The sequence below is a fragment of the Caretta caretta genome, chromosome 1 (genome assembly GCF_965140235.1).
Source record: "Caretta caretta isolate rCarCar2 chromosome 1, rCarCar1.hap1, whole genome shotgun sequence".
NCBI lineage: Eukaryota > Metazoa > Chordata > Testudines > Cheloniidae > Caretta > Caretta caretta.
Genome location: NC_134206.1, coordinates 221,418,840 through 221,490,928, shown reverse-complemented (window position 1 = coordinate 221,490,928; position 72,089 = coordinate 221,418,840). Strand labels below are relative to the sequence as shown.

The 72,089-nt window shown below is 43.2% G+C and overlaps 2 protein-coding genes across 3 annotated transcripts; one reads left to right on the top strand and one right to left on the bottom strand.

Annotated features, from left to right (window-relative positions):
* Positions 1-23,495: 23,495 nt before the first annotated feature.
* Positions 23,496-48,257, bottom strand: NDUFA9 (NADH:ubiquinone oxidoreductase subunit A9). Of its 2 annotated transcripts, XM_048823723.2 has the most exons (11): positions 48,098-48,257; positions 40,980-41,144; positions 39,066-39,163; positions 38,777-38,868; positions 37,993-38,134; positions 36,540-36,642; positions 34,298-34,365; positions 34,088-34,164; positions 28,364-28,459; positions 27,099-27,165; positions 23,496-23,938 (listed from the first exon to the last, which is right to left on the bottom strand). In XM_048823723.2, the coding sequence occupies exons 1-11, from the start codon at positions 48,240-48,242 to the stop codon at positions 23,768-23,770; spliced, it is 1,224 nt and encodes a 407-aa protein (XP_048679680.1). In that variant the 5' UTR covers positions 48,243-48,257; the 3' UTR covers positions 23,496-23,767. The 2 variants fall into 2 exon arrangements, with proteins under 2 accessions (XP_048679680.1, XP_074976978.1); XM_075120877.1 differs by lacking the exons at positions 37,993-38,134; positions 38,777-38,868.
* Positions 48,258-57,116: 8,859 nt separating this feature from the next.
* On the top strand, positions 57,117-70,792 carry AKAP3 (A-kinase anchoring protein 3). Its single transcript, XM_075124497.1, has 4 exons — positions 57,117-57,215; positions 58,056-58,148; positions 62,518-64,737; positions 70,595-70,792. The coding sequence occupies exons 2-4, from the start codon at positions 58,056-58,058 to the stop codon at positions 70,748-70,750; spliced, it is 2,469 nt and encodes an 822-aa protein (XP_074980598.1). The 5' UTR covers positions 57,117-57,215; the 3' UTR covers positions 70,751-70,792.
* The last annotated feature ends 1,297 nt before the right edge of the window (positions 70,793-72,089 follow it).

Here is a 72,089-nt window from a genome sequence, read left to right as displayed (position 1 = left end):
GCTTTTCCAGAGCGTACACAATGGTGTAACATTCCTTTTCAGTGATTGACCAGTGGCTTTCCCTCTCAGACAGCTTCTTGCTGAGAAACACGACAGGATGGAATTCTTGATCCAGTCCTTCCTGCATTAAGACTGCTCCCACACCACACTCGGATGCATCTGTGGTTACTAGGAAAGGTTTGTCAAAGTCTGGGGCCCTTAGCACAGGGTCAGACATGAGTGTCGCTTTAAGCTGGTTAAAGGCCTTCTGATACTCTTCAGTCTACTGAATTGCATTTGGCTGTTTCTTTTTGGTCAGGTCTGTCAGTGGGGCAGCAATTTGGCTGTAGTGTGGTACAAATTGCCTGTACTATCCGGCCAAGCCTAAGGAGGATTGGACCTGTTTCTTTGATTTTGGGACAGGCCACTTTTGGATAGCATTCACTTTGGCCTGTAGGGGGTTGATAGTTCCTTGACCCACCTGGTGTCCAAGGTACATCACTCTGTTTAGGCCTATTTGACACTTTTTAGCCTTAACAGTTAGTCCTGCCTCCCTTATGCGCTCAAAGACTTTTCGTAGATGCTCCAGGTGTTCTGTCCATGAATCAGAAAATATGGCCACATTGTCAAGATAGGCAACTGCAGATTCTCCCAATCCTGCTAGGAGACTATCTACAAGTTTCTGGAAGGTGGCGGGTGTATTTCGCAGCCCGAAAGGGAGCACATTACATTCATACAGCCCCTTATGGGTGGTGAAGGCTGACCTTTCCTTGGCAGATTCATCTAGCGGTACTTGCCAGTACCCCTTGGTTAAGTCTAAGGTAGAGATGAACTGTTCACATCCCAGTTTCTCCAATAGCTCATCTGTGCGTGGCATTGGATAGTTTTCTGGGCGAGTTACAGCATTTAGCTTACAATAGTCCACACAGAAGTGTATTTCCCCATCTGGTTTGGGAACTAGAACCACTGGAGATGCCCATGCACTTTCAAAGGGGTGGATTACATCCATCTGTAGCATGTTCTGGATCTCCTGTTCTATAGCAGTTTTGGCTTGAGGAGCCACCCGGTAAGGTTGGGCTCTAATTGGGTAAGCATTACTTGTGTCAATGGAGTGGTATGCCTGTTCGGTCCATCGTGGGGTGGCTGAGAACATTGGCGCGAAGCTAGTGCACAACTCCTTGATCTGCAGTCACTGCATACGTCCGAGGGTCATGGAGAGGTTCACCTCTTCCACGCCATCAGCACTTTTTCCTTCATAGTAGACACCTTTAGGCCACTCAGCATCGTCTCCTCCCTGGGCTGCAAATTGAAGAACTTTTAACTCTCTGGAATAGAAGGGTTTTAGAGATTTAACATGGTACACGTCAGGCTTTAGGTTTGAGGCTGGGCACACTATAAGATAGTTAACAGCTCCCATGCACTCCTGGATTGTAAATGGCCCTTCCCATGATGCTTCCATCTTATAGGCCTGGAGCACCTTCAAGACCATGACCTGGTCCCCTACTTTGAAGGAATGCTCTCTGGCATGTTTATCAAACCAGGCCTTTTGCTCTTCCTGAGCATCTTTTAGGTTTTCTCTAGCAAGGGCTAAAGAGTCTCGGAGGGTGTTTTGTAGGTTGTTTACAAAGTCCAGAATGTTAGTTCCTGGAGAAGGCATAAACCCCTCCCATTGCTGCTTCACCAACTGTAATGGCCCCTTAACCTTGCAGCCATACATATTTTTCAAATGGTGAAAAGCCCAAACTGTGATGTGGTACAGCCCTGTAGGCAAAGAGCAACTGCTGCAACACTAGGTCCCAATCGTTGGAGTGCTCATTTACGAATTTACAAATCATGGCCCCCAAAGTTCCATTAAACTTCTCCACCAGGCCATTTGTTTGATGATGGTAAGGGGTGGCAACCAAGTAGTTCATCCCATGAGTTTCCCAAAGACGTTTCAGGGTCCCTGCCAGGAACTTAGTTAGTGAATCCATAAGGATGTCGGAGGGCCAACCTACCCTGGCAAAAATGTCTGTTAATGCCTCGCACACCCTTTTAGTCCTGGTGTTGCTTAGAGCTACTGCTTCCGGCCGTCGGGTGGCAAAATCCATGAAAGTCAGCATGTACTGCTTTCCTCAGGGTGTCTTTTTTGGAAAAGGACCCAGAATATCCACAGCTACTCGCTGAAATGTAACCTCAATGATGGGGAGTGGCTGGAGAGGGGCTTTGACCTGTTCTTGGGATTTTCCCACTCTTTGGCACACCTCACAAGACCAGAAATAAGTAGAAACGTCCTTGCCCATTCCCTCCCAGTGGAACAACTTTCCCAAATGGTTTTTGGTCCTGTTCACCCCAGCATGGCCACTAGGATGATTGTGGGCTAAGCTTAAGAGCTTTACCCGGTATTTAGTTGGAACTACCAACTGTCTCTGAGGATGCCAGTCCTCCTGGGTGCCCACCAGAAAGAGTTTCCTTGTATAAAAGTCCTCTTTCTACAACAAGCCGGGATAGATTAGAAGAGCTGAGAGTGGTCACTCCAGCCCACTGTCCAAGCTCTCTGGAGGCTTTCACCTGCTTCCTGCTCTGCCTGGAACTGTTCTCTTGATGCTGGAGACATCAGTTCTTTACTGGATAGTGGACCTGGGCTTGGTCCCTCTGGAAGCGATGCAGGTGATGGGGCCGTTTCTGTTGCCTGTGAACCGCTCTTCGCGGTTGCACTATGGGGTATTTCAGGCTCTAGCTGAGCCTCTTGCACAGGTTTATCTGCTGCTGCCAGGGCAGGCTCGGTGGTGCCCTCTGGTATCGGGGTCGCAAGCGCTGGATTCAGTGCTGGCAATGGGTCTGGTGCTGGTTGCTTCACCAGTTCTGGTTCTGGGAAATCTGTCAGCTATCACATCCAGGACAGTCTGAGCCCTACTATTCTTAGTAGCACTTGACCTCCAGTCTACATCTGGGATATTAAAATCTCCCATAATCACACAATTCCCAGTAGTATTTATCTCATTAAAAACAATAAAAAAGGTCTCTATCCTTATCAGGTCCTGGGGGCCTGTAGCATACTCAAGCACTATCCCAGGGGAGCATCTGGTAGCTTTCTTCCCCAAAGTGATTTTGATCCAAACAGACTCTGTCTGATCTCTTCCATCACTTCTAATTTCTTTACAGTCTACCTCAGCCATGTCTACACTTACCAGGGATCAATGCTGCTGCACTAGGCTCGCTACATTGACCGCAGAGTGTTATTCACGTAGCTGGAGTTGTGTAACTTAGGTCGACTTACCCCGATATTGTAGATAAAGCCCTCATCATTAATATACAATGCTACTCCATCCACCACCTTTACCTTTATTTCTGTCTTACCTGAACAGCACATACTCTTCAATACCTGTAACTCCAGTCATGACTACTATTCCATCATGTTTCTGTTATCCCTATAATATCTGGTTTCACTTCCTGCACCAGTCGTCCTAGTTCCTCCATTCTGTTGCCCAGGATCCTTGCGCTGGTGTACAACCAGCTTAGTTTCTTCTGTTTGGCTTCACCCAGATTCCTCACCTGATTAGATACAGTCATTCTATTGCCAGTATCACCTACCTGACTGTTCATTCTCCCACCCACTGCTCTATCCTTTCTCCATTGCTGTAATCTCTTTCTTGATTTTCCTCCCAGTCAATATTAAGAGAGATGACAGCTGGGAGCTGGAAACCTTTAAGTGAGTGTCCTTGGTGGACCACGGAGGGGGAATAGTTTCTGGGCAACAGCACCAAACTTTTCTCTTTGAGCTGTCAAGGAAATTAAATGGAAGTAAATGGATAAGCAAGTGCTGGATCCCAGAACAGGGACTACTGGACCTAGGAGGTTTCTCCCATCTCTAACATCTGCATTTCCATGAGCTTCAACAAAACCGCCATACCTCACTGAAGCTGGAGAACAGGAACCCAAACAGCCTATACATATGCATCATCACTACACAAGTGAGTTACAAAGTGACCGGAGAGGGCCCAAACATAAGCCTAACTGACTGGAAACTCAAATTGCTGGTAGAAGAGGCTCTGATTTAAACATATACCCCAAAGGTATTTTTAAAAATTACTTCCTCTCACCTCCAAGTCGTTTGAGTATCAAGAAAAGCAGATGGCTTAGATTCTAGATTTCTTCAACTCAATGAACTACAAGACATAAGACCCAAAACAAAACAAAACCCCACTGACAGATTTACCCCTCGTCCCAGCCAATTTGGGGGCTCCCACAGCACACCAGAACTTGGGTAGAAGTGGCAGAGCCCCACTAGCTCCAGAACTGTAGCCCCATCCCCTGCTCCCTGGCCAGGCTGGAAGCCAGAGCAGGGCTGTAATAAGAGCCTCCCAGGGAGCCTGGGCCTCTGTAGGGAGCCCTGGTCCTTCCACCTGCCCTGGGAGGGGACCAGGTTGCCAGAAAGCAGCCCTCAGCCTGGGACCCAGAGGCAGGGGCTCCAGTCCGGCCTCCTGCCCCTTCCCCAGGGCCTGCAGACACGCTCTGTGGGGAGAGGAGACCCTGCCCCGGCCGGGAGATGGAAGAGCCCTAGGAAGGTCACAGGCAGTGAGAAGCTGGGCAGGGAGAGCTCCTCCGGTGCAGCTCCCGCTGCTACTGGCCCTGTCTTAGCAGCAGACCTGCTGCCCCCTGCTGGGTCCCTCCTGCTCCTGGTGACAGGCTACCCCCGCTGCCACCTGGGCTTTGTGCTTGAGGCAACCACATGCGGTACCACTCCTCCTGTCGCCTCTGACCCAAGGCTTGCAGTTTGGGGGGCAACACCCTCTTACCCCTCCAAACTATTCCCAAGCCGCTGCTGCTTTGCACCTGCCCAAGGATACTACATCCAGGTTAAAAAGTAGGGGGCCATGGGCCCCCTGGAACTCTGGTTCTGGCACTTCTGGGCCCCCAGAGTGTGGGGGGCCCAAATGTTCTGTGTGTCCAGGGCCCAATAAATCTTAACCTGCCTCTACAAAAACCCCTGTAGAAACATTGATCAATATTGATTGAATATTTTTTCTTAATTCCCAAAGATTCCAAATCAGAAGTGTGAATAGTCTTTCTGGTTATGATTTACATGTCAAATCTTAGGAGTTAAACCTAAACTTTTTTTCCTTTTGTGATGCATAAAGAGAGTCTGAAGATTAATTTAGAATTTAAAAACAAACAATTATTATTATAACAACACATTAGAAACTCAGATCCTATATTTTAAAGCAAAGAGGAAGAATGACAACTCTGGCAATTATTGCATGGCAAATCTAACATAAGAACATAAGAACGGCCATACTGGGTCAGACCAGTGGTCCATCTAGCCCAGTATCCTGTCTTCCAACAGTGGCCAATGCCAGGTGCCCCCAGAGGGAATGAACAGGACAGTAATCATCAATCTTCTTTACTTAGTAAAATGGTGAAATAATCAGTCTAATTTAATATCTTCATGAATAGTTTTGAAGGGTAAATAAAGAGCATGTTAATGAAATAAACAGATGATACTATCATGGAAGTGTTGGGGAAACTAGTGGGTCTGAAAATGAAGAGGGATTTAGAAAAATTGGAAACATGGACAGAGAGCAACAAAATTAGATCATCCAGGAAAAATGCAAACTAACAAGGCTGTAGTAAATTAATGGGAGAAGCCTAAAAGTCAGTATATCCTGGGGTGATAATGATCAAATTAGATACAATATGGTAAGGTAGGGGTGGGTGGGGAGGCAGTGTGATTCAGGATTTAAAGTACAGTGGCATCCCATCACAGGCCAGGGACATCATAATTCCTGGCCGGTGAGACCATGTCTGGAATATTGTGCTCAGTCTGGACACCTTATAGTTACAAAAATGTAGACACACAAGGTGGGTGAGGTATTATCTTTTAGCGGATCAACTTTTGTTGGTGAAAGGTAGACAATTGGGAGGGAGTTCAGAGAAGGTCATGGGGCAGAAGGTATTGATTTATGGAAACAGAGAAATGTGGATAGCTGTCTAAATGATTATGTGGCACGATAGCCATCTGCAAACATTTGAAGGGTGTCTGCAGCAAGGGGAGAAACTGATACTTCAAATGGCACAATGGGCATCTATAACTAGAACTGCTTAGAAAAGAAAATTTAGGCTAAATATTGGGGGAGAATGGGTATGTTAATTCCTGACATTAAAGTTTTTAGGACTGATGCTGAGGGCTGCACAGCACCTTGCACTTCCATTGAAGACACTCAGGATGAAACAACGGATCAGTCTGAATCGGGCAGAGCAGGGGCTTAAACCTCAGGCTCCCACATCCCCGACCAGCTCCCCCATCACCAGGCTATAGAGTGCAGTAAAGTCTGTCTCTCAAAACCTTTCCACACAATGTTTCAGCTTTGACAAAACAGCATATTGCCATGAAATGTAATTTCACCAAAAAGGTTCCAACCAACTTTTCCATCATGGAACAAGAAGCCGGTTTGGAGCCTTTGATTTTAAGGTCATGGGGACAGAGATTGTGTTTTCATCTGTAAAAAGCATTGTGAGAGGCAACGAATAATAAAGCAGACATGAGAAAATAAGGTGAAATGTAAATACACACTGAGCATAAAATACAAATAGGGCCAGTACGAAACTTGCTGCATGAGAAAAGTATTGAGGGCCACAAATTTGACTGTGAGATGGTTCCTTGTAGGTCACCAACTCCTTTTGTTGCACTAAAAGGACACAAGCAACATAAAAATAAAGAGCCTCTCTGCCTCACCATGGGTTTAAGAAAGGTTCTTTGAAGAGAAATTTAATATTCCAATCCCTCCTATAGGCCAGCAGAACTATGGGACACAAGTGAGTTGCAACAGAAGTTTCAATGTATATGGAAAATGTAGAGATGAATTTGCAATAACTTTCACAGACTGAATATAAATTAAAAATCCTACTAAGGTTCTGGTGATCTAGAGAGTCACACACCTTGTTGCTTTTATAGGCCAGCTGTACACCCAGCCAGGCCCCTTTACTTCTTTCCCATGCTGGTCAGAAACCTACTGATTATGATGAAAATCAGAAAGCAGGGAAAGCCTGATTTCCACTAAAATAAGGCTATTCCAGTTTTCTGACTTTCATCAAAAATCAATATGAGACTACTCATTGATGCCTAGAACATTCTCTTAAAATTTTGGAATTGAGTGGTAGTACATTACTGACAGTCAGAGAAATACAGCATAAAAATAAATAGCCTTTCCTCCTATCCATAGCTTTAAGGAAAGGGGCTTTGAAGAATATTTAATACTTAAATATTTAATATTATTCCAACCCCTGCTATCATCTCACAGGATATGGGAAAAAAGTGTGTTGCAACAGAAGTTTCAATGTGTATGGAAAATGCAGATGTGAATTTGTAACAGCTATCAGTAAATGAAGAGCAATCAAAAATCCTACCAAGAGTTGAGCGTAGGGCTTCGATTCATTCAGCCTCACAAGTGTAAAAATAAAGGATGGACTCTTGGAAGGATTGAGAGATCTAGTGCTTTTAGTTTTAAAAACAGGCTTCATGCAGAATTTAGTCCACGTGAAGGGGGCACATGGCTCATCTACTCAGGCAAGAAGAGATGGTTTTGAGGCTTAAATACAAGATTAGAAGGCAGGAGACGATGGTTCTCGTCCCAGCTCTAACACAAAATTCCTTTATAGTCATGAATGAGTAATTTAACCATTGATAACTACTCTTTTAAGAAAAGGAGTACTTGTGGCACCTTAGAGACTAACCAATTTATTTGAGCATGAGCTTTCGTGAGCTACAGCTCACTTCATCAGATGTATACCGTGGAAACTGCAGCAGACTTTATATATACACAGAGAATATGAAACAATACCTCCTCCCACCCCACTGTCCTGCTGGTAATAGCTTATCTAAAGTGATCATCAGGTGGGCCATTTCCAGCACAAATCCAGGTTTTCTCACCCTCCACCCCCCCACACAAATTCACTCTCCTGCTGGTGCTAGCCCATCCAAAGTGACAACTCTTTACATAATCAAGTCGGGCTATTTCCTGCACCAATCCAGGTTTTCTCACATCCCCCCCACCCCTATTCACACACAAACTCACTCTCCTGCTGGTAATAGCTCATCTAAACTGACCACTCTCCAAGTTTAAATCCAAGTTAAACCAGAACATCTGGGGGGGGGGTAGGAAAAAACAAGAGGAAACAGGCTACCTTGCATAATGACTTAGCCACTCCCAGTCTCTATTTAAGCCTAAATTAATAGTATCCAATTTGCAAATGAATTCCAATTCAGCAGTTTCTCGCTGGAGTCTGGATTTGAAGTTTTTTTGTTTTAAGATAGCGACCTTCATGTCTGTAATCGCGTGACCAGAGAGATTGAAGTGTTCTCCGACTGGTTTATGAATGTTATAATTCTTGACATCTGATTTGTGTCCATTTATTCTTTTACGTAGAGACTGTCCAGTTTGACCAATGTACATGGCAGAGGGGCATTACTGGCACATGATGGCATATATCACATTGGTGGATGTGCAGGTGAACGAGCCTCTGATAGTGTGGCTGATGTTATTAGGCCCTGTGATGGTGTCCCCTGAATAGATATGTGGGCACAATTGGCAACGGGCTTTGTTGCAAGGATAAGTTCCTGGGTTAGTGGTTCTGTTGTGTGGTATGTGGTTGTTGGTGAGTATTTGCTTCAGGTTGCGGGGCTGTCTGTAGGCAAGGACTGGCCTGTCTCCCAAGACTTGTGAGAGTGTTGGGTCATCCTTTAGGATAGGTTGTAGATCCTTAATAATGCGTTGGAGGGGTTTTAGTTGGGGGCTGAAGGTGACGGCTAGTGGCGTTCTGTTATTTTCTTTGTTAGGCCTGTCCTGTAGTAGGTAACTTCTGGGAACTCTTCTGGCTCTATCAATCTGTTTCTTTACTTCTGCAGGTGGGTATTGTAGTTGTAAGAAAGCTTGACAGAGATCTTGTAGGTGTTTGTCTCTGTCTGAGGGGTTGGAGCAAATGCGGTTGTATCGCAGAGCTTGGCTGTAGACGATGGATCGTGTGGTGTGGTCAGGGTGAAAGCTGGAGGCATGCAGGTAGGAATAGCGGTCAGTAGGTTTCCGGTATAGGGTGGTGTTTATGTGGCCATTGTTTATTAGCACTGTAGTGTCCAGGAAGTGGATCTGTTGTGTGGACTGGACCAGGCTGAGGTTGGTGGTGGGATGGAAATTGTTGAAATCATGGTGGAATTCCTCAAGGGCTTCTTTTCCATGGGTCCAGATGATGAAGATGTCATCAATATAGCGCAAGTAGAGTAGGGGCTTTAGGGGACGAGAGCTGAGGAAGCGTTGTTCTAAATCAGCCATAAAAATGTTGGCATACTGTGGGGCCATGCGGGTACCCATAGCAGTGCCGCTGATCTGAAGGTATACATTGTCCCCAAATGTGAAATAGTTATGGGTAAGGAAAAAGTCACAAAGTTCAGCCACCAGGTTAGCCGTGACATTATCGGGGATAGTGTTCTTGACGGCTTGTAGTCCATCTTTGTGTGGAATGTTGGTGTAGAGGGCTTCTACATCCATAGTAGCCAGGATGGTGTTATCAGGAAGATCACCGATGGATTGAAGTTTCCTCAGGAAGTCAGTGGTGTCTCGAAGGTAGCTGGGAGTGCTGGTAGCATAGGGCCTGAGGAGGGAGTCTACATAGCCAGACAATCCTGCTGTCAGGGTGCCAATGCCTGAGATGATGGGGTGCCCAGGATTTCCAGGTTACTATGGATGTAGAAGATGGTGCATAGCGTGGACAAGGAGACATTGACAGCACCACTAGCTCAGTTAAAAGAAAAGGAGTACTTGTGGCACCTTAGAGACTAACCAATTTATTTGAGCATGAGCTTTCGTGAGCTACAGCTCACTCATGCTCAAATAAATTGGTTAGTCTCTAAGGTGCCACAAGTACTCCTTTTCTTTTTGCGAATACAGACTAACACGGCTGTTCCTCTGAAACCTACTCTTTTAAGTACAGTCTTTCAACCAGTTGTGCACCCACCTTATAGTAATTTCATCTAGACGGTATTTCCATAGTTAGTTTATGAGAATGTTATGTGGGACTGTCAAAAGCCTTACTAAAAACAAGACATATCAAGCCTTCTTTCCCCCGACCCCCATCCACAAGGTCAGTAACCTTGTCAAAGAAGGAAATTAGGTTAGTTTTGCATGATTTATTTTTGACAAATCCATGGTGGCCATTCTTGATAACCCTAGGTGCTTACAATTAAATGATCTAAGTGATTGTTAAATAATTTGTTCCAGTATCTTTCCAGGTACTGAAGTCAGGCTGACAGTCTGTAATTCCCCAGGTCCTCTATGTTTGTACTTCTCCAGTTGTCTGGGATCTCACCCATCCTCCATAAATTCTCAAAGATAGTTGCTCACAGTTCCGAGATTGTTTCTGCTAATCCCTTAAGTAGCCAAGGATGAATTTCATCAGGCTCGGCTAACTTGAATACATCTAATTTATCTAAGTATTCTTTAACCTCTTCTCTCCCTGTTTTGGCTTTCATTTCTTCCCTCTTGTTAATAGTGCATTGAATATCTGGTCACCATTAACCTTTTCAGTGAAGACTGAAGCAAAATAGGCAAACTCCTCAGCCTTTTTGATGTCATGAGTTATTAGCTCTCCTTCCTCATTAAGTAGAAGACCTACAGTTTCCTTCATCTTTCCTTCTCCTCATGTATTAAAAGGCAATGAGAAGTGGTCTTTAATGTCCCCTACTTGGTGTTTCTGATTTTGTCCCTACATACTTGTGCTATTCTTTCGTATTCCATCTCAGCAATTTGTCCCTGTTTCCAATTTTTGTAGGATTCCTTTTTGGTTTTCAGGGCATTGATGAGCTTCTGATGGAGCCATATTGGCTTCTGTCACGGAGTGTGGGGGAGTCCAGGCCCTGCACCCCTCTTCCTGGGGTTCACTGAGACTCTCAGCCAGCCAATAAAACAGAAGGTTTATTGGACAACAGGAACACAGTCCAAAACAGAGCTTGTGGGTACAACCAGGACCCCTTGGTCAAGTCCTTCTGGGGGAGCAGGGAGCTTAGACTCCAGCACCGGGGTTCCCTGTGTTCCTCCACCCAGCACCAAACTGAAACTAAATCCCCCCCAGCAGGTTCCCTTCTCCAGCCTCTGTTCACATTCCTGGGCAGAGGTGTTACCTCCCCCTCCCGGCTCAGGTTACAGGCTCTCAGGTCTCCCATCCCCAGGGCACATTCCCAGGTCAACACTCCCCCCTCCCTGCTGCGTCACATCATCACAGCTTCTTACTATTCTTCTTAACTTTTCTTCACACAGGGATAGTTGAGAAACTGCCAGCTCTCCTAAACCCCTTTATCTCTAAGATTTTCTTCCCATGGTACCTTTCCTACCAGTTCTCCAAGTTTGTTAAAATCTGCCTTTTTGAAATCCATTGCCCTTGTTCTGTTGCTTTCACTCCTTCCTTTCCTTGGAATGATTAAATCTATCATTTCATGACAGGTTTCAGAGTAACAGCCGTGTTAGTCTGTATTCGCAAAAAGAAAAGGAGTACTTGTGGCACCTTAGAGACTAACCAATTTATTTGAGCATAAGCTTTCGTGAGCTACAGCTCACTTCATCGGATGCATACTGTGGAAAGTGTAGAAGATCTTATTATATACACACAAAGCATGAAAAAATACCTCCTCCCACCCCACTCTCCTGCTGGTAATAGCTTATCTAAAGTGACACTCTCCTTACAATGTGTATGATAATCAAGGTGGGCCATTTCCAGCACAAATCCAGGGTTTAACAAGAACGTCGGGGGGGGGGGGGGGAAGAAAAAACAAGGGGAAATAGGCTACCTTGCATAATGACTAAGCCACTCCCAGTCTCTATTCAAGCCTAAGTTAATTATATCCAATTTGCAAATGAATTCCAATTCAGCAGTTTCTCCATCACCTCTGACTGGGTCCTGATAGACGTTTCCGGAACAGAGCTAGGCCTCACGGCTTGTTTAGCCTGGCTACGGGTGACCATTCCCACCCCCTTGGCCCGCTTCACATGATTGGCCAAGTCTTCCCCCAACAGCATGGGGATGGGATAATCATCATAGACTGCAAAAGTCCACGTTCCTGACCAGCCCTGGTACTGGACGGGCAACTTGGCTGTAGGCAAATTGAAAGAGTTGGATTTAAAGGGTTGAATCGTCACTTGGATCTCTGGGTTGATTAAATTGGGGTCCACTAAGGAAGCATGGATAGCTGACACTTGTGCTCCGGTGACCCTCCACGCGGTGACCTTCTTCCCGCCCACACTCACAGTTTCCCTCCGCTCCAAGGGTATCTGGGAGGTATCTGGGCCTGCGGACCTCTGGTGTGATTCCGGTGCAATGAACTGTAATCTGTTGGGGTTCTTATGGCAGCTGGCCTTTACATGCCCCAGCTCGTTACATTTAAAACATCGTCCAGCTGACGGGTCACTGGGGCGAGGAGGGTTGCTGGAGAACAGGGTGGTGGGACGATAAGGGGTCTGGAGGGTTCTTTGGGAGGTAGGTGGGGCTTTGGGCAGCCCCCGGTAATAGGGTGTGGTCTGGGGTTGTCCCTTCTGGTCTCCGCTCCAACTGCGACCAGTTTTCTTCTTCTCGGCCACCTCCACCCATCTGGCTCCAATCTCTCCTGCCTCGATTACAGTTTTGGGCTTCCCATCTTGGATGCATCTTTCTAATTCCTCTAAGAATTGTTCCATTTGCATTAGGAAGGGCAAATTTACTGGAGATTCAACACTTGCTCCTGATATCCAGGCATCCCAATGTTTCACAATGTGGTAGGCATGTCGGGTAAATGACACATCTGGTTTCCACCTTAGGGCTCTGAACCTCTGATGAGACTGCTCGGGTGTTATCCCCATTCTGACTCTTGCCTTGGATTTAAACAGTTCATACTTGTTCATGTGTTCTTTAGGCATTTCAGCTGCCACCTCAGCTAAGGGTCCATTGAGCTGCGGCCTCAGCTCTACCATGTATTGGTCAGTAGAGATGTTGTACCCAAGGCAGGCCCTTTCGAAGTTTTCTAGGAAGGCCTCAGTATCATCGCCTGCCTTGTAGGTGGGGAACTTTCTGGGATGGGGAGTGGTACCTGGAGAAGGATTGCTAGGGTTTGTTGGTATATTCTGCTGAGCCTTTACCTTCTCCATCTCCAGTGCATGCTTCCTCTCTTTTTCCCTCTCCTCCTCCACATGCTTCCTCTCTTCTTCCTTCTCCTCCTTCTTCAGCCGCATGAGTTCTATCTGTCTTTCATGTTCCCTTTGTTTTTCCTTAGCCTGAAATCTGGCTAATTCCAGCTTTTGTCGAGCCATGGATTTTGTCATCCTAACGTCTCTGTTTTTTAACTAACTTTACACCCGAGGTTTAGAAATAAACAAACAAAACTTGGCTGTAAAATTTTGCTGTGCTGGAATAGAATACCTATTCTCTGATAGTGATTGTCAGCCTACAGAAAAAGACAATTCCCTTGTCTCTGCTCTGGCCCCAAATCAAAGCAAAAAACCTCCAACTACTTGGAAACCTGCTTACCAGCAGCCCAAAGGAAAAAAACAATTCCTTTTCAAACTTGTGCTCCTTGTAAAAAAAAATCAAAATCCTAAAAAAAAAAAAAAAAAAAGGCCCTGCCACTTTTGTCTCCAGGCAAATGGGTAGAACACCCCCCCTATTTACTTTTAGGGGGGAAAAAAACCCTTCTGGTTTGGAAGACTGTGAATTTCCCTGCAGGAGTTAAGTACCTTGCCTCCAGGCAAAGAAAACCTGCAATTCACAAAGATAATCCCCTTTTGTCTCTCCTCTGGCTCCAAAGCAGAGAAAAAACAAGCTGCTTTCAGTTTCAGCTGCTTTCTGGACCTCTTTTCCAGGAGCCCCAAAGGAAAAAAAAAATTCCTTTTTAAAATCTGTATTTCTAGTTCAAAAAATCTCAAATTGATCTCAAAATGATTTCAGGTTAATCCCACCACTCTCTTCTACACTTTCCACAGTATGCATCCGATGAAGTGAGCTGTAGCTCACGAAAGCTTATGCTCAAATAAATTGGTTAGTCTCTAAGGTGCCACAAGTACTCCTTATCATTTCATGGTCACTTTTACCCAGACTGCCTTCTACCTTCTGATTCTCAACCAATTCCTCCCAGTTAGTCAGAGTCAAGTCTAAAATGGCTGTCTCCCTAGTTACTTCCTCCATCTTCTGAAACAAAAAGTTGCCCCAATACATTCCAAGAACTTATTGGAAATTTTGTGTTTTGCTGTACTACTTTTCCAACAAATGTCTGGGTTGTTAAAACCCCCCATCATTACCAGGTCTTGTGTTCTGGATATTTCATAGTTTGGGTCCATCCCTTATATACAGGCATCTCCAGAGGTGTTCCATAGGATTTACATATGGGGACCTCAACAAGCATACAATGTCCCTTTAAAATAATTTGCAAAGCCCCTAAACACACACTTCTCCCCACCTATTTATTACACTAGCAACTAGCTATGTCAGCATTAGAAGACAACGGCTGCCAGAATCTCCAGTGTAAGCCAAAATCTGCAATAATGCCCTTCTAATTTACGTTTTGCATGAGTAACACCATTAGTATGTGAGCACACACTCAGAAAATACCTGTGGGAAAAATACCATATTGCCCTGATCCATACACATGCAACCCCCATCCAGATCAGTGACTGTGCTGCTGGTGCCTGAAGGCAGTATAGGACACGGAGAAGTTTAACATGCCTTCCAAATATCACTGTCCCCCTGCTGAATGGTATTATTCAGGTGTGTGTGTGGTGATTGCCCGGTGGTAAAGTTTTCTCTTTCTTTTTAATCCTCTCAACCTCAGCAGCACTGTAACCTCAAGAAGCATGTGTTCCCCCATTGTTCCTAGACCCCACATAGCTGAGTCTGTTCCCACTTCCAGCCCGGTGATTGAGCTGGAAGAGTACTTTGATGAACTCTAGCTGACTGCAGGCAGAGCACAGAGATCATGGATGGCAAAAATCAGTGGGCAAAGCATGCAGAGAGGAGGGGATCACTGTCAGAGGGTTAAGATGAGCCCAGCTTTTCAAAAAGGCCATCAGTCTCTGCTCTAGTAGTGCCCTCCTGTGGTCAGTGTGGCAAACAACCCTTGTGTTTTATGTGAAACCTTAGTTTCACCATTAAATTGCTTTGAGCAATTTCCTGTAAAGAGGAAACAGGATTGGCTACATTTTCAAGTGCCTGCACTTGAAGAGCCTTCTGCAGCAAAGTGTATAGCTTTGCTGTACAAATTCATTGTGGGCTGAGAGTTAGTATCCAAGGTCTTCACTATTGGAGTAATACCTTTTCCAATACAAAATCATGAAAAGTCAATTGTGTGTTTTCTAATAACAATTAAATGAAATATGACAAATAGAGAAACCAGGTCCTTTCTTCTTCCCCGTTCCTGATTTTGTAAGCATCAAGATGTCTCCCCCACTCCAAGCCCTCCTGAATTTAAACCCCGAGTGTAGGAAATTTTTACATAAGCCAACACCACTCTCCTGACCAAAAACAATACTCTTCTCAAGTGACAAAGAGAAACAAAACCAGAATCAGCACCACACACTCCAAATTCTGTGCTACCAGACATTTTACCAAACAGCACCTCTGTTGGAATAATTTCAAACATTATTAATAATTAATATGGGAACCCACAAAATATTTATTTAACTATAAATTTCTTTATTAAATCCAACGGCCAAATGGTATGTATACAATTGCACTAAACATGCCTAGAAAGCCTAAATGATAAACAATTTACTATATCCAAGCAGTATCAAACCATTTATAAAAGCATTTAATCAAGATACTTTTACAAACAGGCTAAACCAAAGGGTGCTTATTGACAGTGGTGAGCTGGAGCTGGTTCACACCGGTTCGCTAGAACAGGTTGTTAAATTTACAAGCCCTTTTAGAACCGGTTGTTCCGCGAGGGACAACCGGTTCTAAAAGGGCTTCTAAATTTAACCAGCCAAAAGTGGCTCCTTAGGCACCAACTCCATGGGTGCTCCAGCCCTGGAGCACCCAAGGGGAAAATTTGGTGGGTGCAGAGCACCCACCGGCAGCTCCCCACCCCACCTCCAGCCCCAGGTCACCTCCGCCTCCTCCCCTGAACGTGCCACCCCGCTCTGCTTCTCCGCCCCCCCAGGCTTCCTGCGAATCAGCTGTTTGCGCAGGAAGCCAGAGCAGGCAGAGAAGCAGGCCGCGGCTTCCTGCTCAGGCCCAGGGAGGCGGAGATGAGCTGGGGCGGGCTGCCCGTGCAGCAGCAGGTAACGGGGGGCGTGGGAGGGGGGGACGCGCAGGGCAACCGCTCCTTGCCCCAGCTCACCTCCGCCACCCTTGGCCTGAGTGGGAAGCCGCGGCCTGCTTCTCAGCCCTCCCCAGCTTCCCTCTGAACAGCTGATTTGCGGGAAGCCGGCGGGGGCGGGGGGGGGTGCAGAGAAGCAGAGTGGGGCGGTGCGTTCAGGGGAGGAGGCGGAGCAGAGGTGAGCTGGGGCCGGGGGCGGGGTGGGGAGCTGACGGCTCTGCACCCACCAAATTTTCCCCGTGGGTTGCTCCAGCCCCGGATCACCCAGGGAGTCAGTGCCTAAGGCTCCACTTTTGATGTGATCAGTGGGGGGAGCAGCTGCTCCCCCTACTCCCCACCTAGCTACGCTCCCCCACACCTAGGAGCCAGAGGGACCTGCCGGATGCTTCCTGGGAGCCGCCCCAGGTAAGCACAGCCGGGACTCCCCACCTTGCCCCCTGGCAGGTGCCTCTGGCTCTTAGGGGTGGGGTAGGCACCCACTACGGTGGCCCACGAGACCCTCCTGTCCAGTTCTAGGGGCAGTCAGGGGACAGAAGAGGGGTTCTGGGGGGGGCGTCAAGGAACACGGGGGGGTTGGATGGGGCAGGAGTCTTGGGGGGCGGGGTTGGGCAACGACCCCCTTGTGGGGTGAGGAAGGAACCCGTTGTTAAGATTTTGGCAGCTCATCACTGCTTATTGGTCAGCTCCAGCGTAGTCAGGCAGGTATTATCAACAAACTGTTAAAAAGTCTACTCTTTATACACTTTAACCAACTAGTGATCATTGCCAGTTACTGATGTCAGCTAAAAACCAATTTAAGACAGTTCACCCTTATTTCCAGTCTTAATCAGGAGAAGATTTACAACCTCTTTTCTTCCCAAGGCCTTTCCTCCCCTGGGTTCACACAAGCTTTAACACGGGTGTGTGGGTAGGTAAGGGCCATGTTGTCTCATTTTAAGACAGATTCTCTTTGTTTGATTTAAAGCTATTTGCACTCAGTCATCCCTATTGGTCAGAGGCCTTCTTTTTAGAAGCTTCCTCTTATCTCATTAGTTATTCTTTGAACCAGACATCCCCCCTACTTCATTCCTTCTAGCCTTATAACATTACTTTCAAGGCCTTCCTTCTACTTGCTGCTCAGGACCTTTGTTTACAACACGCACATTTCCTTAACCAAACTTAAGCTAACTTTAATTCTTTTAATTTTATACCTATCCTACAACCCGTCCCAGACAAGAAATTTAATGCTTTAGTCTAACCCAGGTTATTCAGCTCATTACTGGAATAATTGGGTGGCGGTGATGTGCAGGTTACAGTAGGTCCTTTCTGGACTTAAATTCTATGAAACTAGAATCTCCTCACAGAGGAACAAATCCTGAAAGAAGCAGAACATGTGCAAATTGCACAGAACCAGCGGAACTTGTGGATGCTCAGCATCTGGCCCTAACTGTATTTTGCACCATATATTTCTACAGTAAAATTCTTTGACATTTCCAGTTTCTGGAAAGTGTCTTGAAAGTTTCACTTTCCAAGTTTACATTTATTCCCCCCAAATAATAATTCCTAGCACTTACATAGAGCTCTTCATTCCAAGATCTCAGACATTACAGAGGAGACTCGCAAATATCATTATCCCCATTTTACAGATGGGGATATGGAGGCACAAGAGAGGATAAGTGACCTGCCCATGATCACACAGCAAACAGAGGGTAGAGTTATGAACAGAACACAGCTCTCCACACGCCCAGTCTAGTGCACTAGCCTCTGGACCATGCTGTCTTTTGAATAACCAAATGTTCTACCATGAATGAATTGGGAAGGCATGATGGACTATATGCCATCCCTCCCTCATCTTAGCAGATGCTTCAGAGGTTTTGTACTATATTTACCATAGAAATGTTATACCAAATCTGACAGATGGAGGCAACCAGAAAACTCTAAGCTAGTCGGAATACAAGTGGTGAATGAGAGTGTAATGAAGGGATTTAAACTATGGAATAGGGCATATCGCGAGGAAACAGTGTAAAGAATAATGTTAAAGTGTGACTTGATCACAGTCTGTAAATACCTACATGGAGAACAGAATTTGATAATAGAGGGCTTGTCAGTGTAGCAAACAAAGGCACAAGATGCAATAGCAGAAACCTGAAGCTAGACAAACCAAGGCTAGAAATAAGGCACATCTTTTGGACAGTAAAGGTAATTAACCACTAGAACAACTTACCAAGGCTTCTGGTGGATTCTGCATCACAAGAAATTTTCATATCGAGATTGGATGATTCTCTAAAAGATATGCTGTAGATCAGTGGTTCCCAAATTTCATTGTTTCACATACAATATTCGTAAAGAGGATGTTTGAAGTACCACATGCAAATTTCTCCATCTTGTGCATTTATTTTAGGCCTTAGTAGGCTTAGCTTAAGTATTTATGAACTCCTCATAAAAAAAGTTTTGAATTTGGTTGGTGGAGATCTGTCTGGAGGAAATCACAGGTGAAGAGAGTTTGGCTGGGGGAGACTGGGTGGGAGGGTTGGAGGACATGAGATTTAGAGACGGCTGGAAAATGCCTATTTGTCAACACTGAAATTTTGCAGGAACCTACCTGTTTTGATGAAAATTTCATCACAAAAGATTTCTCAGGTCTAGGATGGAACTTATGGTCAAGGCCAGAGAGAGAGAAAGAAACCCACCTCAGAGCAGCCTGGTAGTCAGAGCACACACCTGTAGCGCGGGAGACCATTCGCTCTGCTCTGCCTGATTCAGATGAATGCCCTGGCCACCAGGCTATTGGCTACTCTGGGTTGGATGGGTCTCTTTCTCTCGTGTGCACTCGCTGATTTTTCATGAACAACTTTGAAAGTTCTGCCATCAGGATGAAACCGAGAATGAAAAGAATTTTGACATCACAAAAAGTTTCATAAAATGAAGAACAATTTTCCACCCAGCTCTAATGAGGTTAGATTGAGACAAGATTCTGGATGGAGAGCAAGGGGGCATTTTTGGGGTGGGGTTTAGAGAAAAAGAAGGGACAGGGAAGACTCTGGTGGTTGGTGTGTGTGACTCAGGCAGGCGGGGCATAGAGGTATGGGGAGTCTTGGCTGGGAGTGAGGGGCTTTACCTGGGCATCAGGCTGCTTCAGCTCCAATTCACCCTCATTCCAAGGCTTCAGGTTCCCAATTTCCCTCAAGCTCCTTCTGCGCCATGGAGCTCAGGCAGTGCCAGTGTAGCCCTTGGATTCTTTGGAGTCTTTCCCACAGGTCTCCTCTTGCCTTGCTCTCACAACTCCTTCTCTTTGGATAAGGGATTCCACAACCCTCTTCCATGAGGGTATGCTGTGATTCAAGCAGGCTTCCCCAGCCCACCAGAATCCAAGTTCCAGCCCCACTTCACGGAGCTTCCCTTGGTCCTTGGACTCAGACTATTCATCCCCTACCAGCCCCCTTCTTGTGGCCGTCATTTGATGGAGGCAGGCTTCCCCAGCCCACCAGTCTTCCTGCTGCTTTTGGTTCCCTCCCCAAAGAGTTTTACTCCAGACTGGATGCCCCTTGCAGTTCTCCTCTCCAGGCTGTCTGTCCTCTTCCTTTTAATCTTCCTAGAGGTTACCGATCAGCTGGGTTTTATCATGTTAAGGAGATAGCTACCTTTCTCCACTACTGTGCTGCCCCCTTGAATACCTGGTTCCTTAAAGAGGCCATGTCCTATAACAGGGACTGGCTGGCCCCAAGCCCCACTACCTCTTCAAGGGAACAGACCACGCTGTTACAGCACAGAATCCTAGAAATGTAGGGCTGGAAGGGATCTTGAAAAGTCATCTAGTCCAGCCCCCTGAGCTGAGGCACAACCAAGTAAACCTAGACCTTCCCTGGCAGCCATTTGTCCAACCTGTTCTTAAAAATCTCCAGTGATGGGGACACCATAATCTCTTATGGAAGTCGATCCTAGAGTAACATGCCTCTTCCAACAAGCTCATGTACCACTAGTACACACGTCACAGTTTGGGAGCATCTGCTGTAGTTCAAACAGGTATTAATGCAAGGGAGTCCTGTGTTATACAGGAGATCAGACTAGATGATCACCATGGTCCATTCTGGCTTTATGACATATGAATGAATGTTTAATCTAGAGGTAAAATCTGATCTAAAGCCTTCTCTAGAACTGTCAAAGTACTTCAGAGAAACTGAACCACTGTATTCAAAGTGACATGGATGCCAACTATAGGATTAAAGTCACCCTGTGGATTTTGTTGCATTCTACTTGCAAAAAGCCTTCACGGTTTATTGGATATGCAGCTATCTGCAGTCAAAAAGCCAAGTAAGAGCCACCAACTTACCCTATATTCCAATTACACTAACAAAAACTATGTTAAAAACCCCATTATTATGGTCGCTAAGTGAAGCACTCAAAAAAGAGGAAATGCCAGAATTAAGGTTTCCCATGAAAACTTAATGCAGCCTCCTTGTGCATATGCATGATGATAGTTTTTAATGACATGATCACATACTATGTTTTCCACAGGCATGCTTCATCCAGTGCTTAGAATAGATGATGGCCACTGAGCTGCTGTTCAATATTTTGTTTTATCCTCATTGCTCAACATGTAGCTCAGGCCTTATGCACTGAACACTAGTCAAATCCTGCCCTGAAGACAGAATTACTAATTTCCTCATGGGTTTTGTTATGGTACTCAACAGTATAACATCTGAGCGCTTAATAACCTTTAATCTCTTAACAATACTCCTCTGAATGGAGGGGTTATCATCCCGATTGTATAGCTGGGAAACATAGGCAGAGATTTCAGGCCCAAAGTACCTACTACTGGGGTGTCCAATTTGAGATGCCTGGTATCTGATTTTTCCAACTGTCTCTCATTATGTACCACTTCATATGCTCAAAGCACAGCTCCCACTGACTTCATTTGCAGTGAGAGTGCTCAGCACTTCTGCAAGTCAGACACCAGGAAATGAGGAACACACAGTGACCACATGTGAAAAGCCTGGTTTAAGTGACTTGTCCAGCATTACACAGGAGCTCTAACAGAGGCAGGGATAAAACGTGATTCTCATGGGCAGCATTCAACTGCCTTTACCATGAGCCCTTACTTTCTCTTCCTGCAATCCTTGGCCTCATTCTTGGCACACCTTCAAAAAACTGAAACAGGTCCTACAGAAACAGCCTCTTTCACTACATACTGCTAATTCAACCCCAGAGCAGGTCCCTCGTGGGCACTGAATAAGGCGGGGACATCTGAAAAAAACAGTATTGATCATGTAATTAAAGACTGCATCATAATAATTCTGTGCAACCTTTATTCTGGCATTTCCTAACTTCTGAGAGCTTGACTTTGCAACCTTACTATTCTTTTAACTCTTTTATGTGTGTGTAATTTCCTAGTTTTTAAAAAAGCAAAATAAAAAGACATATTCCATCATCAGGCATCATATTAACATCCACTTGGTTCATCAGCAGGGTTGGAACCATTAGCTCCATGACACAGACTTCTGCCACTTCACCTAAGGGGATAAAAGATAGCAGTACTATGTTTCAGAGTAGCAGCCATGTTAGTCTGTATCCGCAAAAAGAAAAGGAGTACTTGTGGCACCTTAGAGACTAACAAATTTATTTGAGCATAAGCTTTCGTGAGCTGCAGCTCCTATGAAGTGAGCTGTAGCTCACGAAAGCTTATGCTCAAATAAATTTGTTAGTCTCTAAGGTGCCACAAGTACTCCTTTTCTTTTTGCAGTACCAGGTTGTCATCCTCTAGGTAGATAGCACTAGACAAGGACAGGGCACTGTCAGCAAATATGTGTGAAACACACAGGCAGCAGAGGAATAGTGAGACTCAGAAATTTTGGGTTCCATTGAAGGCTCTGGAAGGGTATGTTCTCTGGTGGATACAGACTCTTTTGCCCATTCCTCCACATGTGACACATTCTATCATGTCCCTCCCACCTGTCCTTATCTAAGTTATGGCTCAGGCTCCTCCCTGGTTCTTTTGTTACAGTTTGATTCTCCTCACCTAGCCAATCCGTCTTCACTCCTCAGACCTCTCATCCCACTGCCAGTTTCCTTGTCCAGCCAGTACTAATCTCCCGCTTTTGAACGTCTTGTCCCAGTTCTCAACCCCCCTCCTCACACCCAACCCCAGTATCGATCTTCTTGCCCAGCAAGTCACAATTCCTCCCTTCCTTGTTCCTCATTTGATCTCTCCCATCTCAGCTTCCAGTCACCTCCAGACACACGTTCCCTGTCCCCACTGTGTCCCAGTCCCTGTCTCACCCCCCTCTTCCTTGTCTGATTCACTCTCCTCTCCCCCTGCTTCCCAGTCCCCTTGCCCAACCCAGTTTGCCACCCAACTCCCACATTTCCTGTCACGCCCATCAACCTCCCACCCCAGTCTTCCCCCACCTAGTCCTCCCCTTGCCACAATCTACACCCACAGCCTCTTGTCCCCTTTGCATTTGATTCAGGCAGCTTCCTCCTCCACGCTGCCGGGGTCCAGCAGGGTGGGGGCATTGAGAGCACAGGATAGGCAGACTCCCTACTCTGAGTTCTGGTGCTCAAACTCAGACAAGCATAAGCAGCTGGGAACTGTGATTGCAGGGCCAGTCCTGCTTTACTCCTAGACTGCAGCATTCAGATGGAATCTTTGGGAAAAATCAAACTGCAAAGCTCTAGCAGGTCTCTACTGAGCAGATGTGAACTATAAGTTTTCAAAGCCTTATAACTTGGCCAAACTCAGGCAGATTTTCACAGGAAGAGCAAAAGGCACATCCCTGACACAAAATCTGACCCCTGGCCAAATTTCAAGTCCCTGCACCAAGAGCGTGGTGGCACTTCAGCTTCTCAAAGAAAAAGTCACCAGAACTATTTTGATCAACACAATCTTTTTCCCTAGCCTTGTTCTCAAAAACAGCTGACCTGCTTTGACTGAAATCCCCACCGCCCCAAAATAAAATCAGCTTGAGGCAGACACCCAGCATGGAAAATTTCATCCCAAATGGTTAAACTCTGGCAACGTATAAGCAACTAAAAACAGGGTCTTATAGTGAGAACTATTGGGCAACCTTAAGAGGCAGCACTACCAGCTCCACCTATAATAAGGGATGGCTTCTAAAGTCTGATGGAGGAGCACTGAAGATGAGAGGACAAGGGCTCTAAATTTGTTGAGCAAGGTTACACTAAGGTAGGAAGCCCACTGTACAGTGGTTTTAAGATAGGAAGAAGAAACTGACTGTATTGTTTAGGCTCCCATGAGCTAAAACATTTAATGATCACAAACTGAGCAACATCACGCAGTATGGATTAGATGAGCTTTAAAAAAGGAGAATTACAGAAAACAGACCTTTTCCCCCCATGATTAAAATCTTGAATGAAAATAATGACGCGGCTGAAATAACGCTTACATGATCAACATAGGGATTTTACTCAGTATGTACAGAATTCTCCAAACAAAGTAGGTCAGCACAAAGGCAGTGTGAGAAGCACTGGAAGCCACCTTGGCCACTGTTAGATGGGAATAGTCTTTGATGGTTTTATCTCATCCAGCTCAGCGTCCAGCCAGCGATATCTCCGGTGACGGCGCAGAACTTCAATTGCTTTTAGTTCTACGGGAGTTGGTTGAATGCCCAGGTCCTCCAACCCAGGAAGATCAGGGAACTTCATGTCTGTTGTATGAAACTTTAAAAAAAAAAAAAAGGAACTATAAATGAACATAGCAGAGAGAACAGCTATACATGTAGATACTCAGCTATTACAGTGAATCTAATCCTTACTGTACTAAATACATTATATTATACTTATAACTGAGCTCGCCTTTTGTCCTCCGGAAAAACTGGTATGGAATACTACGACTAGAAACAATTTTAAATAAGTCTAAATGCAATGCCATAGCATCACTGCAGATCCTGGTAAACTCTACTTCCAACTATTTGCAAAATTCCCTTGATATTAGTGCAGGCTGCTGGAATAAGATCTTTCCCAGGAGAAATAACGCTGCAATATAAGGCACTGCTGGATCTTATAATGGATTACAGAGGACTGTGCAGCTACTGCTGAGGGATTAGGTAACCACATACCACCTCCAGATCTCTGATCACAATATGCATGCATGGATGTGTGTGTTTGGGGGGAGGAGGGCGGCAGCAGGCAGGCCTGATCCAAAGAAGCCATGTACATTTGTGTCCTGAATTAGTTTCAATAGGAGTAGCAGATTTATATTAGGGTACAGGGGAGACAAGCAAATGCACTGCATTTCTTTATTACCTCCCCTCTCTTTCATATATTAATGGGAAGTTTACTCTGCACCACCTGCAAAGAATTAATTAATGCTGACCTTGAATTCACAAGCACACAGCTGGACTGAAATTACTTCTCTGGCACTTTGTCAGAAAACTTACACAGAATTAACAACTGTGATGGGGTGTTTTATTCAGTTGCAGTCCTGAACAGATTTTGTCATACAAAGATATGTTCACGCATCTAGCCCCGCCTCTGGTAGATGGTGCAAGATTGTTCCTTACTGTATATTCCCCAATGTTTTGGTTCAAGTCCAATTTTAAAATGGCTCAAGTGATGGGACCTTGGGAGAATATTCCATAACCTCTTCCATTTCACACGTCACAACTGAGTTTGAACTTTAAATTCACCTACAGATGGCTAAAATTGTCATTTTAAAAGAACTGTTATAACTTTAGATAATTTGCAGTTTTTAAATGAAGAAAATTAGCTACCTTTGCTATGAAAGCTCTTTAAAACGAGGTAACTAAAAACTGATTCTGGATTCCTGAGGTCAGCATTTGCACCATGTCCTTGCATCAACAAAACCTTAACACATATCTTTGTTTATGCTATTTATGTTCACCTTATTTAGCTGCACACCGGCAGCATGTATCCTCATTTCTACAACACCACAGCTTTGAACCCTCCATTAAAAACACTTCCCCTGCTTCTCTGCTGTGTGCTCCAGCAACTACATTATCAAAGGTTTCAGAGTAACAGCCGTGTTAGTCTGTATTTGCAAAAAGAAAAGGGGTACTTGTGGCACCTTAGAGACTAACCAATTTATTTGAGCATGAGCTTTCGTGAGCTACAGCTCACTTCATCAGATGCATAATCAAACTCTGTTTAATCTTGACTACTGCAGCTGCTCACCTTAGAGCAGGAAGACAGCTGGATTTTGCTAGTTTTGGTTTAGAACATTGCAACCCCTGAGAACCCTACTGCTGCGGGTATCCCACCATGATCCAACAAGAAAGGCCCTCAAGCAGTTTATCCAGCTGAGCCCACTGAAGGTGGTGTGCCTATGAGCTGCATTGTTATGATCACAACAGACCAACTGAGGGCAACTTTCCCTAGGGTGGCAGAGGGAGGAAAGAGGGCCAAGTTTTTGCAATATGTCCTGGACTAGCTCATGAATAAATAATAAGCTCTTACATAGCACTTTTCACAAGGGAGCTCAAAGTGCTTTACCAAGGAGGTGAGATATTTCTATTTCACAGAAGTGGAAACTGAAGCATCAGTGACTTGCCCAAGGTCACACAGTGAACAGATCTGGGAACAGAACCCAGGTCTCCCGACTCAGTCCAGTGCCATGTCCTACGGACCATGCTGTGTCCAATTAAAAGTGATGCACACGTTATGTTCAGACAGACTATTGCTGCCCTATCTTAGTGAAAGATTATCTAAATAACTCCATTTATGCAAAGATTTGTAGAATATCATCATCAACCTTTGGAAAAGATTACATCAGGTACTGACATCGAGGATATGTCTGCATTTTCGCTAACCCTACCCGTGGAATAACAGGGCTCTGATATGTAAATATTGGCTAATACCCACATTTTCACAGTTGAAACAAGGTTTGGCAAGAGCCACATGGCTAAAACCACATTAAAAGCAACTATGAAAAGTTATGGATAAATGTCAAGAGGCAACACTTTTGCCTATTGGTCAGAAGATCACGGATTCCAGTGTTAAATTAAGACTTCGGTCATAACCAATGCGGAGATTTCACCTTGAGTTGTTAAAGGTGTCATCATCTGTATGGGTTATTAAACCAAATTCCCTTCTGCCCACCCTAGTAAAACACAAATCCTGCTGAAAATAGCTATGTAAGCTTAACTGTGCTACAAGGGAAGGTGCTTGTGATTTATTTAAGTGCACATAAAAGTAGGAAAAAAATCCTCACTCACTGCACACAAACAGGTAAACTTTCCAACAGAAAACAGTCAGCTGCATGCCAGATATCTACTTACAATAGTTTTCTCTTTCCAGCCACCCCTTCCTCTGATACTTAAGAGAAAAGGTTTATCTTTCCAGGTTACTATCAACAATTCTGTTGTCAGTCAGCCTGGTTCCTTCCTTACATGTTTAAGAGAAATGCGCCAAACCCAGCTGGCCCTAATTTCCCATTAAACAGCTGCCAGACCAAACCAGGGGAACCTCCAGGCTGCTTCAGGTATGCATCCCTTTGCAGTCAACCCCCACATCATCCAACAGGCCTGGACAGGTAAAGTAAGTGGGAATTCATGGGGTAACAGTGGCTGCAGCAACTATGCTATGTATTCCATGAGGACTTTTGAAGACAGTAAAGGAGAACTCTGAAATCTTAACATCTCCATAAAGAGATTTTGTCTCCAAGAACAGTCTGCAAACGTTTACAGGGTTTATACATTCTGTTAATGACACACTACAACACCAAATTCTATTTGTGGAACAGATTGAAACACTGCAATATACAATCTGCAGGGACATCATGTTTCATTACTCCTTGGATTGCTAAGAAACACTCATTACACTTCCCCAGTGAAAATATTAACTAGTGCTGCCCCAGACCTACCCGATCCACTTTGTCTCTCGTTGTCCATGGTTCAAATGGATTAATCTCAAAGAATCTTGCAAATAAACTGTAACCATGAAAAATGGTGCAAACATGAGAATTGTCATAATACAGATACACAGAAGGCAATTCAGACAGGCAACAATATTCAGACTACCCAAGGAATTAGCATTTTCTGTTCCATATTTCATTTTCCTAGCTGGAAATTCCATTAGTGCATAGTAAAGAATGTTAAGGTTTCAGCAAATTCTCAGTTATGGTTCTTATTACTATAAATGATCACTACCACATTCTTCCATCTCCCAACCCCAGAGGAATGATATATGTGTGCGCGGAATCTGGGGAGGGAGATAAAAATCCACATCTAATTAATGCTCACTTCTACCCCCACTTTTGAAACTGGAAGGACTAGTATGCCTCTTTTTTAAGCTCTGCTCCTTGGCAGACATAAGCAATAATCTCACCACTCATAAGGGCTACAATTCAAAGCCTCTAAGGCTAAAACATGCTTGCTGACAGCAACAATTTAATGGATGTGCAAGCTAGGGGATGTAGTTTGGAGCAATCTGCATATATAATTTCCATATTATAAAAAGTGCAGTTTTAGTCTTTAAAAAAAATGATTGAAAATGGCAGTAGGGTGATGAAGCTCAATGTTTATTTTTGCTCAATGCCTCAACATCAGATTTGCTCAGTTTAAGTGAACAAGTGGGTTTTGTAGGCTAATTTCTGCCTTCAGTTACCCTTACACAATCCCATGGTCTCCAGACGTAAAAGGGCAAAATTTGGAGTTGCAGATTTACTTGACAGTTCTGTCAACGATACTCAAGGCCAGAAAAGAATCCAGTTCACCCTCATAGCTATGCTATCTCTGCAGTGCTAATAAAAGTGAATTCATTTAGCCTCTGAATGACAGAACACACAGCAGATCTGGACACCTTTGGTTAGTTTTGATTTAGCAAAAATGAGACCGTTTAATAATTGCATAGTGAGCATGCACAGTGAAGAGTTACCTTAAGACTACTACAATTGCACACTTAATTGCAGTACATCCTAATGCGTGGATTTTTGGCTGAGCATGAGAGCTAAAATAACTTATGAGTATTTTGGGAAATTCAGTCTACATCGACTTCTTATTATATCCCTTGCACTTATCCTGTAGTAAAGTTTAAAGACTAATGTAAATACTCAGTTACTTTAAATTCTTCATGCTTCTATCCACTTGATGGGCAGCAATTTCTAAGCCAAGAAAGAATTCTACTTACTGGTAGAGAAGACGTGGGAGTGGGTATGGGAAATAGTATCTATAGGCAGTCGCATACAGATAGTCTACCAAGTCATAAAGAAGGTATCGATGAGGTCTGCAAAAAAAGGGTACCAGGTAAATTATGCTGTTTCATGCCTCCTTTTGCAAATATTCAAGTAACCTAGCAACATCTAGCTTTCTTCAATCTAAACGATTTTTCATTCTTGTTGCCAGAGGGCAATATTAAGGGAAATTTAATGGCTCAAGAGAAAACTGTGTTGTTTGAAACAGTAAGCAATGAGGTCAGTAAAATGTACAAGCATCATATACAGAGTGTGAGGACACAATAGGTTTTATGAGCTTAGTGATACCAACCAGATTCATCCCCAAGGTGTAAGTCTATTGCCTGCAGTGAGCTTACCACAGATAAATAGGGCCTTATTAAACCTGGATACAACATTTTCAATGTTGGGACTGACCTGGACTTGCAGTGTCCTAACACTCAGACTTCTATCCACCTTGTCCTGGAAGGAGGCCAGGAAGCAGTGGATCTTGTTTAGATTCACCAACATCTTGTTTTGAACTAGGACCCCCAATAGAAGACTTTGCCAAGGAAAAGGGGGTGGTACCCAACTCGAACAGGGGAGAGAATAGGGGCTACCAGAACACCTCTGGACCAAGAGTTTATCTATGTTTATCTGGAGGACTTTGCCTACCAGTGAGAAGGCAGAGTGGTAGAAATCAATAAGAAAACCTCCCAGAAAAAAAAAAATGCATCCACCGCAGGGCTAATACCTTTAGCAATGGAGTGTCACTTTCCTGCTTAACAGGCTGGGCACTAGTTCCACACATAATTGTGGCAGATTAAGAAGAAAACAGATTATTGGAGTTCCCACTCCCCTGCCTGGTTCTTGATCATGTTTTGCCAGTTTGTCCTGGCAGTTTACTACACTTGTTAAGTAAAAGGCTGAGCCTAATAAAGAATTTCTCTTGGCCCATATAAGGATTTGTCAGAACTCTGTTGCCAAATCTTTGAGACTACTCATGGAAGCCCTTTATTATTGAGCTATGCGATATGTCACACAGTCTGTTTGAATCCTCATAATGTTGTCATGCAGGTCACGATCAAAGGACCATTGAACATGCCAACAGATTTGGTCTCTGAAGGATTTATTGGAAATTCTCAGCTAGCAACCAGTGACCTTGATGAACCATGAGCCTGGACGTGACTGCTGCAACATTATACAGTCGGGGCATTCCAGAAGTAATATTTTGTGGCATTTTCATATTTAGTATCCAGGGGAAAGTGGGATTTCAGATCCAGCTGTAAACATAGGAGGATCAGACAGTGCCAGGATTATGGTGACCAGTAGGTGAGCTTGTTAAACTACACACATTACATCTATGCAGCTAGCCATGAAACTGCAAGTTGGGACAACTGAGTCAGAGAGGTGAACAAAACTTTAGTTTGACAAGCCATGGTTCTGATGGGAAAACTTTGTGTTTCTGTGTATCAGAACTCGTGCCCACAAATGGCAAGCTCTTAGGAAGGAAGAGCAACATTTAATAATTGTGTAATTCCATTTTCTTAAAGAATACGGAAAGTGTTATTGTATAACCACAAAAGTTGTCAGGGGGCACCAGAGCAAGGACAGTACAGCTACACCTTTTACTATTTTTGTTTCAACTGACTAGGTCAAATATTTTCTCATTTGTGTGCCTAAAGTCAGACATCTAAATACAGAGTTAGGAGCCACCTAATGTAGGTGGCCTGATTTTCAATGGGGCAGGGCACCAGCAGTTTCTATTGACTACAATGGGATTTGTGGATCTCAGCATCTTTGAAAAATCAAGCCACCTATATTGAAAATGTTGACAGACTTCAAGATGACGGTGCCCCTTTAATACCTCATTCTTATAAAGCCACATTAAATTCTATTCTCTTGATACAGCTGATAAAATATGAAATGAAAACAAATAAGTAATGTCAAATTCTCCTGAATTCTAACATTACCAAATGTTGAAACAGAAAAACAAATAAAACCATTCTTAAGGCTTGTACTGAGTTTCTTGCACTCTTAACATCCTCTTGTCTCTAATTAGTTAAAAACTAACATAAGTCAACTTCTATATTGGCTAAAAATCTATTTGTATAATAGTGTATATAGTAGGGGTATTAAAGTATATTCACACTTCAGCACTCATTTTTCTTTAGTGTTCTCTGCTTTCCCACTAGTAGTTCCTTGGTGATAACAGGGGCCTTATTGTGCTAGGCATGGTATAATCATATAGTACATGAATAGCTTACAATCTAAAGGACAAGATATAACCAGTGGAAGTGACACACAGAGCCAAGGTGGGGAAAAGGAGGAAACAGGATGACAATAAAATGTACCAAGTATCAGAGGGGTAGCCATGTTAGTCTGTATCCACAAAAACAATGAGGAGTCCGGTGGCGCCTTAAAGAAGGTGCCACCGGACTCCTTGTTGTTTTAATAAAATGTATAAAATTTTTAGGCATTCAAGAGCAGCAATTACAACAGCACCTGCCGTCACAATTTAACACACATCTCAAAGAAATTTAACAGAATATTAGAAAACAATGTTTTGTTTTACAAGATGAGCGAATTTATTTTGCAACATTTTAATAGCTTGAGTTGCCAGCACCTTTTAAAAGAGGCAGTGTGCAGCTTTAGTCAAAGATTACTAGGCAGCTTTTCCTTGATTTTCCAAAATTGATCTGACCCTTAGCTCAGAAAATTAATTATTCAAAGTCTTTTTAGTCATTGCTAGGTGCTTGAATCTCCAAATTCCTTGGGGTGAAAGGATGGTATCCCTTGCTTGAATTCCTGCCTCTGAAACACGGGTGCTTAACTCTTGGCCTTCTGTGGACTTTCAAAAAATTAGACTTTCAAACAATATGAGTATGTTCGGAATTTAGCTGATTCCTCTTTATATGTGGCTGAAGAGCTGGTCTGCTATTTAATATGCAATCCTCACTTCCTTCTGAAGTTGGAGCACTTGTTTCAACAAGGCCAAAGCCCTGCAGTCGAATACATTTTTTTCTGTTCTAGTAGGAATCATCTACTATCACTGCTTTGCATGCATAGAGACCTATCTTCTCGACTGCCCCACCTGCAAAGTACGACAATTCAGAGGTTTAACTCCACTCTTATCTCGTTGTCTGGACTCTCTTCTAAATTTGCTGGATTCTTGCATGTTCTGCCCATGTGACATGCTTCTCTCTCATTCCTTCAAATAATTTCTATCTTTGATCTGCTGTGCGTCATTTGTCTCTACTTGTCCTTTAAGATGACACTTCATCCAGAGACTTGTAAAACTTTTCCAGGTTTCTTAAAACACCCATTATCATTATTTGCTCCTTTAGCCAGTTACTTGCTTCTTCCTACTGCTTTGCCATTTTTTGAGAAAGATTTTGTAGTGTACTTTTCAGGAAGAGTGAGTAATGGCTGGTTCTGGACAGACAACATGAAGCACACCTGCCACAACAGCTAGGACACTGCCCCTTCTAGGAGCCCTGCGTTTGAAAGATTAATTACAGTGCTGAGGACAATGAGATCACAGGAGGGAAAGACTGACCACCCGTGTCCACTGCATATGAAACTGGAGGGCTACCATAGTGACAATATAATAAACTAATGAATACAGAAAAGTTATTTAGTCACAGATAGGGTTTTTACAACCCAAGTCCCAGACCACTAAACATATTTTATATAATTGTGTGCAGGTTTTTTTAGAAGCACTTTGTAACTTGACTACTTAGCAACCATTCCTCTCCATGATGTAGTCAAATGCTTCTCTCACCTCATATACTAACTAGACCTAATTTTGCTTTGACCCCACATTACATAACTGAACTGATTAAGTCAGAGCAAAATTTGGCTCTTGGGAGTTTGCTGATATCCTATTCTACCCTGGAGTTTTTGTGCTTAGACCACTGAGTGGCTACCCAGTTTGGTTCTAAGTGCCCCTACAGAGCTGTTCCAGAATTCTCTCCAAATCTAAGCATCTGCATCAGAGGCTTTCACTAAAGTCAGTGGGATTTCTCCTTTAGTTTTTGCCTCTACCTTGTATTACTACTTTATCTTAAATACTGTAAATCAGAATTACTCAAAAATAAAGATTATAAGTGAGCTGCTTCTACTTCATGAAAACATCTAAATGGGGCTCTTAACTAACAGAGATACACTTGTTAATGTGGAATAAGGGAGATGTAACTGACAAATAGATTTCTAAATTTACAGTAAGATTAACATTAAATAACATAACATTAAATTATGTTCTTCAGGGAACTGACTGATAGTTCTCTCCATGTTACTGAAATAATGCATACAAATTTCTCTTTAAGATTACTCCTCTCTCACTTCCTTTATAGAATATCATGACAAGCACATATGCTATTCAGTCCTATACAATAAAAATCAGTGTTTATAAGAACTGTTCCATGTGTTGATGTTTACAATATTAGACAAAAAAGAAAACCCAGAACAGAATGTCTTGTGTTAAATATTAACCATCTGCCTGTATGTTATATCCCTTTCCTACACTATCTTATCTAACTTGTCTAGTTAGATTGTGAGCTCTACAAGCAGGACTGCCTATTTCTCTGGATATGTACACAACAGTAAATACAATGGAGCTCTAATTGGGATTACCAGAATATTAACAATAATGGCTCAAGTCTGTGTTTTTGGTTTTTTTATTATTATTTTTTTCCCAACAAATGAGATGGAATTTATTCCAGCTAAAACAGCATGCATAACACAGTGGAGAAGCACAATTTACTGCGTAATATGTAGGGCCCTTCGTTTTCAGTTTTTATTTTATTTAATTTTTCCGGGAAATTTATCAGTGTTTATTACCACAACAAAAAGAAGCGAAAACCAGTGCAAAAAACTATTAATAGTTTTCCTGGGTAAATATCGGGGTTTATTTTGGTGGCTGGAAAGATGGGGAAAAAATATTCAGTAGATTAATGCTTTGAATTCCATTCATCAATGTGGTTTGTTGCAGAACTAAAACAGAACTCAATGTCATCTCTGAGATTAAGAAAATATATCTCTAATCCCCAATAAAACTTTTCATTTGAATAAACAGTTTACTGTTGTAGTCTTAGAACTATTAGCCTATAAATATTTACATTTAATAACTGGGCCACATCATTTACAACGCATACACTCAACTTCATCCCTTTCTCCTGTTTTTGTTGTTTTTAAACTTTTGAATACTTCCTTGTGTTCTGAAACGTATTCTGATACAGATTTTCATTTTCTTCCCATTTTAGTGTGTCAAATCTTTAAACCGTTATCTGCTAACGGCTTGAAATGTGTATGTGGTGGGCGTGAGATTCATCAGTATGTTCAGATGCTCGTGCACTTCAGAGTGTGTGGACCTGTTTGTTTATTGTGTGTATCTTCTAGACTAGTACATAGCCTTACTTCAACAGGTAGCTTTACATATACACACAGACTAATGTATTATCATAATACATCTATCTCATGCAATGTATTGTATTTTCCTAATAAAACAAGTTATTTTTTATATATTTGAATGATAGAAAAGTAGGGTGAAAATCAGAAAAAACTGAATAATACATTTTGCAAAATCTGGGAATTTTTCAGTAAAAATCGGTTTAAACTGAAAACGAAGGGGTTTAATAATATGTGAAAAAAGGCACCACACAGAAGCACTACAGTTAATTAGAATCAGATGGGTAACCTACCCAGTCAAGGCATATGTTTTTCCTTTAGCATCAGGATCCTTAATTGCACTAATAATTGCCTTGGCTACATCAACAACCTAAGAGAAATATTTATGTTAGTTTAAAAATATTTTTAAAATAACTTTAGAAAAGCAATTATACATTTTCTACAAGTGGTTTGAAAACAAGTTTTTGTCCCCCCCTCCCCTTTTTTTTTTTTATAATACCTACATATACAGGTTGCTTCTCTGTTTTCTTGCCCAGAGCAATAAGTGGCACACCGCCAAAGGAACGCATATCTGGTAAAGAAGACATATGAGTAACTTAAGAATGTGATCAGTGAATCAGAGCATTGGGCAATAACCAACACATGATGTTTCAGAGCAAGGCAGACGAGCCAAAATGCAACTACATAGTGTTGAACTATTGTGGAAAGGAACTATGTTTGAAAGGTGCATAAAAAGTGTTGTTCGACCACAGTCTAAAATGTTTATTAGCTTTTATTGCAATTAGCAGTGCAGAACCCATACAACCTTGAGAGAGGGACCTGGATTCTATTCTGCCGCATGTATCCGCATCAGAATTGCTACATAAATTACAATTGCAGAATCTTTATTCTTGACGATGCATGAGCCAGAAAGAGGAATTGGCGGCTGTGATTGCAGAGCCATTGGCCATTATCTTTGAAAACTCGTGGCGAACGGGGGAAGTCCCGGATGACTGGAAAAAGGCTAATGTAGTGCCAATCTTTAAAAAAGGGAAGAAGGAGGATCCAGGGAACTACAGGCCAGTCAGCCTTACCTCAGTCCCTGGAAAAATCATGGAGCAGGTCCTCAAAGAATCAATCCTGAAGCACTTGCATGAGAGGAAAGTGATCAGGAACAGCCAGCATGGATTCACCAAGGGAAGGTCATGCCTGACTAATCTAATTGCCTTTTATGATGAGATTACTGGTTCTGTGGATGAAGGAAAAGCAGTGGATGTATTGTTTCTTGACTTTAGCAAAGCTTTTGACACGGTCTCCCACAGTATTCTTGTCAGCAAGTTAAAGAAGTATGGGCTGGATGAATGCACTACAAGGTGGGTAGAAAGCTGGCTAGATTGTCGGGCTCAACGGGTAGTGATCAATGGTTCCATGTCTAGTTGGCAGCCGGTATCAAGTGGAGTGCCCCAAGGGTCGGTCCTGGGGCCGGTTTTGTTCAATATCTTCATAAATGATCTGGAGGATGGTGTGGATTGCACTCTCAGCAAATTTGCGGATGATACTAAACTGGGAGGAGTGGTAGATACGCTGGAGGGGAGGGATAGGATACAGAAGGACCTAGACAAATTGGAGGATTGGGCCAAAAGAAATCTGATGAGGTTCAATAAGGATAAGTGCAGGGTCCTGCACTTAGGATGGAAGAATCCAATGCACCGCTACAGACTAGGGACCGAATGGCTAGGCAGCAGTTCTGCGGAAAAGGACCTATGGGTGACAGTGGACGAGAAGCTGGATATGAGTCAGCAGTGTGCCCTTGTTGCCAAGAAGGCCAATGGCATTTTGGGATGTATAAGTAGGGGCATAGCGAGCAGATCGAGGGACGTGATCGTTCCCCTCTATTCGACATTGGTGAGGCCTCATCTGGAGTACTGTGTCCAGTTTTGGGCCCCACACTACAAGAAGGATGTGGATAAACTGGAGAGAGTCCAGCGAAGGGCAACAAAAATGATTAGGGGTCTGGAACACATGAGTTATGAGGAGAGGCTGAGGGAGCTGGGATTGTTTAGCCTGCAGAAGAGAAGAATGAGGGGGGATTTGACAGCTGCTTTCAACTACCTGAAAGGGGGTTCCAAAGAGGATGGCTCTAGACTGTTCTCAATGGTAGCAGATGACAGAACGAGGAGTAATGGTCTCAAGTTGCAGTGGGGGAGGTTTAGATTGGATATTAGGAAAAACTTTTTCACTAAGAGGGTGGTGAAACACTGGAATGCGTTACCTAGGGAGGTGGTAGAATCTCCTTCCTTAGAGGTTTTTAAGGTCAGGCTTGACAAAGCCCTGGCTGGGATGATTTAACTGGGAATTGGTCCTGCTTCGAGCAGGGGGTTGGACTAGATGACCTTCAGGGGTCCCTTCCAACCCTGATATTCTATGATTCTAAGAGAACCCAGCTCAACTGTTGCACTCCAGCCCTGGCAATTAGATAAAATAAGCAAAGAGTGTCTCAAATACTCCAGATAAAAACATGAAGTCCAACACGATAAAGTCACTTTTCATAGTAGACACTGCATATTCTTTCCTAATCCCCACAGATCATGGTCTTAAACATGAGGTTCAGTTTTATTTACATTATATAGATGATGACTTAAAGTACAGGAGATTTTTAAAACAAGTGTGCTTATGCCCTTGAGAAGGGAAATTATTTATTCCCTACTTCCTACAGCCTCTAGGGTTAGTTATACAGATTGCATATTGCTTTATTGTAATACATACTTGCATAATAATTGAAAAATCGGTCCTCTCTTCCAAATATCTCAGCGGGTTTCATAATGATAGCGTCTGGAAATTCCTCCCTGACTACCCTCTCTCCAACAGCCTGCATTAAATCAATATGAACAAACCAAACAACATCTCATTAACATGATTCACTCTAAACAGACTGGGTGTTTCTCAATCTTTTTGATACCAGGGACCGGCTTGCTGCCTTCCTAAACTGTGTTCTCCAGGACCAGCACCGGTCCACAGATCGGTTGTTGAGAAACACTGATATACAGAATACTATCGTACCATACTATTGTAGCAATACCTGAATAAAATATTCCATGAACTAACTCTGGCAATAACATCTCAACATTATTTCCATCCAGGCCATTTGGTCTTTGATAATGCACAGAGTTATAGCAATGTGCATTTCTCAGGGCAACCCACAAAAGCACCATCAACATTTCTTTAAGGCTACTCAGATATAGTTTACCTACGTAACTCCCTCCTTAGTGACAAGATAAATATGTAAAGTAAAGGAGTTTAAGAAATAGCTTGGCCTCAGCACATTTCTCTGACCATGCAGGGTTCAGAATAAGTCAGGTGAGTCACAGGCCTCCACTTTGCCACCAAAACAAATGACTTGAACAACTTTGCTTGACTATAGTTTAAACTTGGTTGCAGCTGAAATGTTTTCTAACATTTGACTGGCCTATGTTGACAAGGTCAAACTATTTTCTAGCCTAGTTAGAAACCAGGGCTATAACTCATTTTTTAAAATTGTCCTAATATGATTTGGCCCCAGTTTTTAAATTTTGTTTTGATACTATGAAAGTCTGGTGAATTCACTGAACGGCCTACATACCCCAAAATGAGACAGAAGCCATCTGAAAAAAGCAAGGGAACAGAAAAAAAGGGTACCTCCTATTAAGAAAAAGAGATTAAACACTAGTACGGATAATCGTGGTGCAAGAGAGCCTATGTGCTGTAATCCCAATACAAAGATAGTACTTTTGAAGCCTTTCTATACTCTCGTCCCCCATTTCTTCATTTCGACTACCCACTTATCCCACTCATATGCCACACCACCACCGGTTGTTAGGCCTGTTCCCAAATATCAACTCATTTTTGCTGACCAAGACAGTTTCCTCCTCTTAATAAGAATGGTACTAGATGCAGGGGATGCTTGAGGATATAGGGGTAAACCAGATTAGATCCAAGATTACTTTTTTTTGCCTAGAAATGTGTATGGAGAGCTAGGTGGGTCTGTATACACACTGAAGGGCACACTGCACTGGTCCCAGGCACTCTGTGTCTAATGGTGTAAGGAGACCACATTTTAGGAATTGCTCTCAACCACGGAAAATGTAACTAAATGGACATAGTTCCCAAAGTACTCTCTTGAAATGGATCTGGCAAAACTTTTCAGTCTTCTGAATAAAATACAGACTGAATTCAGACTCACTTTATTCCTAAGGTATTTGGAAGGACTTTTCATGTCAGCATTCAGGTGAGAGATGTGAATGAGCTTTTCTACTCCAGCTTCCCTGGTTACCTGGGCAATATCTCTAGGAATATTTACAAATTCATCTTCAAAACTGAAGTTTCTAAAATAAGAAATTAAATGTTACTTTAAGACTCTTAAGAACAACCAAGCCTGTTATCTGGTTCACTGTCACATTTCCTGAACAGATTTAAGAAACGCATTATGATGCTATTGTTAAAAAAATGTCCTTAAATTAAGGGACTCTGCATATTCAAGACACAGGCAACTCAAACATAGCAGAATACTGTACCAAAGCAACTCTACTTTGTGGTTTTACCTTGTCTCTAGTTATACTAAAGCACAGCTTTAAAAAATTCACTCATCTGCTTGTCTGTGGCAAGCAAGAAATTTTTCCAGGCAAGTGCTATCAATTTCCGCAGGAGCTAAACTTTTCAAAAATAAAAAGTATGCTTATAGCCCTTTTTGCAGGCTACCTTTAAGCCACATGTTAAGACTGTTAACCAATGTGATGTTTAATCTTCTTAAAACTATCAGTTTCAGTGCTTCTAACTGTTGCTCAGTTTTTCCAAGTTCGGTCACACGGAAGAACTGTGGCACACAAGATTTCAATCTTGTCTCTTTAGAGATAGGGAGGATAATCCCGAAGTGATCACGTACCATACCTGTGGTGCTAATTATGTTGCTAAAATATCCAATACCGGTTATGAATCTATCCAAACAGAGAGACAAACAAGAAAATTACTTTGTTTCCCATTCTTGTCCAACAAGATTAATGACCACATTGCTGTGTTCCACGGCTCTTCGGGTAGAGTCTTTGTCTCTAGAGTCCCATTCCTGTAACCATAACACCAATTGGGAAGGTATATGAGATAATGTGCAACAGGTGTAATCAAAGGAAGTTCTTTCACATAACTTCCATATACAATTTAAACAGATGGAACTCTGTGGTTTACTTCACAATTGATAACCACTGGCTTCCTAGCATAAATCAAAAGCAATACTATTGCTAAAGTCAAAGCCAAAAGACTCACCAAGAACAGAATTTGCCCCAGGTCACCCATGGGTCGAAGATACATGAGCTCATACTGATCGCAGCGATGGGGTATGATTATCTGGGATCCAATACGCCCTAAAATGTTCAAAACAATATTTCTTGATTTAAATAAAACTATAATATAAATATTAAAGGAAAAGCTGCTGTTAAAGTACAATATTTTCTTTTTTAACTGCATAAAATAAAACTCAATAGATGAGCTCAAATAACTGGATTCTAGAGATAACCTTTGTGATCAGACTAGTAATGACTTTCATGCATCTGAGGATCTAAAGGTACTGTACAAATAAGTTAAGTTTCTCAATAGCCTATTTTAAGAATTCTTATGGATGCCTCATGGATCAAACCCTGTAACTTTATAATAAGTTTACAGAAGTCAACTGCCTGCAGAAGAAAAATTCTGTGTAATAATATGCCACATAAGTGTGTGTATTACAATGATATGACTAGCGAGCACAAAAAAGTGCCTTACATCTAAGGAGATATATGATTTGCATTGTGATTAATATAATTTTTTAAAAGTTGGGGGAAATTGCAAATATCATTTGACATTTCAAATGATAAAGGACAACTTTAAAGGGTCAGATCAAAATTCTAAATAAAAAAGTACTGCTGCAAAAATGATTTTATTATACAACTAAACACAAGTTCTCATCACTATTTACTTAAGAAACATTATTAATGTTGAAAACATAAGAACTGACCAGAAGCTTCACCTAAACCTAGAACTGGATTTTATGAGTTCAAACAAAAGGTAATTCCCCTTCAAGCACTATTCCCATTACTTTAAAACACATTCAGATTCTTCTGCACTCCCTGGATCAAAACCAGAAATCTTGTGAAGATAAGCCAGTTTTCATTTTTTGGGACTACAACACTAGACAAACATTAGGAATGTACCATTGAGAACAATCCTACACCACAGAGGTGGGCAAACTATGGCCAGCGGGACCCTCCTGCCTGGCCCCTGAGCTCCTGGCCCGGGAGGCTAGCCTCCGGCCCCTCCCCTGCTGTTTCCCCTTCCCTGCAGCATCAGCTCACTGCGCCGCCGGTGCAATGCTCTGGGCGTCGGGGCTGCGAGCTCTTCTCGGGCAGCGCAGGTGCAGAGCCGCGGCCTGACCCAGTGCTCTGTGCCGCGCGGTGGGGTGGCTGGCTCCAGCGAGGCGGCCCAGAGGCCTGTCCTGGTCTCTTGGCAGCGCGGCTGTAGCGCCGCCAGCCACCAGTACTCCAGGCAGCGCGGTAAGGGGGCAGGGGGGATTGGATAGAGGACAGGGGAGTTTGCGGTGGTGGGCAGGGGACGGGGGTGTGGATAGGGGTCGGGGTGGTCAGAAGGGGGGAACAGGTGGGTTGAATGGGGCAGGGGTCCCAGGGGGGGGGCAGTCAGGAAGAAGAGGAGGGATTGGATGGGGCGGCAGGATGCAGTCAGGGGCAGGGGTTCCAGGGGTGGTCAGGGAGAAGGGGTGGTTGGATGGGGCAGGAGTCCCGGGGGGGGAGGGGGGCAGCCAGGAATGAGAGGAGGGGTTGGATGGGGCAACGTGGGGCAGCCAGGAGCAGATGGTCAGGGGGCAGTCAGGGGACAGGGAGGGGTGGATGGGGCAGGAGTCCCGGGGGGGCCGTTAGGGGGTGAGAAGCAGGGGGTGTTGAGTAGGGGTGGTTGCCAGGCCATGCCTGGCTGTTTGCAGAGGCACAGCCTCCCCTAACCAGCCCTCCATACAATTTTGGGAACCCGATGTGGCCCTCGGGCCAAAAAGTTTGTCCACCCCTGCTACACCGGGTCAATTTCTAACCTCCAGTACTCAGGAGATTTCCAGCCCAACTTTGTAGACTGAAAACATGTGGATAGTTTAGACAAACATCTGAACTACTCGATGTTATTCTCAGGAAACATTACCCAGACGGGTGACAACATATCGTCCCAGAAATCCTGTGGCCCCGAAGACAGTTGCCACAATGCCACTAACGGAGGAACGCCCGCTTCTTCCATGGGGGATCACAGTATAATGTACGTGACGATGCTGCTGCGGTGCAGGAGATATTGATGCAGGAATGCCAGAGCCTGAAATACACAATCAAAGGGAGAGAGCATGTGAAGTCACTGCAAGAGTTATTGTTTTCACTCCACAGATAAAGTTGAAGTTAGCTTTCCATTAAAACCCTGATTTTAAACCCACCTCCTTTTATTTCCCTCCAAAGAAACCAGTCCGCCCTGAAATTTCCCATATTACATCTCAAGCTAGGGTAGGATATTTCAGGGAAGTTTGGAAAAGTCAACAAAGGAATGGGTTTGGGTACAGGATCAGAGTGAGAGAGAGTTGTGGGGGAATTACAAAGACATAATATAAACACCATAGTAAGATAGACAGGGAAAGGGGTTAACTAAAAGATCATTAAGGCACTGACTCAGACAAACACAAGGTAGCTCCTGTAGGGACCTTGAGGAGATGAAATGTTCTTCTTTCCCAATCCAGGCAACAAGGGGAAACTGATCACTTTGCTATACTGTTTATAAGACAATTTCAAATTAAGGTCTTTTTGCTCTCGTCTATACAATGGACCAGGATGAAGAAGTGTTCTGTTCAGCTGTATGTGCTATAAGATGGCAAGATGCAGTATTTTCTTTATCTGTAGCTAAAGCCTGTTATTTCTTATTTGTATTACCATAGCACCTAGGAGACCTAATCAAGGTCCAGAACTCAATTGTGTTAGGTAAAAAGATGGCCCCTGTCTCAAAGAGATTACAATCTATGTATAAGACATAAGACAACAGATGGATACAGGCAGATAGACCAGGAAGTGCAAGGAATCAATGAGACAACATTGGTCATCACAGTAGGCAATGATATCGGTACACCAGCAACCTAATAGCTGTCAAGCTTTCTGCAGGCTTCATGGCAAAGGAGAGTTTTAAGAAGGGATTTGGAGGACAAAGATGAGGTTGCTTTGCAGAGGTTTATGGGAAGTTCCACTCAAGCATGAGGGGCAGCACGGGAGAAAGCACAAAGCTGTTTTCACATGTACAAGAAGCAAAATTAATAAATATAAACTGATTTGCCATTGGGCACAGGGATACATAGTAGGAAATGAGGGGTGGGAGTAGATGTGATGACACAGGCATCCGGGAAGGGACACGAGGGGCAATGGACTAGGTGGTTATGAACTGTTACCTGCTCCTGGAATATCTGGGAGACGGGTGAGTAAGACGGGGTAGGAGACTAATAGGGCAGAAGGGGCTGAAGGGGTGGTGGTGTAGACCATGGGCAGGCATGGATAGGGACAGGGGAAAGTAGAAACTTTTAACATTAAACTTCAAATGCTTATTTTCTAGATATAAAAACCTCTTCCCTTCCACTGTACTGAAGTAACAATTGTACACCTAACTACCCAGATCCTGAAAGGAAAGCATCCTCCTTGTTTCCCTTGTCTCATCCAAGTACAACTCCCACACACTTCCTATGGACTTGCTAAAGACTGCAGCACCTTAAGGTCTAACAGTGCAGGACTACCCTCTTGTGGACCTTACATGCCAATGCAAGTTAAACTATTAGGGCTTATTTTAAAAAATGGGAAATTCACAAACAAAATAATTTGTTAAAGAGTTCAGTTGCAAAGAGTCCAGTTAATGCCATCATCAGTTATACTTTAACACAAACATTTAACATTTTTTTAAAAACCTAAACATTAGAATCCCTCAAAATCAACATCTGAGGAATCTGCCAGTTCATCACGACCATCCTTCACCACTCACTATCACCCCAGCTGATTTACACCTCTGAGTCTACTTTAAAGTTGCCCCTGAAATCTACAAAGATATACACAAAGGTAAAAAAAAAATTACTAGGAGATTATAGAATCTCATTTCCTACTTAAGGGATTCATTTCAATATAGTGTATTACTAATATAACCTGGGTTATTACTCACTATAGAAAACATTAGCTGTTTGACAATTTTGCAAAGTCTACACACACACACAACACTCCTTATAAATAATATACTTCATAACACTAAACACTTAGTCATAAAAAATATTATTCTACTCAACCAATCCATTTCTTCTACGAGAATTTATAGAACTCACATAAATTAATATAGGCTAGGACTATATTCCTATCAATATATAACTTCAACAGTATACCTCCAACAATCTTTTTCTTTATAGAACAAAGCAAGGAGCAATGTTTAAAGTAGGCTAGGTGATATAAGTGAAATAGGTGAATAGTGTGTGATCCAGAATTATGTTGTGGTAGAGAACTGGACAGATGGTTTAACTTCATTTTAAAGTATTCTAACATTTGGGGTGTCTTGAAGAGGTATATAATTTTTGCAACGAAAGTAACTGCTTTTTGAGTAGTTAGCTGGACTCCTTTGAAAATATACTTTCTACCTTAAATGTTGTAAGTTTTTTTGTGAAAACAGTATATATAATATACACATACAGTATTAGTGCTACTAGTTGTATTACTAACAGCAGAAGAGTTTCAGTCACAACACATCCTCCCAAAAGCAACATTACCTTAGACAGGTATGAACGGAATTTGAAAAATGTGTATTATTAGACAGATGATTAAATCTAGTGGCCAGAAGCTAATATGAAAGATGGGGCAAAAGGTTCACCAACAAGATTCCAGTAAACATCCGTAAAGCTACCTCATTATCTTCCATCAAATCTCTCCACAAAACTCTCATTTTCCATGATACCTACCAAAAAATCTGACAACGGTTAGGCTGATATTGCACTGATACCACTGTCTACCATGCTGACCAATACTGTCTCGTCATTTTCTTGTACTCCCTCATCTATGTCTGTATCCATCTGTTCTCTTGTCTTATTCTCAGATTGTGAAGTCTATGGAGTAGGGGACATCTTTTTGTTCTGTCTTTGTACTCTCTAGCACAATGGGGTCTTCGTCCATGACTAGGGTTCCTAAGTGCTAATACAAATAAATGATGAGACAAGATCCAGAGGCAATACTCTGGTAAGAGTCTCAGTCTCTCAGTTGCTGGGAAGGGGGAGGATACTGATATTTTCCCCAAAACTATGATCGTGGACCCTGTAGGGATTCCATCTTCCCTGTAAAGATCTGATATTTCATCATTGAAATGTAGATTCTTTTGGTTGATGGAAAGAAGCACATCTCTCTCCATCCTTACTCCCTTCTGTTACACCTCCAGAAACCTTCTGATGCTTTTGGGAGGAGTTGTTCTGTTACTCTGCCCTTCCCCAGCTTCCTTCCTTCTCACTCAAAATAGCTCCATTGCTTGTTCTTGCTGCTACCTGTAATTTTCTGAGGCAGCAGTAGATCGACATAGATTTTGACAATATTACTGCTACCCAATGTGTTACGAATTACAACAGTGAAACCAAGTTTGTTAATTTCACTCTGCTGCTTCCCAGAGCTATTGTAACTGTCTGCAAAGTCAGGAAGGTAGTTCTACATTGGGTCACATTCAGAAAGCTATGCTTGCAACGTTAAGAGTTAGTAACATGGCCTAAAAGTGTTGCTGCTCCAATTGAAGTCACTAGTAGAATTAGTTCCTTTGAGGATTTTGAGGACTTTTAAGAAAGTTTACACACTGTAGAACTTGTTGGCATAGGTCTTTTCACCGACCAGGGAGTCTCCTATTTGTCACTAATTTGATTTTAAAATGCTTGACTAAATTTTACAACACCCGAAGAGGCAAGGAAGTATCATCTATCTCCAGAAAAGGCATATTTTTTAAAATGTAAAGTGTTAAATGCTCAAAAGAGCTGCCCAAGAGAGGTTTTGGTTGCCAACCTTGAGACACATAGGTCCAGATTATCTGAGGTGCTGAGCATTTTCAGGTCCCTTTGAAATAAACTGAAGTTCTTTATCTCCTTGGGACTTGGCCAAGGTCACACAGAAAATCTGTGGCAGAGCCAGGAATAGAACCAGAACCCTAATTCCCAAGCCTGTGCTCTGACCACCCTTGCTGCAGCTCATCAAAATGGCATTTATACTACATTTAATTAAATTAGATGGTTGCATTCTATATATACCAGACTACCTCGAGAACAATGCTTATGGTGATGGAATTAAATTTTAATCACTAATTTGTCATGCCATTTATCATTTTATATGCTCCATGTGACTTTAGCATAATGACGACCACACAAATATTTAGAAATGAGAGGGAAAAGCTATTCCCAGCCTGTGGAATAACCAACTTGATTGGTGCATATAGAACTTACTGAAAGAAAGCTGTATCAAAGAGACGAGTACTGAACACAATAAAATCTGTGGTTATTTTTAATCACTTACAGGAATAAATCCAATAGTTTAATTCAGTCCTGCAATCATGCCCCTATTCTCTGCATTTCCTGCTCCAATGGTTAACAGTTTCATAGAGTTTGCAGTATAGACCTGGCCTATGTCAGTTTAGGAATGTGAAAAAAATCCATCCCTAACTGACACGTTACAGAAACAAGGTGGGCAAGGTAATATCTTTTATTAGACCAACTTCTGTTGGTGAAAGACACAAGCATGACAAAATTCCCCATGTAGACTCAGTTTATACCAGCAACTTTTGCCAGTGTACAGTATGTTGCTCAGGGAGATGCATGGGCAGCGGGTATCGAGGCAGGGGTATGCTGTGCCTCCCCAAACAGCCTAGCGTGGCCCCACTCACATTCCACCCCTAGGCCAGGCCCCCTCCTGTGGTTCCCAGCACCCTGCCCAGGCTGGCTGACCTGCCTCCCACAGGGACTCAGGGCAGCTGGTGCTGGGGCTGTGCCACCCAGCGCAGCAGGGCTGGGGACGCTGACACCTGGTGCACCAGGGCTGGAGCCTCGCTGCCTGGCACTGGGCCCTTCAGTGGAGGTGCTCTGGGCTTGTGCGGGTGAGAGGGGGGCAGAAGAGGAGAGGCACAGCCTTGGACACACGGGGAGGGGCTGGGAGCCTGTCTCCACCAATGGCTAGGTCACTGGTCACTCATGAGGAAATGGATTAACTATGGACTTGTCCACATGGACAGCACTGTAGTGCTTTAGTAAAGACGCTACCACGCCGATGGGAGAGCATCTCTCGTCTGTGTAGTTAATCCTCCTCCGCAAGGAGTGGTAGCTATGTCGACGAGACACAGCACTGTGTACACTAGGGGTGCGTCTACATTACACACTGGATTGACGGGCAGTGATTGATCCAGTGGGGGGGTCGATTTATCGCGTCTAGTCTAGACGGGATAAATCGACCGCTGAGCTCTCGCCCGTAGACTCTGGTATTTCACCGGAGCGAAAAGTGTAGGCGGAGTCGACGGGGGAGTGGCAGCCATCGACTTACCATAGTGAAGACACCGCGGTAAGTAGATCTAAGTACGTTGACTTCAGCTACGTTATTCACGTAGCTGAAGTTGCATAATTTAGATCGATTCCCCCGCCTGTGTAGACCAGGCCTAGGTTCACACCCCTGAGCGACATAGTTATACCGATGTAAGTTTTCAGTGTGGACCTGGCCTATATTGATAAAAGTATTCCTTTTGTCAGCATAAGTTCACTCTCTACTAGGGAGCTTTGCCAATAAATATAACTACTGCAGCATAGACTAGCACATATGTCCAGTGCAACACAGCTTCTGTGTACGTTATGGTAAGGAGAGGTACTGTCTCACACTTGTTCTATAACTAAAATAGGTCTACCTTGCTACATTGCCCTGGAAAACATCATGCCCTGTGCGATGTAGGCAGTTTGATCTAATCCCCACTGTAGACACAGCTAGACTGATGGAAGAATTCTTCCACTGACATAGCTTCTACCTCTCCGAGAGGTAGATCCACCAAAGCAACAAAAGAAACCCTTCTGTCACTGTAGTTAGTGTCTACCTACACTGCTGCAGCTGTACTTCTGTAGCAATTGTAGCACTAGAAATACCCTAAAGTAGCTAGGGCCAATCCAATGCAGTACTTTTAATATCAAGACAGATCTTACATTGAACTTTATTAACTGGGGAGCTGGAGCAAAACACCAAAATCATGATAATCCCTGTAATGATTCATAAATTTAAAGAATTCTCAAAACTGTAATCCTATGAGCTTTTCCTAGCGCTCTGCAGAATTATTTTGAGGACCAAATGCAGGGAGGAGAGAAAGACCCATGGACCTTTTATGAAGAGAGACCTTTTATGAAGTGGGATGCTGAAGAAGAGAAATGTTGGGGATGCTGATCTTGGTGGAGTGGAGAGAGCACAGTGGTGGTGCTAGTCGTAAGCAAGCTATGCAATGCTTAGGGCTCCAAGCAGCTCTTTAGTATTATCTCCAATATTTCATCTTATTTAATGTGGACTTTTCAAGAAGTGTCTTAGTAGGGGCAAGCACTACCTCTGTGTCTGTATCACCAGATATGCAGTGTAGTTATAGGCTTGTGGGTCCCAGCATATTAGAGAGACAAGGTGGTTGAGACAATAACTTTTATTGGACCAACTTCTGCCGGTGAGAAGAACAGACACACTGGATTTATGGCTTATTACAACAATCTGCAACCCACTAAGCCTTTTTGTCCTATGACTGCAGCCGGGGGGAGGGGGTGGGGAGTGTCAAAGGCCCACTCAACCTTGACTGGTTCCTTACAGCCTGTGCTAACTACTTATGCCAAACAATCTCCCGCTCCTTGCGCTTTGCTGTGACACTTGGGAGTTCCTTCGAAAGCGTCTCTCTCACCAACAGGCGCTATGGCCTCGCCCGGCCCGTGTCTCTGTGTCACCAGCGGTCACTCCCCCTACACCGGGCAGCGCAGACGCTGTTTCCAGCCGGGCGGGTTTCTGCGGCCAGGAAGGAGGAGCAGCAGCGGCCTCTGCGGGAGCTGCCCCCAGCCCCGGCCCTGGGGCACGAGGCGCCCCCCCGCGCGAGGCCGCGCCGTCACCCAGCGGCAGCCGGGGAAGCAGGAGCTTGGTCCCCCTCGCTCGTCTCCGGGCAGGGCCCTGGCAGCGCGGGGCCCGGGGCGAACCCGACGGGCGAGGCCGGGCTGCCTCACGCGGTGGCGCCGCGGCGGTGACACTCACCTGCCCTTGGCAGCAGCAGGAGACTGCGGGCAGCCCGAAAGCAGCCAGCCGCTGCCATCTTTCCTCTCCCACAATCCCCCGCGGCTAACGGGTCCTGCGCGGGGACAAGCTTCCTTCCTCCGCCAGCCGCCTCCGAGCTGCGCATGCGCCACTGGGCGGGGCAACGGCTCCAGCCCTTCGTCCCCGGGGTCGGGGTGGGAGCGCGGGGGAGAGGGGGGAAGCAGCAGGGGCAGGGCGGGGTGTTCGCAGGGAGCCACCCGGGGACGGGGAAGATGGACCCGACCCGATCATCCAACAGCCCGGGCCCTGCCCCCTCCTCTGCCTGGCAGGCCCTGTCTGCGCCTCCGTCGCCCAGCCTCGCCCCGTGCGCCCATCGCCATGGCGTCGCGGCGTCGCCCGGCACAGCACTGGGCAGGCGTCAAAGACTCGTCGTCCTGTTAGTTTCAGTCAGTGTCACGTGCGCTGTGACTTCACCCCGCCTTGCCCCCCGCACACACACTCTCCTGGCCAGGGGGCCCCTCCGGGGGTGTGCTCGGCCCTTCCCCGTGCTGGGGTCCAGCCTCCTGTTCATCAGGCTGCTCGGGTGCTCCCACCGCGGGGCCCGTCTCTCGCAGGTGTGTCTCTGGGACTTTGGGGCCATTTCCAGCCCCGCCCCTGGCAGGGTCCCCTCTGATGGCTGGGTCCTCTGATGGTGTCACTCTGGGGCTCATTCTGCGGCTCATCCGCTAATGTGATATATGCCACCATGTGCCAGCAATCCCCCTCTGCCATGTACATTGGCCAAACCGGACAGCCCTTATGTAAAAGAATAAATGGACACAAATCAGACATCAGGAATGGTAATGTACAAAAGCCAGTAGGAGAACACTTCAGTCTTCCTGGACATTCAATAACAGATTTAAAAGTAACCATCCTTCAACAAAAAAACTTCAAAAACAGACTTCAAAGAGAAACTGCAGAGCTACAATTCATTTGCAAATTTAACACCATCAATTTGGCCTTAAATAGGGCCTGGGAGTGGCCTGATCACTACAAAAGCAATTTTGACTTTCTGGGTATTGACACCTCCTCATCAATTATTGGGAGTGGACCACATCCACCCTGACTGAATTGGCCTTGTTCACACTGGTTCTCCACTTGTAAGGTAACTCCCTTCTCTTCATGTGTCAGTATATTTATGCCTGCATCTGTAGTTTTCACTCCATGCATCTGAAGAAGTGGAGGTTTTTACCCACAAAACCTTATGCCCAAATAAATCTGTATCTCCCTTAGGTATATTTGAAAATCCTAACCTCACTCATTAGTTTTTCTGGAGGGATTGCCATTTGTCAGGTACTTATGCCTACTTCTGAATGCTTGTCCCACTAAGAAACAAACTTGAGACCAAGGGTTCAGCTACAGCAACTTTTGGTCACTACCTTGCTGCACTGATTTAAATCATACTTGGTAATTCATTACTTATCCTTTGAACCACCTGGTCCCACTGCACTGATCTTGAATGGACCCTAAGGTATAAGTTATATGAATTCTGCATATTATCTGTCTATTAAGGACATCCAGCAGTTCTATGATTCCTAACTCATTCCTCCCCCAGCTCTTAAACTTGTTTTTCATCCTGCTGCAAATGTTGTATTATAGCCAAACACAATGTTCTCTAAATCTGCTACATGCACTTGTATAGCCTGGATTTTCCTACAGATTCCATCTGCTTTTTAGTCTACTTTGAATACAAATGACCAGTCTTTTGTAATCTTCCTTACCTCATTGTAATGAGCACTCATATTCACTCAAAATCTTTTAAAAACATGAACTCAGCCAGTAAGGCGGGGAAGACAAAGATCTGTTCCAGTAATTGTGGAAGTGCAAGAAACACATCATGTAAATGGAAAGAAGTAGGATAATAAATGGGCTAGAATATGATCTCACTTATGCTGGCATAATTTCAGAGTAACCCTCAAGATGCTTTTCATTTACACTGGTGTAAGAGAGTAGACCTTGCATGGTATTTATATTGACTTCAGTAGACTTAATCCTAATACACATACATGCAAGTGTAAGTGACAGCTAATCAGGCAACACTAGAATCTAATGTAAAACAACCTCAAAAAAATTATCCAGTTTTGTCCTAATTAAGGGCCCAGTACTGTACTCAGGGACGGGGGCTGTTGCATATCACCCCTTCTCTTTTCCAGGCCCTTGCCTTTTCTTTGGTGTGTATTTATTCTGAGAGTGGGCTGCATTGATGGAACATATTTGCTAGGACAGAGGCTAATTGCAAATTTGTTGTTATACAGTGGGCCAAATTCTGTGTTGGTGTAACTATTTGTCACACTGCCAGTGAAGTTACACTAGCTGAAAATATGGGATAGTGTCAGTTCCTTAATGGGCAAGCAGATGTGTTGAGGCAACATTTTACTACTAAAAGCAATATGGTCTAGATTCTGAAAGCCTTACTAAATTTTCTCAGCACTTTCTCAGACACAAATTTCCTTCCAATCAATCATTGTACTTCATCAAATTCCTTGGTTTGATCCTTACCCTAGACGCAAAGCACTAACAGCCAGATGAGCTGAGCCTGTGAGATCATCTTGATACGCCTGACTGGCCTGATGCTGATCAACAAGCCGTAACAAGTGACGTGGAACATTTAAGACCTTAAGAAAGGTCTGATCTGACTTCAGGTTTCAGCACTATATCAATAAGTATATTGTACTGTGTACTCAGGTGGAAACCATGGAGACTTACAAAGCATAGTTGGAAACCAGTCTCATTTTAACCTCAGAACTGTAACTTGTGAGTTTGTACTTTAGGCATCTAAACAAAAGAGAATTTCAGGGATGCTGAACAGCTACAACTCACATTCACTTAAGTCTATAAAGCCATTCTGTTCCCAAGCAGCTGCATGGATTTTCTAATCTTTGCCTTCCTTCTCCCAAGCTCCTAACCCTCATGTTGCCCTGTTCTTGTCTTAACCTTGACTGGAAGCTTTGTACTGCAAGGGCTCCATCTTTCTTTGTGCTGTACAATTCCATGCACATGTGTGGTGGTATATAGAAAGTAATAATATTGTTATCTTAATGAGCAAGGATGGATTGTGACTGAGACAATAGATTGAAAGTCATCCAATCTGGGTTCCGTTTCTGGCTTTGTCACAGACTTCCTCTGTCATAGGCAGTAAGTTATATGGGTGCATGGTGTCCGTGCTCCACCAACATTTAGGAACATGGGCCTGGCTCCACCAACGTTGGGGCTTACCGCGCTTTGGGGGGCCCTGCACTTCAGGGGGATGAGGGGTCCAGGGCGGCCTGGGGAGATAGCGGGAGGCCTGGCACCAGCAGTAGCGAGCGATCCAGCCCCAGCCCGCTCTGCTCCGCCCTGTCTGGCCCTGCTGGCTCCTGGCATCGCTCTGGGGAGAGGGCGGAAGCCAGAAACGGGTAGAGGTGGGGGCTTGGGGAAAGGGGTGGAATGGGGGTGGGGAGGGGGAAGAGCAGGGGTGGGCTGGGGCCAGGTTGCTCGCTGCTGCCAGCACCAAGTCCCCTGCTAACCCCCCAGGCTGCCCTGAACCCCGCATCCCCCTGAAGCGCAGGGTCCCCCAAAGCACGGGGCCCGGGGCAGTTGCCCTGGTCTGTCCTATGGACGGGACGGTTCTGCTTGGACCCGTTCTGGGCACCACCAAAAATTATACAAACCTGGCGCCCTTGTCTTCTGTGACTGTGCAACTCACTTCCCATCTCTATGCCATATACTCTCCTCATATAAAATAATGCTTTCCAGTCTCACAGTGATGTGAAGGTAGATTTGTTAGTTTGCCAGAGATGCTCACTTATTTCAGTGATATTCGTTATTAAAAAGCCTGTAAAATAATAAGTAAACCCTGATTGCCTTGATCATGCAGTGAGTCCCATTCAAATCAATTTTAATTAGTTGCGTGACTCAAGGTGAACAGGATTTGGCCCTTTATATTTTAAAAGGTTTTGGGAAGGCAAAGCTGAGTGGGAAAGATCTTATCGTATTTGAAACATGGGAAAATAAAAACCAAACACCAAAAAGAATTCTAACTGTTATTGATCACCTGAAGATCTGGTAAAAAATCACATACTTCAGCAGTCATGTATTTCTGCCCCATCCCCTACTGTACCCCAGGGTGGAGAAAGTATAGCTGCAAACTCTATATTACTTAATGTGCTAGAAGAATGGGGATCAGATATAAATGGTATGTCTCATTTTCCATTTGCCCACCTAGTCTAGATCTCCTCCTTGTGGTGTTACAGTTGCTATAGAAACACTGATGTCTCCAGAAAGCCTTGTGATGTCACTCTACATTCTGACAGGAGGAGATTAAGTGGGTGACCACAGCTACTGTCTTGCAAGAACATCCTAGCAGCTTAGTTGATAAAAGTGTCCTTTGAAATCCTTTTGGGCCTTCCACTTTGATGGCGCAGAGGTAGGAAAGTCCAACTGGTTTTTTATTCCACAAGGTATTAAATGTGAGGATTAAACAGTAACCTAGAGAGAGCTTCCTTATGGGCCTACTCAGAGTGGAGTAAAGTACAGATTACTCAGTCTGAGTAAGAGGGAAAGAATTAGGCCATGAGTTACTCCCTGCAGGTTCCTTCTATTTGTATCATCACCCTATGAATTGATCCAGATGGCTCAATGTTTAAAAAACAATAAAATGTTCTAAAGCTATTTGCTGAGTCCTCCCATCCCCATCTTCCCAAGGCTGTCCTTGTCCCCAGTTTGACATCTGTGAGTGTGTGGCAGGGTGGGGAGCAGATCATCTCTACCTTCAGGAATGCTCATTTCTCTGTTAATGAGCTCAGAGAAGTTTGGCTAGTGCCTAAGAGGATAAAGCAGAGGTCTCCAAACTGTGGGGAACACCCTTCCGGGGGCCGGGCATGGAGGAACATCTGGGGGGAGCATGGCGGGACCCAGGCCAGCCCCCATGGGGGGCGGGGAGGGATCACCACCCAGCCCCTCCCCAGCTCTGCTCCAGTCCAGCACATGTTCAGCTCCTGGTCCCAGCCCCAGCCCCAGCCTCAACGCAGCTCCGCTCCCATCCCCAGCCTTGGCCGCTGACTGCGGGGTGTGTGTGTGAGGCCAGGGCCCAGCTGCCAGCCCCCACCACGGTCCACCAGCGGCTCTGCTCCCACCCTCAGCCTTGGCCTCTGGTGCAGTCCGAGCCCCAGCCTCAGTCCCCTTACCCCCATCCGCGTCCCTCCCCCACATCTCACCCCAAGCCAAAACCCTGTTCCAGGGTCAAGGTGGGTGCAACCCTCAAAAGTTTGGGGAACGCTGGGGTAGAATATAGTGTACCAGGGGTAGGAAGCACCCTTGGAACACACACATGCAACCAGAATAAAGTGATTGGAATGCGGTCTATTATCCTCTCTAACATGAGAGGTTAAATTATTTCCCCAAATCAAAAACTTCTCATGTCAAATTAAACACTCCCAGGGCACTAGATTGGTGAGTGCAAGGGGACAGTCTTCAGCTGTTGAGACCACTGCATAGGGATGGTATTTAATGTCTCTCTTCTGTTGTTACTTGTCAGTCTGTTTTGCCTAAAGTTTGATTGATTGAGCTCGGTGACAGATAGTAAAAATTAGTTAAAGCTATTGCTGGGGAGGCAGTGTTGTCTACTGGCTAGAGTGCTAGATTAGCACTCAGGAGACCTGGATTCTAGTGCCCGCTCTGCTACTAGCCTGTTAGGTAACCTTGAGCAATTCACTTCACCTCTCGTATTGTCTGTTTCTCCATCTATAAATGAGATAATGAAACCTCTTTTATAATGCTCTTTGAGAGCTACTGATGAGAAGTGCTATAGAAGAGCGAGGTATTATTTATTAATAGTCACTATTTTTTCCCCAGGTAGCCTCTCATGTGGACTGAAATCCCAACTCTACAATCTCCCCTGTTTTTATAAAAAGAAAAGGAGGACTTGTGGCACCTTAGAGACTAACACATTTATTTGAGCATGAGCTTTCGTGAGCTACAGCTCACTTCATCGGATGCAACTCATGTAGCTCACGAAAGCTTATGCTCAAATAAATGTGTTAGTCTCTAAGGTGCCACAAGTCCTCCTTTTCTTTTTGCGGATACAGACTAACACGGCTGCTACTCTGAAACCTGTTTTTATAGTTATTTATATCTGTTGACCATTGTTTACCTTTATATAATATAATATAATTTTTTATGTCTTTTCCCTAATTGTTCCTTTAATAGCAGAAATCTCTTGCTGCTTCATTTTTCTCTTGACACAGCGGTAACGTAAATTGTCACTTGATTCTGCCTCAGCTTTCCCCACAAAATTCCCTTTCCCATAATATACTTCAAGAAAAAATCTTTGAGAAGAGCAGATGTGCCAGCTCACAGTCAGACCCATTCAACCAAATTACCTTAGCACCAGTGTGAAGACCTGCTTTTAGCTGGGCAAAATTCAAGCTAAATTCAGTCTAGAATCTACTGTAATGAAACCTGGTGTTACACCTAGACACAGGGAGCCTGAGGCAGAAAGTCCAATAGGAGGAGGTTGGGTGGGGGCACAGGTCAGCCCAGATTCCTTTCCATTGGCGTGGAGGGAGGCTAGTTGGAGCCCCTCACAAAGCATGAACCAGCACATCCTCTGCTTCAGGAAGTGACTAATTTTTAAAGCTGCCTCCCTTAAGTGGAAACCTCAAGGAAAGCGGGGGACAGTAACACTCCCTGCCCTTCCTGTGGTGCAAGGCTCTAGGCTGGTAGAAGGAGGAGGTATAACTTATACTTTTCAGCACCATGCTCAGGAAATCTCTCCCAGTACTTAATTAAGACATTGCTGTAAATGATTAGCAAAACTCATCTTTTCCTGTCATCCATACTATGTGAATCTTAATACAAGCAGATTGTCCCTTACAGGCATGAAGGGATGTAATTTGCTGCAACTGATGTGGAATTCACTTTCTGGATAGGTCAGGCAATAGTATTTAAGGGTTATGCCAGGGCCAAACTTCTAATTTATAGTCAGAGCCCATAGGATTGCTGCATCTCTTGGGTACCCTGTTCCCACTTTGTAGCTGGACCTGCCCACTTGCACCAGCTGGCCCCAGGCTTTCCAGAAGAATGGGGATTGCAGGCAGCTTGCATTGCTGTTTGCCTATTTCCTTTTCCCTCAGCCATGGCAGCCTTTCTGCCCATGGCCTAGGTTTCTCCAGTACAACTTAGTGAATCAAGCCCATTCTTTTCTACATTACATTACATCAAATAGTCATTTTGAAATGTAGTCATCTAAAAAAATTAGATGAGTTGTTTCAGCTACTACACCTATCCCTGTGTCTCCCTAACAATTTTTGTGGTTTTGTAATCATATTTTCCTAAAATTTTAAATGTTTTCTCCCAGCTGTTGCCACATGAATGATCCAAACACATTGACTATAAAGGGGAAATAGTGAAACAGATGATAAACAAAGTGCATCAAATGCACATAGTAAATAAATGGAAATAATCAAGCTTCTTTTTTCTCTAATCTTTCAGCTATATTAATCTCAAGTGGTACTTGTAGTAGTAGACACAACATATTCAGAGCCGTGTAATTTTTAATTTGACGATTCATCATTCCCGTAACCACATGTTTATGTACTCTGTGTCAAGCTTGATCTAAATTCTGTAGCACTCTAGTGCAGCAGACTGGAAATTCTGTGGCCATCTTCAGATTCCTTGAATGTATTTGGTTTATTGAATGAAATACGAAAGAATGGGATGTTCCAAGGGGATTTACACACATGCTTAACTTTACACACTGAGTAAATCCACTGAAGTCAGCCAGACTACTCCCAGCATGTAAAGTTAAGCACATGCTTAAGTCTTTGCAAGACAAGGGCCTAAGGGAGTTATGAGCCTAAATCATTCCAAGCCATAATGAATAATACCAACAATACACTGCCTTTGTGTTAATTTGGTATTTAATTTATTTTGTTTCCTCATAAATTTTACTGTGATGCAGAATTTTGTATTGAAAGTGGAAACCATTAGAGGGCTTGTCTAAACAAATAGTGCATGACAAGCTGAAGTGTAAATCTACAGTGCACTAGCCTACCACACACTAACTGTCCGTGTGGACCCTGCTACCACGTACTGAAAGTTTTCTCGTGCAGGTTGATCTCCCTCTGTTTCAAAGCAGAGTAGATCCTAGCACACTTTTAGTGCGCAGCAGCAGGGTCCACACAGACGTGAGTGCACAGCACCCTAGGGCACTGTAGATTTACACCCCAGTTTGCTGTATGATAACTGTTCATCAGGATGAGCCCTCAGAAAAATTCAGGGGTAAGCGAGAAATTTTTTGGAAATTTTGGAAATTGGGTAGGGGGCAGTTGAGGCTTTTGGCAGCTGACAAGGTGTTGGAGGCAGTTAACGTTTGAAATAAGCACATTAGTTGGATGTGAAAATGATCAGCAATGTAATAGTGAACAATGTTGATAGTGAACTTTGCATAATTAGATTTCTAAATTAACACATCTCTCAGAGCTGTGGTTTCAGGATGTGTGGAGACTGACACTGTAGAAGGACATGACTGTGCCACTGTACACACTGTTCAAATCGGAAAGCTGTCTTCACAAGCATAAGGGCTAGTGCTCTGGAGCATAATGCTGCAGCAAGTCCACAGCTCCAGAGTACATGGGACCTTGACCATACCCAATTAATTATTATTTACATCTGAACCATTACTGTATTATTTGGCAGTTTTTCCAGCCATGCTACTTGTTGCTGCTTTTTTTTTTTTAAACTGCAGCATAAACAGTATTTGAAAGGTCAGAGAGTTTAATTTTCTTTCCCCCCCCCTCAGATTTTATTTCTGGCATCCAATGGGGCTTTAAATAGCTGACACTGCTGCAGTATGATGTTTTTAATGTTCTCAGGTATATGGTGTTATTTCTAGTCACAAAGAGTTTTGCAGGCTGGATGGAAAACAGGAATTTGATGCGACCACTTTACAAAGATGTCTTAAAAACAGAATTTTTTCTACTCCCTTTATAGGTTCTGATTTTATATGGCTGCCTATGGGAGCAATTCTCAGAAACTGTGAGGACAAATCACAATTTTTCCAGAGACTTTCCTTGGGTCTCAGAACGTGTCCTAGAAAACGGTGAGTTCATTCATTCTGTTTGAACCTTATTTTCATTAAAACTCAGCTCTGAAAATTTTGGGAGAAGTGTCTTGAAGACAATGATTAGATTAGGACTTTCTGCTCTTTGTGAGCATTTGTGTAGTATATTCAGTTGTCTGGATTTTCAAAATTTGAAGTCTTCCCTTACACAATCATGATTCTGTTTTCTGGCAATTGTATCCTTTGTCAGGCTGGGGTTTTTTAAAGAACCTAAGGGAGCTAGGTGCCCAACTCTCACTGAATTGCCTTTGAAAATCCCAATTACAGTATACAACTCTCAATGCCTGTCAAAATCCATTGTGTCACACCTGCATTCCCCTCTGCAAAATTGTGCTTAAAGGGACATTGCTATCTTGAGATTTTGATTTCTAGCTGAAAATGTATCTTCTGAAATGTTGGATAACACCTAAAGTTTCTATAGCTAAAATAATTTAGTGTGGGCAAAGAATTGTCTTTGTTTTTTCTTCAGTTTATTGCTAGCATTATCTTCTACAGCATGGTAGGGCATAGGTGCTGGAATTAGGAGTGTGGGGGGTGCTTCAGCACCCCCTAGCTCGAAGTGGTTTCCATTATATACAGGGTTTACAGTTTGGTTCAATTGCTCTCAGCACCCCCACTATACAAATTGTTCCAGCACCTCTGCAGTAGGGTACTGCTCTGAGACTATCTCTGGAATGGTGAAGGGTCATGTGGTATCAAGACACCCCATTTTGGATATCTCTACTGTAGATCATCACTGATTGGCTCCAGCGTTGTACACATTCCTTCCCCTTTCTTATCTGTGCTTCTGATTTTGGTTTTCTTTCTACTTCATCACAGATGACTGATAACATTGACTGGTTACAGAGCCAAAATGCACTCTGTAAAGTGGATCGCTATACTCCAGGAGGCGAAGAAGAACAGAACTGGACAGTAAGAAATGTGTTGGGTTTTTTTAATTATTGTATAAACCTATTTTCATAAAAAGAACAATCTGGAAAAATAACCAACAAAAATACCATACAGAGCATGAAAAGTGATTTGTCTCTGTATGGATATATTAAAGAAAGATAAATGTTTTTCCCAATGAATTTGTTAGTAAACAGGGCTCTGTACATTGCAATTAGATTTTCAGTCATGTAATCAAAGATGCCACTTTTATATTATATTGCACTGTTATATTACAAGTTTGGATTCATTTGAATGGTTTTATGCTATATGTTTCATACCTTGGAATTAGCAAGGTCCTTGTCTCTCACATATGGTAGTTACTGGTCCCTTACAGTAAGGGATTTACTCTCCAAATGAGAGGAATCAATGTTCAGCTCCATATATCGTAAATAATGTAAGGTTACCATTTGGGAAAATGGGATCTAGAATTTTTTCATTGATATAGACATTACCTTATCTTCCAAAGTAAAATATTGCATATTTTTTCTTAGGCCAATTAAGGTTTCACTAACAGCGTGGGTGTTGGTTTAATCTCAATGAAAAGTCGGTTGCTGAATGTTCATAATTAATCATCTTGCTGATAAATTTGGTTATAGATCATATACTAGAAGAAAACGTAGGGTATGATGGCACTTTCTCGCTCTGGGTGAATAGTGAGGAAATTTATTCACAAACGTTGTCCTGAGATCAAACAAGAATTTACTTTTAACTTTGTTCACCTCCCTTTTTATTAGCTCTTTGCAAACATTCATCCAAGCAGAATTTGTTCATACAAAAGTTCCCCAAAAGCAGTATTTCTGACCAGAACCATAGATTTGTTTAATACATTTGTCAAATAAGTTATTAGCTGTGATTTGTTTATCCAGGTCTTGTACCCAGAATGTTGTGACGGCACCAGCAGCTGTTATTAGAAATACCAACAATGTGTTTTAGGTTGCTAATGTATGGTAAAGATTATGGATAAGATAAGAGGTATGTATTGTGACGTTCCCCTGGTGTTATCTGGACTGGTGATCTGCTAGTCACTCCAATCCTCGACTCTGGGAGCCAGCCTTACCCTGCTCTGCTGTGAGAACCCCCACTCCTGGGCTGTTCACACACAGCCTCTAGCACGTAAGCTGCTCCAAGCTATGTGAGTGAGCACTTTTGGCCAGCCACTGCTTGGATTGTGCAACCTATTGACAATAGTCAATATCTCCGGTCCCAGACACGACCCAAGGAACCTGTCTTGCAGTATCCAGTTGTGCCCACTGGGCACTGCAATCTTATATGAGTTTGTCAATTTAACAAAGAAATTGCTATGTGCCAGGCTTGTTATCCCAAGGGGAGTCTCTGACACACTTCAAACCAAACGCACTGCTTCAGGTAGAATAAACAAACAAATTTATGAACTACAAAAGATAGATTTTAAGTGATTATAAGTCAAACCACAACAAGTCAGATTTGGTCAAATTAAATAAAAGCAAAACACATTCTAAACTGATCTTAACAATTTCAGTGCCCTTACAAACTTAGATGCTTCTCACCACAGGCTGGCTGGTTGCTCTTCAGCCAGGCTCTCCCCTTTGATCAGCACTTCAGTCGCTTGGTGGTGGTGTCTGTAGATGGAGGTGGAAGAGAGAGAGCATGGCAAATGTCTCTTCCTTTTATCATGTTCTTTCTTCCCTCTTGGCTTTCCCCCCCAACCACCCCGCCTTCAGAGTCAGGTGAGCATTACCTCATTGTAGTCCCAAACTGACAAAGGGAAGGGGGGTGGCTCACTTGAGAGTCCAACAGATCATTTGTTGTTGCCCAGGCCAGTGTCCTTTGTTCCTGTGAGGCTGGGCTGGGTTTGTCCCATACCTGCCCTGATGAGATGTGAACTGCCCCTCTGCTCCTGGAGAGTTTTGCCTGGGCTTGTTTTAAGCCAAAAGGACACATTTTCAGCCTCATAACTATTTACATGAAATTACAACCTATAACATTACTATAACAACAATGCTCAGTGCATCATGGTGCTTCCGAAGACACCCAACATGACAAACTTTGCATTAGATACCACACAATCATATTATAAGAATGAACATGGGGTTGCAGGGTGTTCCTCCGCGGTACAGAACATCACATATACCATCTTCAAATTATGTGAATTTGATTATGATTATGATAGTTGTTCTTAAAGTAAAGGCACTGAGAGAGTTGTTGATAGGTGCAGTGTATAAAGTGAAAGAATACCTACAATTATTATTTAGGGCTAAATTGTGCTCTTTTACATCCAAAGTAACTCCACCAGAGTCAATGGGCCAGATTCTGCTTTCAACTATATCTGTGTGAGTCCAGACTAAATCCACTGAATTTATCAGTTACTCTGGATTTATACCAGTATGACTTAGGAGCTGCATTTCCTGGGTGGAATCTCTTACAAACTTTATTTGGGTAAGGTTGGCAGTATCAGGCCCATACAAAGCCTGTAGCAACATTCAGAACCAGAACTCAAGAATCCTGACTGAAGCTGTGAGATTCATGTTGGTTTTCGTTTGCCTGGTTCATACCAATTTTCTGTGGATTCAGATTAATGTAGTTGTGCACACTGAGTTTTGATGACAGTTTTGGGTTTATCTGACTCCCAGATAATGATGGCAGTAAAGAGCAGTGTGAAACTAGCAAAGGTTTGTAAAGTTCTCTGTAATGCCAATAGGTTTAATAGGTTTCAGTTTGTGATAGTGCTGTCTGTTCACCCGTCTGTGTCTCTCTCTAGTAGTGGAGGCCTGTTGGTCCTGATGTAGCTGAGATTGTGTCATGGACTGACACTCTGGAGTTCTTTTGTGTAGGTGACATTGTGGGACTGAAGTCTGCTGTTGTCCAGGCTTGAGGGGTTTATTGGATCTAAGCATTACATCCCTTCTCGCACCCAATCATGCAGTCAAGATAAAATACATTATGCATCCCAAAGAGATGTCCTTTTGCTATAATACAAGGATGAGATGACCATTAGTTATATATCTTCTGGCATCTGTACACTACACATAGACATAGTGAGTCACATCCATGATGATAAAAATTTAGAATGCACACACAATAGAACAGCTGCAGCATTGAGGCAGATACATTAATTAAACCGTCATTTCCCCCATCAGGTTCTCATCATTACTAGAGATTTAAGCATGTTAAAATTACTGGACAAAATTATTAATTACTAATTTATTTATTTATTATTGTTGTAAAGTGAACAGCAGCAAGAGTACAGCTGCTATATATTTCTTTCTTTCTTGATGTGGGGGGCGGGGGTGGGAGCAGGTGGGGGGAAGCCATCAGATCCACATCAAGCTCCTCCTTTGAAGCTGAGGGGATATCCAGATGGTCTAATGGGATAGTTACATGGCTATTCATTACGGCTGTGATTGTTCTATTCCTCTCCGTCAAAGTGCTTTAAGAGGGAAAAAATAGTTAAACAATCCCTGTGCTGCAGACAGCTCCTAGATAGATGACAGCAATGCTGGTGGAGCTGTGATGAGAGCACTAGCCCTTCAGCTTCACAAATACAGGCCTCTAACTGGCAATAGCAGTAAGAGCCTTTTCATGAGAGGGAGCTAGCTAAAAGAAGATAACATCAGATAGATACACAAAGAAAGTACCTTTCAGAGGGACAATGGAAATAAGATTAAATTTACTAAACCTCGTTCCTTTGTTGCTGTTCTCAGATAACAAGTAAACTCATCCTCAGTGCTGGAAGGGTAAAGCAAAGAGCAGTCTCTGATCTTTAAAAGACAATGTATTTCTTGGAGAATCAGGTGAATGATATATGTCATTTGGATCCTTGGTTTGTTCATTCACAAGAGATTAAACTCAGATGTATCTATATCTTTTTGCTTCTCTCTCCACGGTTGTTAAAACATCCAGTTTGTACATCCATTCATTAGTCCTTGTTATTTACATTTTTCTCTACTATGTAACCCTTACAGAAGAAAGAGGCCAGACTACATGCTAGTGTAGGACCTGATCCAACTTCCACTGAAGTCAGTGAGAGTCTTACTATTCACATCAATGGGTGCATCTACACAAGAAGAGTTAGTGTCCATGTTGCAGCTGCACTAGTGCTAAGCCACCAGTACAGAACAGGGTTTCATGCCATGATAGTAAAAATGTCATCATGTCTGCACTAACACTTACATTGGTTCTACCACGGGTTGAGCTGCAACAGTGCTAGCAATTGCTATAATATAGGTATTGATTTTTCTGGCATAGGCAAGGCTGATGAGAATTGCATTAGGTTTTTATAGAATGCCTTGGACTGAGCAAGGTCTTTGTACCAAGGGAATATGAATATTGGGAAATAAACCATTGTAAATTTGTGATTTGTTTCAATCCTTAGACTGATTCAGCAAAATTTTTCAAACAAGCTGCATCCGATCCACTCAAAGTCTTGAGCTGGCTCCGAAAAGATCTCGAAAGATGTGCACTTGGAATCCAGGATGTGCTGAAGTCTACCAGTAAACAAAAGGCTTGTGAGAACTCAAGGGAACCATCAATAGGTGGGCAGAGCATCCAAATGCGCAATGCACCCTCACCAGGTGGTTTCAGTGTCTATGATGAGCAGTTTAGCATGGATGTTAGATCCAACAGTGGGTCACCCGATTTTCATATGGAGATGAAAGCAACCTCAAGTCAAAAGGAACCAAAGGACATAGAAGGTCAGCTAACTTCTGCAGATACCAAGCAAGGTGTGGATGAAGTCTCTTTTTATGTTAACAGACTCTCTAACCTTGTCATTGCAATGGCACGTAAAGAGATTAATGACAAGACAGATGGCACTGATAAGTGTATACACAAGTCACTTTTCGCCTCTCTTGGGGAACCAGGTCACAAGTCTACTGGAGTAGGCACAAATGAAGGCAAAAATAATCCATCCGAGAATTCAACTCATATTACCATGAAGGAAACCAAATATGAAGAGAATCCATCTTCCAAGAAGAAAACATTTTTTTATAAAGAAGTAGATGAACAATCTTCAGTCAGAAATGAGCAGAGTAATGAAAGAAGGTCAGCACACAGTGAGAACAGATCATGTCATCATAAAAAACGCTTTGGCCCAGATGAATTTACGAATACTTTAAGCAAAGGGATTCTGGTTTATGCCAATAATGTGGTTTCAGATATGATGGTCTCAGTTATGAAGACCATGAAAGTTGAAGTGAATGACTCAAGCATAGCTTGTGTGGTGCTGAAAAAGGTGATACTAAAGCACTCCAAGGAGGTAGTTTCAGACTTAATAGATTCCTGTATGAAAAATTTACACAATGTTACAGGGACACTCATGACTGACTCAGATTTTGTTTCTGCAGTTAAGCGGAGCCTATTCAGTCAAGGAAGTCATAAGGCTGCAGAAATAGTACAAGCAATGCTAAATCGTTTACATTCTACCTTAATAGTGCAAAAACCAGCAGGGGATAAGTCCCAGTCTCAAAGCCTTGCATATGCATCTGTAAAGACGGGTTCACGAGCAGCAGATGCAAAGGCTCAGAACTTGAGGTTTTCAGCAACAAAAACTGAAACAGTTACCAAAGAGAAAGAAAAAGAAACTACCTGTGCAGAAACAGTAGGTAACCACATAATTAAGCATGGGCTTACTCTATGGCATCAAAACCAACAAAAATGCAACAGATGCTCGAAGTCTCAGCCTTCAGCAAGGGAAGCTGAATCTAAACCTCCAGAAAATCCACACTGGAGTTCAGAAATTCAGAACATGACCAAAACATCCGGAGATGCATGGGCAAAAGATCTGATTGTGACTGCACTATTGTTGATACAGTATCATCTAATCCAACAGGAGAATGCAGGCAAGGGCACGGCTGAAGGGGGCAAAACTAACAAAGCAGGTACCACTTCATTTGGATTCCTCTCGCATGAGTCCCATGAAAAAGGTGGTTGCAGTAGTTTCAGACCATCTTCAGCAAAAGATCAGGATGCATCAAAGCAAAGTGATGAATCAGGTTCCCAGAAGTCAGAAGTTCAAAAGCGGAACCCTGAAAATGACATGTCCAGTGTCATATTAATGCTCATCCGAAAATTAATAAATGAAACTGGTTGCAAAATAGAAGGCCAGCAAGGAAATTCCATGATAGATGAAACAAACAGGAATCCTGGCAAAACCTCTGAGGGACATGCCTTTTCAGAAGTTGAACAGTCCTGTGAAGAGGCTATATCTGGACTGACAAAAATGATTACTGATCAGTTTGACATAAGTGGAAAAGAGGGGGGCAGCGGGCAATTTGTTGACAGTTTGGTGGATACAGTGACAAAGTTGTGTCTTATGATAGCCAAATACAGCAACCCAGAGTCTGCTCTAGCAGAGATAGGGGACAAGGAAGATGGCACAGGATCTGTGGATTCCAAGGGCACAGGAACCGCTGAGGCTGGGCTTGGATCAGGTGAAGACAGTGCATCCGGTCGCAAAGTGGTAGTGATGAATCAGAATCCTTCCGAGAGCTTACATAACAAACAGCTCCAAGCACTCCTCCAGTGGGTAGCAGCCTCTCAGACAAATGTGCCTGTATTGTATTTCTTGGATGAGGATGATGAGTTTCTGAAAAAGGTAAGCAATGAAGTAATTGGGTAATGGGCAGGGACTTTAGGGCATGGTGGGATTTAGGTTCTTTCTTCAGTTTTTTGCTATCTTGTGGTGTAAAGCTTTTGTTCTAAGGAAAACTTAATTTCTGGCCTTTTCTCTTACTAAAATAGTACTCATCATGTTAATGATGGTGCTATTGCCTTTATAAAATAACAACATCATAAACATTAGAGGTGGAAAAAGCTATTATGCCATCTACTCCATCCCCCTCCAGTGAAGAATTGTTCTCTATGGCGCACTCTCCACTACTTTGAGTCTAGTTTTACATGACCCAAGTGATTTTACTTCCACCACTTCCCTTAGTTCCACAGATTAATAATCATAGAATATCAGGGTTGGAAGGGACCTCAGGAGGTCATCTAGTCCAACCCCCTGCTCAAAGCAGGACCAATCCCCCATTTTTGCCCCAGATCCCTAAATGGCCCCCTCAAGGATTGAACTCACAACCCTGGGTTTAGCAGGCCAATGCTCAAACCACTGAGCTATCCTTCCCCCCTGCTTCATAGAATATCAGGGTTGGAAGGGACCTCAGGAGGTCATCTAGTCCAACCCCCTGCTCAAAGCAGGACCAATCCCCAATTTTTGCCCGGATCCCTAAATGGCCCCCTCAAGGATTGAACTCACAACCCTGGGTTTAGCAGGCCAATGCTCAAACCACTGAGCTATCCCTCCCCCCCATATTAAGAACTTTTTCATGATATTCCGTTGTATGATACATTTTATGAAACTGACCTCTGCAAAGCACTTTGAGATCCACTGATGAAAAGCGCTATATAAGAATTGATAATTATTATCATCATCATTACTATTATTTATTATATAGGGACACTTGTCAATTTCAAAGTTACATATTGTGGACAATCAGATTTCTTTTCCTAAATTACTAACCTTAGTTTATTAATAGTAAAAAATTTTAAAATGCAAATTACTTTTCACTACATGTGATTTGTTTACCTTTTATATTTCTTTCACTTAGAAAGTCCATTTGTCTGGTTTTCAGCTGGACAGTCCTGGTTTTCTAAAGTAGTGTCCCCTGTACAATAGTGATTTAGACCTGGACTGGTTTTGTTTGGTATTTTCATGTAAAGTCAGTGGACACACAGAGGTTGCCAATTTTCAAAGCACGTCAACCCGCCCCCACTGACATGACCTCGCACACACCATGCGTGCAAGGTAATGTCGGCAGGGATGGGATGATGGGCTTTGAAAAATGGCATCCTTTGTGTAGCGTGACCTTTTGCACACTAAGCAAGGTCACACTGACGGTGGCAGGTACACTCTGTTCCCAGAAGTACTGGAGTATCCAATATTCTGCGGACGCGGCAGTAGCCACCCTACTCTCATCTTGGACAATGAAGATCAGTTTTAGTGTTACTTATAGTAGATTTCATTTTCAGGTTGCTGCAATTTGCTCTATATACATAGGAAGTTTAAGAACAAAGAAATGGAAACATTCATGTTGGTCTTAGGTTTTATAGGCTTGTCTTTACAAAATCTAAATTATGGGTCAATTTTGAGTTGACAGTGCCACTTTAATGTCATAGCTCTACTAAGTTTTACCCCTTTGTATTATCTTAAATAATTCTTCTCTCCCCTTGGTGTTTTTACCCTTCAAATATCTGAGGACTTTAATCAAGTCCCCTCAGAACTGTTACTTAGCCAGGGTATAAGTAATTAGGTTTTTTTCAGTCTGTCCTCATAAATCAATCTCTCCATTCCCCTAGTCATTTGTTATTCCCCTCTATATTTCCTCCAATTTGTTAGTATTACAGAGGCATTGCTAGCTAGCTAAAGCTTTATTTAGATTTATATATTTTCATTTAAAGCAAGAAGAAATATCTTCCATTTCACACTTTAATAATTGAATTTAGTTTCCAATTTTATACACCAATTCTTACTAGGCTAATTGAATTGTTTATATATTTTAATAAATGTTCTGACTTCATCAGAAGAAGCATTTCTTTTAGCTTTGCCCTGACAGTCTCACCATTTTTGTCTCCCCCTAGCTAAAAACACACAGTCCCCAAAACCACAAGACTTCAAACACATCCAATAGTATCTCTGATGTACCACTGTTCAAATTTTAAATTACAATTTTAAAATTATTCCCCTTATTTGGCTTAATCAATTTGATCTACTCCAAGGAAAGTTGCTGGAAATGTCAATTTCTGCCAGCTGCTTCAGTTCTTCAGTGCTGGCAGCCTGCCACCCTGACTCGGTTGCTGTATTGAGGCCAAAAGGCACTCTAGCCCTGCTGGGGAAAGTGGCAGGCCTAATTAACAAAAAGGTCACATCTCCAGAGTTCCTTTTATAACAAACCAACATTCTCCCTCCTAGGGCTTTTTTTCCCCAGTCTTTCTTCAGGTAGCAAAGAGTTCTCCACAGACAATCTTGTGGCAAAGTTCAGAGTGAACTAACTTTTCCTCCCTGTGGTTATATTTCCAAAATAAAATCCAAACAGACATTGCTTCCCTTTGCCTGGGAGAGATTCTCAGCTCTTCTTGCTCCCTTCAGGTCTTGAGGCAAGGCTGGGTTTATGTAGTATCAAGTATCTTGATCTGAGAGTAAACAAAGAAAAATCTGCATTGGTCTCTAGACTTCAGATAGGCTACCTTAGATTCTACCAAGGCTCTAGCCTGCCTATTCCCAGGGCAGTTCATAGAGCTCATCCAGGCAGTCAGTCTAACCGAATGTAGGTTAGAAGATTTAGTGATGGAATCCAGCACTTTAGTCACCTCCTAGGCAGGGTTGCAGATGAACAAACCAAGCATTTACAAATTGAATACGATAATGTTTTCCCACTCAGCAGGTCAAAGACATTCTACTTTAGTGGACACTGCCAGAGAATATCTGAGAAGCAGACTGACAGAAGACAATGATAGGCACAGATGCTTCAAACCTGGGTTTGAGAGCACATTCAAAATGTTTGTTCATAGCTTTGAAGAGCTTGGGAGGCAAAATTCCCCATAAACTTGCTAGAGTTCACAGCCATCAGGACAGCTCTCAAATCCTGTCTCCTACAGATCAAAGGACTGCCAGTGCAGATTCTCTCATACATTCTGTTTATGATGTAGTACCTGGACAAACAAAGGGGAGATTTGTTCTCTCTGTTGAGACAGGGGGCAATCCTTGGGAGTAGTTAATCCAGAATGAAATTTCTTCATCTGCTCTGCAGCTGACAAATATAAGAACCCTCCACAATAGCCAAACATGTTGATCATCACAAGTGATCACATAAACCATTAGTGGCTTGTCCAATATTTGCTAGGTGATGTCATCTGGACAGGAGCAGGCCTAAGTTATTTAGAATGTTGAATATATATTTAGCCTTTGGAGAAAATTCTACAGATCAAATTATCTTGACTGAAAAGTTGGCCAAATTGATAAGACATCATGCCTCCAGATGAATCTAGTCATGCTATAGACTACCTAATATTCCTGTGCTGGAACATCTCAGAGCTTTATCAGGTAGGGGATAGTGGCTTTAATAGCATGTATCACAATATGCCCTTGTCTGAAATTAATAGGACTGCTACGTGGAGTTCGGTTCACACCATTGAGAATCACTATTCTCTCAACACCACATCAAGAGCAGATACTGGGTTTGGAAGATCGGTGCTTCATGTAATGTTCAGCTAATAGCGTTCCACAGTCCACCTCCTCAGGGAGGTCACTGCCTCCTAACTTCTTACAGTGGGGCTTTATGGAAGCAGTGTCATGAAGGAGAAAAGTCAGTTATTTACCAATAGTAAATTTTGTTCTCTGAATGTACTGGCTCCATATAGCCACACTGTCCCCGCTTCCCCACTCTTAATATGTCTTGTTACAGAGCCCACCTACAAATAGGGCTTCTGGATATAGACAAGAACTGAAGGATGGTTAGAAAGGATGGGATATCTATGACCTTGTTCTGTGGACTGTTGGAAGTGGGGGAATTGTGCACCCTCCCTAACTGCCAGCTACTGCTCAAATATAGTTCCATGGTCGCATGTCTAGGCATTTGACTCCTGCATTGTGGCTCTGTGAAAGCCATACGGTCAGAGAAGAGGAGTTATTATGGGTAAGTGACCCCTTTTTTCAAGGGGTGTAAATACACATAAATAGATGAAATTAAGAAAAAGAAAATACAGCATTTCCTGACAGACAAGTCTAATTAAACTGTGGAATAGTCTCCCAATGGAAGGGTTGGAAGCCTATTGCTAGGGACATTTAAAACTAGACTGAAGAAAGTCTGGATAATTGATTACTGGGAACAAGCTGGCACTGAGGAATGGATTCTCTGAGGTCAATAGTACTAAGTCTGTCAGGTTGTATTTCTATAATTTGAGTAAAAACCCTAGGATTGGAATGTTTTTGCATTTTTTTTATTTTGTAGAAGAGAGAGTACATAGCCACAAAGCTCAGACATAGATCTAAATCTTTCCAAGTCTTGAAAACTTAGGGCCTGATCCAAAAACAATTGAGATCAATAAGAGGATTTCCATGGACGTCAGTGGACACTAAACCATGCCCATACTCGCTATGAACTGGCTAAAGATATAGAAGGCAAGAAATTCTGAGTGAATGCGTATGAACACACACGTCCTAACATTTACTTCCCAAATTCTGCTCCATTCTGCCTTGTGCTCTTCAAACAGTGGGTGTTCTTAAATGCCATATGTGCTCTGATACCTCAGCATGGTGGAATAATAGCCTTCCATGTTGATTATGATTTCCAGTCATGTTTCATTTTAGTAAGATACCCTCTCTGTATCAACCTTGCTTTCTGGCATTTGATTTTCTCCCCACTCCCTTCAATGTTTTAATTAAAAAAATGATTAAAACAAAACATTTTTCTCTGAAAGTGCCTACAGTTTTTTTGTCACTATGGTATTTAGCTGTAGTCTGCTGTATAATTACACATTTATAAATTTAAAAAAATTGCTTCCATGCCAGATGGTAATGGCTCGCGAGTCAGGATATGTTGTTTAGCATCAATACTATTCTAACTGGTATGGAAGAAAAGCCCTAAACATCTGAAAAGAAGACACTTTTCAAAGTGAAATATATGGCATATTTTCAGTTGCCTTTGTCTGTCTGCATACTAAAACCAATCAGACCCAGGATGACTTAAATGCAGCCAGGTACTCAGAACCTGTTGCCAGAAGTCTTTTCATTTTCTTCTTCTGTGGCCCAACAATGCCTATTCTCCTTGGCTCCCAGTACACAACTTGATTTCCTTTTTAATAAATAACAGACACAAAAAGTAGTGCCAAATTGTTTTCTACAGAGATAGAAGCCAAGGAACAATGTATGCCTTTCTTGAACCATAATGCTATTAAGTTATCACTGGACACTACAGCCCACACATTTGCATTTTGGGCCAAACCTTGATCACCTTATGCACTTAGTCTCATTCAAGACAATGGGACTGCTCAAATGAGTTAGGAAAGTAGGGGGGGTTGCAACAAAGTAGCCACTGATGAAGATTTTTCTGATATTCAACCTAAATTTTCCCTTTGTAAACCTTAACCCATTTCTTCTAGTTATTACGCCTTTGTATTTAACACTAAGTAAGTCTCTCCCTTTTGGATTTTGAAGAGGATTATCTTGTCCCTATTTACAAATGACCTAGCCAGACTAGCTATTTGGCTCTTTTAATTATTCCTCATAGGTCAGCCTCCTGCAGCACCTGGGAATTACTGGGCTTGTACACCTAAGAGCATAGAATGGAAGTAGGTGAAAGAGAAGTACTTCAACACCCTTGCCTCTCATTTCTCCCTTTTAAAATATCCCATTTATGGTGTATCATACTTGTGTTTTGCTTCTGTTTATTTCACAGCTTCAACAACTGTCATCAATAGCAGTGGAGAAGGGGTACAGCGTGGGGGAAGTCATACAAGCAGTGCTGAAGTATGAGAAAGAAAAACAACTGGGCGAGGCCCTGGGAAATTTTGTTCGGTTGCCAGTGCTGGACTGGCTGCTTAATAACCTGTGAGCAGAGGCATCTCCTCTCTCTTCCTCCCCAGCAGTGCTTCGTTTCCAGCCAAGCACCTATTACAACTCCAACATATCAGACTCAACTATCCACCACTGATTTGTAGGATACGATATTATCAGTTATTCTGACTCCTGCTGGACAAGCATATAAATAAAACAAAACAAATAACTAATGAAGTCTGGTTGGAAAAGTTAATTATATTATGTCCCTTTTAGTTGTCTCTGTCAATTGAATTTTACACCTTGTGGCCTTCGATGGCTGCTGAAATTCTCTCTCTTCCCATGCATCTTTTTTAAGCACAGTCTGGTCTAGGGGAGGAGGATTTAAGCTCTTTAACAAGACTTTTTACTGTATTTGGGGCCAGGTTTGAACAGTGCAGGATAGTTCATAGGCTTGATTCACTCATGCCAGCCAGATTCAGTTTGCATCCTTCTGTGTCCCCAGGGACAACTGCTCTTGAGTGGAGGTGATCCATCAGGGAAAGGCAGCTTTAAATTCCTTGGTCATCCTTCTCTCTGCCCAGAAGTTGCAATGAATAAATGTCTCTCTTATGCATCTTGGCCACTTCTAGTCCCCCAGCCAGTGCTGCACACTTTTGTGGTTGTGGCTGTCAGCTCAGGGTCCCTCAACAAAGGCGGGGTTTGACGGTGTAAGACATGCATCTTGGGGTGTATAATAGTCATCTTAGGGCATGGGGGGTATATACAAACTTACTATACACTAGTAAGTATATACTATTACATTTGAAAAATTGTGGAGAGCTGGGGGAAAGCATGTAGTGGGATATCACAGGGACTGGATGTTAGGTCTGGTCTTATGTAACATCTTCACTCGTGATCTGGAAGAAGGACCAATTCACAGATGAGGATAATAGGAAAGAGTCAAAATACCACTGAGGGCAGAGAATGGGACCTAAAGCAATTAGAAATATGGGCAGAAACTAGTATATGAAAAGAATTTAGAAAAATGCAGGACAGCAGCAGGAAAATAATCTGAAACACAACTATTCAATGGGAAATAGAATCCAGGAAATCAGTGCTGAAAGAGACCTAGGGATGATAATGAAGAGCAAACTAGATGAGAATTTACAGTACAATAAAGCGGCAGTAGGGTTAATACTGTGTTGTGGTGTGTATGTAGAGGCATCATGTCAAGGTGCAGGGACACAATAGTCCTTGATTGTACAACTCCAGAACAACTACACCTAGAACAGGACATTCAGTTCCAGGAATCAGTTTACCCAGAAAGGCACTGATAAATTGGAGGAAGTTTAGGGAGTTTTGGGGGGAATTGGTTTATGAGAAAAGACTAAAATAGTTACATATATTACTCCTGC

Excerpts from the sequence above, each read along its gene's own strand:
- AKAP3 (XM_075124497.1), top strand. The coding sequence starts at position 58,056 with ATGACTGATAACATTGACTGGTTACAGAGCCAAAATGCACTCTGTAAA. Across the intron at positions 58,149-62,517 it reads AAGAAGAACAGAACTGGACA|ACTGATTCAGCAAAATTTTT; the intron begins GTAAGAAATGTG and ends TTCAATCCTTAG. Across the intron at positions 64,738-70,594 it reads ATGATGAGTTTCTGAAAAAG|CTTCAACAACTGTCATCAAT; the intron begins GTAAGCAATGAA and ends TTTATTTCACAG.
- NDUFA9 (XM_048823723.2), bottom strand. The coding sequence starts at position 48,242 with ATGCGCAGCTCGGAGGCGGCTGGCGGAGGAAGGAAGCTTGTCCCCGCG. Across the intron at positions 39,164-40,979 it reads ATATGTTGTCACCCGTCTGG|GGCGTATTGGATCCCAGATA; the intron begins GTAATGTTTCCT and ends TGAACATTTTAG. Across the intron at positions 23,939-27,098 it reads CGAGAGACAAAGTGGATCGG|TTTCATACAACAGACATGAA; the intron begins GTAGGTCTGGGG and ends TTTTTTTTAAAG.